The sequence below is a fragment of the Rana temporaria genome, chromosome 1 (genome assembly GCF_905171775.1).
Source record: "Rana temporaria chromosome 1, aRanTem1.1, whole genome shotgun sequence".
Lineage (NCBI taxonomy): Eukaryota > Metazoa > Chordata > Amphibia > Anura > Ranidae > Rana > Rana temporaria.
This window is the reverse complement of record NC_053489.1, coordinates 235566033-235638121: the sequence shown is the minus strand read 5'-3', so window position 1 is coordinate 235638121 and position 72089 is coordinate 235566033. Positions and strand designations below refer to the sequence as shown.

At 44.5% G+C, this 72089-nt stretch overlaps 1 protein-coding gene across 1 annotated transcript; it reads right to left on the bottom strand.

Moving 5' to 3' along the window:
* Window positions 1–44381: 44381 nt before the first annotated feature.
* Window positions 44382–68854, bottom strand: SELPLG (selectin P ligand). The gene is made up of 2 exons (XM_040351891.1): window positions 68662–68854; window positions 44382–45844 (listed from the first exon to the last, which is right to left on the bottom strand). Exon 2 carries the CDS (start codon window positions 45840–45842, stop codon window positions 44703–44705), a length of 1140 nt encoding a protein of 379 aa, XP_040207825.1. The 5' UTR covers window positions 45843–45844; window positions 68662–68854; the 3' UTR covers window positions 44382–44702.
* Window positions 68855–72089: the final 3235 nt, after the last annotated feature.

Below are 72089 nucleotides of genomic sequence, written 5' to 3'. Positions count from 1 at the left end.
TCCATTGGACTCACTCCCCCAGACCTAACGGACAGAAAGGAGGTGGAGTTGGATTTCTCCTATCCCCACCAAGCACCTTCCAAGTCCTTCCTATCCCTCCCTCTCTTCTTTCAAGATGCACTGTATCCGTCTGTTTTCTCCTATTTCTTTGAGGATTGCAGCAATTTATCGGCCTCCTGGACCAGTATCGCGCTTTCTTGATGACTTTGCAGCCTGGCTACCCTACTTTCTCTCCTCTGAAATACCCACTATAATTGTTGGTGACTTCAACATTCCTGTCAATGTTAACAGCCCAACTACAGCTAAACTTCTTAACTTAACCTCTTCTTTTGACCTAACCCAATGGACACATACTTCCACTCACTCCAATGGTAATACCCTTGACCTTGTATTCTCCCATCTCTGCAATCCTGCCAACATCACCATCACCCCCTGTCCTCTCTCTGATCACAACCTCATCAGTTTCACTGTATCCTTGCCTCCAACCAACTATCCCTCCAAGCAGCAAACAATTACTTGTAGGAACCTTCGCAACTTTAACCCTTCTCTTCTCTATTCTGCTACTGACCACCTATACGACATAATCTCTCCCCTGTCCTGTCCTGACCTGGCCACCTCTGTCTACAACAGTTCACTCTCATCATCACTAGATACACTTGCTCCTCTAACCACATGCAGAATCAGGCCCCGACCGCTACAACCCTGGCAAACTGACAACACTAAAAATCTCAAGAGACATTGCCGTGCTCTTGAACGATTGTGGCGTAAAACCAAATGCCTGCAGGACTTCACCCTATATAAATCTGCCCTTCTAAAATACAATTCCTGCCTCCATGCTGCCAAACAAGACTATTTTGTGTCTCTTATTGCTACCTTGTCATCCAGTCCCCGTCGGCTCTTTTCAACCTTTAACTCTCTGCTTCGTCCCCCACCCCCTCTACCCACTAACTCACTCACTGCCCAAGAGATTGCCAATCACTTTAAAGACAAGATTGGTGCAATCCGTACATCTTTACCACCCAACATAACTTGCCTAACGGCACTTTCAACACTCTCCTCTTTTGAATTGGCTACTATTGAAGAGGTTACAAAACTTTTCTCAGATGCCCACCTAACCAATTGTCCCTTGGACCCTGTTCCCTCACATCTACTACGGTCACCCTCTTCTTCTATCCTATGCTCCCTCACTCACATCTTCAATCTCTCCCTCTCTAGTGGTATCTTCCCCTCCCCTCTAAAACATGCACAGATCACTCCAATACTTAAAAAGCCCTCACTGGACCCCACCAACCTGAACAACTTAAGGCCCATCTCATTGCTCCCATTTACCTCTAAACTTCTAGAAACTTCTAGAACGCCTAGTCTACAACCGGCTCCTACCTCAGTGAAAATAACCTTCTTGACCCCTTACAGTCTGGCTTTCGCTCGCAGCACTCCACGGAAACTGCATTACTAAAAATCACTAACGATTTACTAACTGCTAAATGCAACAGCCAGTACTCCATACTCCTTCTACTCGACCTTTCTGCAGCCTTTGATACCGTTGACCACCCACTCCTTCTCAATAAACTCCATTCCCTTGGCCTCCAAGATTCTGCTCTATCCTGGTTCTCTGCCTATCTATCACAGCGCTCCTTCAGTGTTACCTACAACTCTGTCTCCTCCTCTCCATTGCCCCTTTCTGTGGGGGTCCCTCAAGGCTCTGTTCTTGGACCACTTCTCTTCTCTATCTACACCTCCTCCCTTGGTCACTTGATAACCGCCCACGGCTTTCAATACCACCTATACGCTGATGACACCCAAATCTATCTGTCTACTCCTCACCTCACTCCTTCAGTTTCCTCTCGCATTACTAACTTACTAACTGACATCTCAGCATGGATGTCGCATAACTTCCTTAAACTAAATCTCTCTAAAACTGAGTTACTAATATTCCCCCCTGCCCGTGCCCCCCTCCATGACTTTTCCATCAAAATCCACAATGCAACCATCAGTCCCTCCCCTCAGGCCAGGGTACTCGGTGTAATCCTAGACTCTGACTTGTCATTTCAGCCTCAAGTCCAATCATTGTCAAAAGTTTGTAGAATTCACCTTCGTAACATCTCTAAAATTCGCCCCTTTCTAACAAATGAAACCACCAAACTCCTCATTCACTCCCTTGTTATCTCTCGCCTTGACTATTGCAACTCCCTTCTTATTGGCCTGCCTCTCTATAGGCTATCCCCTCTTCAGTCTATTATGAATGCTGCTGCCAGACTTATCCACCTTACAAACCGCTCAGTATCTGCCAAACCTCTCCTCCAATCCCTACACTGGCTTCCTATCACCCAGCGAATTAAATTCAAAATACTAACCACAACCTACAAAGCCATCCACAACTCTGCCCCACGCTACATCACCAATCTTGTCTCCAAACATATCCCAAACCATCCTCTCCGCTCTTCTAAAGACCTCCTACTGTCAAGCTCTCTTGTCTCTTCCTCCCATGCTCGTCTCCAGGATTTCTCCAGAGCCTCTCCCATCCTCTGGAACTCACTACCTCAACCTGTCCGGCTATCCCCTACTCTTGCTACCTTCAGGCGATCCCTGAAAACTCACCTCTTCAGGGAAGCCTATCACGTCTTCAACTAATCTTTTACCACTTCCATCAGCTCATTCCCCACAGTTACAACCTTTTGTACCACCTGCCCCACCCTATTAGATTGTAAGCTCTTCTGAGCAGGGCCCTCTTAATCCTCTTGTATTTTATTGTATTGTAACTGTTTTGTCTCCCTTTATATTGTAGAGTGCTGCGTAAACTGTTGGCGCTATATAAATCCTGTATAATAATAATAATAATAATAATTATGTGATATCTAGATGATCTATTCTAGATTTAGAATGCTTCTTACATTTGATGGACTGTGTAGTGCCTTCGTAAAATTAGTGGATAACATAATGCTCGTTTACATGGTGGGACAGTGTAGTACTCCTTTACTTTGGTGATCAGTGGAAAAATGATCTCTTACTTTGGTATTCTTTTTAGTACTGCCTTATAATAATGACCAGTAGTAGAGAAACTTCCTTACATTGGTGATCAGTGCTAAAATGCTTCTTTAAAGTGGAGGTCCACCCGTAAATGTAAATTTTTAACCTTAGATTCATGCTCATTTTGTCAAGGGGAATCGGCTATTTTTTTTTAAATCGAAGCTGTACTTACCGTTTCAGAGAGCGATCTTCTCCGCCGCTTCCGGGTATGGGCTGCGGGACTGGGCGTCCAGTCCCGAAGACCATACCTGGAAGCGGCAGAGAAGATCGCTCTCTAAAACGTTAAGTACAGCTTCGATTTAAAAAAAAATAGCCGATTCCCCTTGACAAAATGAGCATCAATCTAAGGTTAAAAATTTTTTTTCGGGTGAACTCCCGCTTTAATGTAGTTCCTCCTGTAGTCATCCAGAACACGGCAGCCAGACTGGTAACAGGTAAAAAAACGTGGGAATCTATCACCCCGTACTTGAGGTCCCTCCACTGGCTAGCCGTAAAGGATCGGATCACATTCAAGACACTCTGCCTCACCCACAAATGCGCACAAGGAAGCGCTCCGCAATACTTAAACGAGAAAATTAAACCCTACGTCACCAATCGGGTGCTACGATCAACTAACCAAAACCTTCTCGAAATCCCCACAGCCCGCTACAAATCTAAGGGAGAACGTAGATTTTCAGTCCAAGGACCTCGGCTTTGGAATGCTCTACCCACAACCATTCGCATGGAAGAAAACCATCGGGCTTTTAGGAAAAAACTGAAGACCCATCTCTTCTGAAGGATCAGCACGACTCTGGATACAAGCGCCTTGAGGCAATTCGGTTCGCATTTGTCAGCGCTATACAAGTTACTCATTCACTCACTCACTTACTCACTCACTTTGGTAAGCCAGAGAATGAATCCTTATTTTGGGTGGTGGGTGTAGTGCCTCCTTACAATGAGGGCTAGTGGGTAGAATCATGCTACATTAAATTGTATGGGAAAGATGTATGGGAAGAATGTTCCTTAACATGATGGTCTGAGGAAATAAAGGGCTCTATCAGGTTGGAAATCAATTGACCACTGCTCACTACTCCAGGAACCCCTAGTAACTTTTGACGGAACCCTTATGGCCCTACTTGGGAAAGGCTGATCAAAACTCTATATACCCCATATTATGGTGCCATCTGGTGTTCACCATAGTATGTTACACCTATTATATCTGTTTCTACAGAAACATGTTTTGTCTTTGGAAAAAAATATTTTGTAATTAAACAATTATTAAATTAATGTAATTAAAGAATGATAATTGTTTAATCCAATGCATTCATCACTCTGAGTAACAGAACTTAAAAAAACTCTATGGGGGTTGATTTACTAAAACTGGAGAGTGCAACATCTGGTGCGGCTGTCCATGGTAGCCAATCAGCTTCTAACTTCAGCTTGTTCATTAAAGCGGGGGTTCACCCAAAAATGTTTTTTTTTTAAATTGCATCTAGCAGAGCCAGCATACTAAGGACATTACATTTCGGCAGGTCATTTTTTTTTCTCGGTACATACCTTTATATCCTGATGTTGTCCAGGGCTTCTGGGTTCCGATGACTGCGTGACTGGGCGTTCCTATCCTTCCGTTCGACGATTGAAGTCTTGTGAAACAGGTGACCTGTCGCACAATGCGCATCACCAGATGTCTGGAAAGAGCCGAGCTGCGAGTCGGCACTATACGGTGCCTGCGCAGTCAGCTCTACACGGCGGGCGCAGGCGCCGTATAGTGCCGACTCTTAGCTCGGGTATTTCTGGAAATCTGGTGACGCGCGTTGTGCGACAGGTCACCTGTTTCACAAGACGTCAATCATCGAACGGAAGGATAGGAACGCCCAGTCCCGCCGTCATCGGAACCCTGAGGCTGGGATAGGAACGCCCAGTCCCAGAGTCGTCAGAACGCGGAAACCCTGGACAAAATCCGGATATAAAGGTAAGTACAGAGAAAAAAAAAAAAACATGCCGAAATGAAATGTCCTTACTATTGTACTTTGAATGTAAAAAATTCATTTTTAGGGTGAACCTCCACTTTAAGGTTTGACAATAAAACCTGGAAGCTGATTGGTTTCTATGCAGAGTTGTGCCAGATTTTCCACGCTCCAGTTTGAGTAAAACCACCTTTATGTCAGTCATTTTCCCAGTCTTGCTTTTCTCTTTTAGTCCTCTCTAGATTTTCCCAAAAACGGATGGTCATAAAATTCTTCACTATGAAAGATAAATATTTCCCTTACCCTATAAACAAGAAAATAGTTGAATCAGAGCCCACAAATGACATACATTATCCTTGAGTAAACAGGAAAAGAGGGTAAACTGATCTGCATGTTTGGGAAACTGAAGCACTATTTTTGCCTACCATTTGATAAGATACATATGGAAGCAAGCTTGTGAAATAAGACTGCAGCTTTGCTTTTGTAAGAAAACTAAAAATCCTTGTACAGAACAGAGGTCTTGTCATGTTTTTAGAAGAAAATATCTGTTTTGTTATATTTGCAAGACAGTGTATTTCATGAAGGGAGTATACCTGATTGGTACTCTGTGTAGTCTATGCAAGTCTGATGCCGCGTCCATCCGATGAGAACGGACCGATGGACCGTTTTCATTGGTTAACCGATGAAGCTGACTGATGGTCAGTCATGCCTACACATCATAGGTTAAAAAAAACGATCGTGTCAGAACGCGGTGACGTAAAACACAACGACGTGCTGAAAAAAACGAAGTTCAATGCTTCCAAGCATGCGTCGACTTGATTCTGAGCATGCGTGGATTTTTAACCGATGGTTGTGCCTACAAACGATCGTTTAGGTATCCATCGGTTAAATTTAAAACAAGATTGCTTTTTTTTAACCTATGGATAAATAACCGATGGGGCCCACACACGATCGGTTTGGTCCGATGAAAACGGTCCATCAGACCGTTCTCATCGGTTTGACCGATCGTGTGTACGCGGCATAACTTGCACTGATAAACAATACTAGACCATTAGGCTAGAATCACATCTATGCAGTTTTAGTGCTTTTTGCATTTTGCAGATTTGTACCACAGAACGTGTTCCATAGGAAACCATGTTAAATGGACTGTAGCGCAAATCTGCAGAATGAAAAAAGCACTAAAACCTGTATAGGTGTAAATCCAGCCTTATAGACCAATGCCTATACATTTTTTCATAGTTTTGCTTAGAGTTAAAGGCCTAGAACAGTCTTCCTCCTTTTTTATCCCTAGGGAACCCTTGAAATAATTTGGGGTTATTAGAGAACCCCTGCTAAAAAATAATGATAACTACAGCTTATGGGATTAGCATGAGCAATAATTTGAAGAAAGTTTTAAAGCATAAGCATATCCAAAATTAAAAACACAAAAATCAGCACAAGGGACATAACTTACAGTCAGTGGGATATGTTTTTTGTGCTAATACCGCTTCTATTAAGTGAAATCTCCCTCTGTTCATTGTAACCCTTTGGTGTGACAGGGGTTAAAAGAACTAAGGGGCTATCACAGGCTCTTATCAAAAGTGCCTGACTATGCCTAGCACCACCATTCATAGAAGCTGTACTACAGAACAGAAAAGACCCCATACACACTATTAGATTTTCTGCAGATTTTGGTCTTCAGATTTACCAAAACCATGTAATGCAAGGGCCAGCCTGATTGCATACAAATTTAAGCTCTTAGGGCTCTTTCACACGGAGCGGACCGTTTCTGGGTCCGCTCCGTGTGTCTCCGTCGGCTCAGCGGGGATCCCCGCTGAGCTGTCGGCGGATAGGGCGGTCCCCGCACACAGTGCAGGGACCGCCCTGTCCCTGCATCAGTTCCGTTCCGCCGGACGGAAGAAAAATAGGGTTTTCTTCCGTCCGAAAACCGGATCCCGACGGACGCGGACGCTAGCGGATGCTCCATCCGCTAACGGACGCGATCCCATAGGGATGTATTACAAGTCCGTTAACGGACTTGTAAAAACGGACAGGCGGAGCGGACGTTTGAAAGGGGCCTTAAGGTTTGACCTCATTTTATATGGTTTTGGTAAATCTGAAGACAAAAATCTGCAGAAAATCTAATAGTTTCTATGGGGTCTAAGAAGGAGATATACTAATATTTACTAATACTGGTGTACACAGAATCTGGTGCAGCTGTGCATAGAAACTAATCAGCTACTAGGTGTTAGCTTACATTCACATTGGGCTGATTTGGTATGTGATTTTACATGTCAAATTTCATGCCAAGTCGGCGGTTATTGCCGGTAATGGCACCGTCCGAATCGGTGCGGCTCTGTACCGATTCCCAAAAGAAGTCTCTGTACTACTTTTGGCGACTTCGGGGCTATTTGAATAGACATCTGTGCACGAACCACATCAGTGTGAACCTGGGTTTAATGTCAAAGCTAAATTGAACAAGCTGAAGGTAGAAACTGATTGGTTACTATGCACAGCTTCACCAGATTCTGTGTGCACCAGTATTAGTAAATCCCCCCCAAGGTCATGTTAGTGAAAAATTACCCCCTTGCATTAGAATTAGTGTACAATAGATGGGAGGTCACCCCACAATTGCTCACTGCTCAAGGAACCCCTGGTAACCTCATGAGGAACCCTGGTTGAGAAACACTGGATTAGAGTCTCTGGCAGGTTTTTGTTGCTGTCTGTGTCCCCAGTTAAAAATGTTTTGCTCGGGTTTGGGCTTTTAGTCCCAGCATTACAAATTATTCAAAATAGCACACTGTTAATCACAATGGCAGGTTTCAGCACACATAGCAGTATCCCCCACACACTGGGAGGATCCATTCTATATAACTATGTAAAGCTTTTGAACTGTGTATAATAGTGTTTAATTTTGCCTTTTCCTAAATTGAAGTAAAACTAAAAGCTTAGTTTAAAAACAGAGCAGCCCTGTTCCTTATCTTATCAGGTCCCCTGCCGATTGCCCCCATAGAAATCCACTTCCTATGGAGGCACTCATGTGTGCTCGCTTCTGAGCACCACTCTGTGTGTCCATAAGACAAAGAGAATGGAGCTCGGTCCCGCCCCGCTTCCTCCTCACTGGCTGTGATTGTCTCTGAGCCAATGAGGAGGCAGAGAGCTGGAAAAGCAGCAGCCAGTCTCATGCACATCGCTGGATCAAGATGTAAGTGTAAGTATTAGGGGGGTTGCTGTTTTTTACCTTCATGCATAGAATACATGAAGGTAAAAAACCTTCAGGCCCCGTACACACGACAGAGGAACTCGACGTGCTTGGCACGTCGAGTTCCTCGTCTCGTTTTGGGATGAAGCCGCCGAGGAGCTCGGCGGGCTGCCTTCTCCTATAGAACAACGCGGCCAACGAGAAAATAGAGAACATGTTCTCTATTTTCTCGTCGAGCTCCTCGGCGGCTCCATCGAGCCAAAACTGTACAGACGACAGAGATTCTCGGCAGAATCCGGGTTTTGACCGAGTTTCTCTGCGAATTCTGCCGAGAATCTCTGTCGTGTGTACGAGGCCTCAGGCTTTACAACTACTTTAAAATAAATGTAGCACACCCCCTTAAGGAGCTGCGCGTAGAAAGGGATCCCCACCCTGCACAGCCAAGCACACTGAATTTTCACAGCACACTTGAGGCAAGGAACAGTCCAGTGCTTGGTCTTGTATTTTTATTAAGGGAGTTTACCTTGCATAGGGAGAGTATTATGGGATGCCCATTTGACTTTAGTAGAACTTTCATGGACAACATCTTCTGTACAACTATTTACATGCCTCTGCTTCCACCAGCACACTACTTTCTTTAACCACTACAACACCCAGGACCAGTTGGCACAGTTAGATTGGTAGCAAATACCCTTTACAGGCAGGGACCGCAGGCCCCTTGTTTTTGTAACAAAGTCCTAGTGGTCAGCTGTCCTTCTGTTGCTACTGATCCCAGCACCACCTTTTCAGACTGTGCCAGACCACCTGCCTTACAAAAAAACAAAAGGGCACTGCCTCTACCTATAACTGGTCTTTACAGCAAGGAGCACTAGAAGGGCAGACGCATGTCAAATAAAACCAAATAATTTCTGTGCTCAACTTACCAACCAGCCAGCAACCAACCGAAGTTAACCTGTCTAACAGTGAGTTAAAAACAGGGGTTTAGTTGCACACATTTGCAACTACATGCATAAGCTGCGGGCCCAGTCAAGGCTCCCTGTATCCTGTAGACCCTAACTCCAAATTTAAAGAGTCTCCACGGTGGAAGCACATGTATGCTGATTGATAGATGAAGGGCAGATAACTTGGAGGGAGCCCAACCCTTCTTAAAGGCGCAGGAACACACTAAACACCCAGCACATTGCACAATGGTAGCAAAGGTGTTAGTGCGTTGCCTGACCAATATGACAACAATACAAAAAAAGCAACTGCCCCTACCTATAACTTGTCTTCACAGCAAGGGGCACTGGAAGGGCAGACGTATGTCAAATAAAACCAAAGAATTTCCGTGCTCAACTTACCAACCAGCCTGCAACCAACAGAATTAACCTGTCTAACAGTATGAGTTAAAAAGAGGGGTTTAGTTGCATACATTTGCCACTGCCCCTCTTTCCAGCCCTCCTGGCTAAACTTCCACAGTCCTCCCAGACTGACTACATTAGTCCCAGACTGACTACATCCATCCCAGACTGACTACATCCATCCAAGACTGCTTCCACCCAGTTCTCTCAGGCTGCCTCTCAGTCCTCCCCAACTGTAACACTCACCAGCCCACCTGGCTGTCTTCTTCCCTGGAGATTAGTCTGGCAGTGTTCTCCTCCTGCTGTGCTTCTTCTGTTCGTGTGCACCTGTGTCATGAAGAGGGTCCCTTCTGCACCCAAGCTCCTATACCCAAGGTCCACCCCCCCCCCAGATTAGGGGGCTACCCTCAGGGGTCTCAAAAAGCTTCCTAACACTGCATCTCCAGCTTCCACCCAAACTTCACTGCCCCAGCTGGGCTTACCCTGAGTACTTAAGGGATCTGCCCCCTGCCTGGGGATTGGTCAGGGCCCTTATGAATACTCCAGGCAGCTCCACTCCCATTCTTTTGGAAGTTTCCAGCAAGTTCCAGAAGTAGGGGGGGGGGTCTGAGAAGTGCTGCCTGTGAGTCACCCAGCCCTTCATGAGTCACTCACCCTGACCTAGAAAAAACACAGGCTTGGCTGCCAGCCAAGCCTAAACAATTTCAATACACTAACTAAAACCCTATTCTAGCACACTAGAGAGGGTGCTACATAAAAAGTATTACCTCAGAAAGTCTTAGGTTGATATCAATAACTTAAAGTGTTACTGCTCCTTAAGGTGACCTCATCAGCACTAAATGACATGAGGTGTCAGTCCAGAGTACTGTCCTCCTCCCGAGCTGTCCAACTAATTAAGACAAGAAAGGAGGACAAACTGACTGAAAAGAATAACGCCAATACAATAGAGCTGCACGATTCTGGGAAAAATGAGAATCGCGATTCTTTTGCATAAAATGAAGATCACGATTCTCTCATGATTCTCAAAAAAAAATATTTAAAGATATTTTCAACACAAAACGGAGCTTATGTGCTTAAATACAGTATATGTAAATCTGACGGACTGTTTATATGTTAAATTTTAAAAGCCGCAGCAAACCTGCTGACCTTACATGCTTGCTAATGTGAAAGACCAGTTTTGATTTTCACATTTAACTAAATGTGAAAATCAGAGGTGTTCTGTCACATTAGCAAGCATGTAAGGTTTGCTGCTGCTTTTAAAATTTAACATGTAAACAGTCTGTCAGATTTACAAATACTGTATTTAAGCACAAAGGTTCTGTTTTGTGTTGAAAATAACTGTGAAATTTAAAACTCTGTTAGGTGTAACAAGATGTCCGCTTGCCCCCTTCTCACTAACATTACTGTGCAGGAGTGTGGGGTGGAGCAAACGTCACTTCCTGACGAGACAGCCGCCGCCGGGTGTACCAAGATGGCCGCCGCTCCGGAGCTAGGCTGAAACCAGGGACTTTCCTATGGCCGCACCCGAAAATCGCGGGGTCATCCGGCCTGGAGATCGCGGGGGGAGGGGGGTGAATCGAGATCGCAATTATTTTGCGATTAATCGTGCAGCTCTACAATACAATTTCTTTCTCACAAAAAAAAAAGAAAAACAAAAATTACTATTGCACAATAGCTAATTTTACACATGTTTTTTGACAGTTGTAGTCCTTACTTGTGGGCTTGTTTAATAACAGAATGTGCAGCCTGGTTGATACACAGTAAGTCAAGAATATGTTACCCCAACATTTCATATTTCTGATGTCTGGTGTACCATGTATTTGTTTTAAAAAGTATCCAGTTCTGCCAGTCCCCCTGTTTATCTATTTCAAACTGACTACACATGAGGCATGAGAGCACATCCATCTCAGCATGGTCAGATTTTTGCCTGTGCTGGGATCACAGCCTGCTTGGCTGTCACATTCCCCCACGTTGCTGTTCACTGGGAAGATCATTGTGCTGCTGTTTGTCCATCCTCACCTCTCCAAGTCCCTTATGCAGCTGAGAACAGAGCTTATGTAATCAATTCTAAAGTATAAAGTATTATAAAGTATTTATAATGTGTGTGTATATGCGGTATATATATATATATATATATATATATATATATATATATATATATATATATATATATATATATATATATATATATATATATATATATATATCCCCTTTTCATTTCTTTTTTAAATAGAATGGGTTGTTTTACAAGGAAGGGGTTCACATATACTTTAATATTCAGAACAGATAGTAGACAGTTGATATACTCTGGGAATACTAGAATATATTAGCTCACATGCCAACTTGAAACAAGTGCAATTTGCTCCATTTATTCCAGAATTTGAAAAGTTTGAAATGCAGCAAAACATGGACCAAAACCTAGTAAAGGACACAAAATAATGTTAGAATGCACGTTAAATATGTATGAATCCAACTGAAATAAAACAATAATACTTCAACCAACTTTTTTTTGCATTTGAGTGTTTAAAGAGCTAGGGTGCCTCCTGGTGGTTGACAGAACAAAACATTTACATTTGTATAATATTTCTTTGCTTAGATATTCATACATTATGTTACATTTCACTGATTCATGTCTCTCTGTTACTTGATTTCCCCCTGTAGCATTAACCCTTCATCAAGGTGATGCATTAAAGGAGTCTTGTGCTCTGAGGAACAATATACATATATATATATATATATATATATATATATATATATATATATATATATATATATATATATATATATATATGTATATATATATCATTTTTTTTTCTGCATGCTAGGTTTGTATTAGAGGTTTTTTTTTTTGTGGAGATTCCAGTAATCATTTTTTGCACCTTTTTATTTACCCATGTATACCCACAAATTGGATAATTGAGAAAAATTGTTTAAAACCAGAAAATAGATGTCTAAATCTACCACATTTAAAATGTAAATAAGGGAGGCGATACAGCCCAATGTCGTTTTATTATTTTAAACTACTTTTAACCACTTGCTTACTGGGCACATAAACCCCCTTCGTTCCCAGGCGAAATTTCAGCTTCCGGCACTGCGTCGCTTTAACTGACATTTGCGCGGTCGTGCGACGTGGCTCCCAAACAAAATTGACGTCCTTTTTTCCCCACAAATAGAGCTTTATTTTGGTGGTATTTGATCACCTCTGCGGTTTTTATTTTTTGCGCTATAAACAAAAAAAGAGCGACAATTTAAAAAATATATATATTTTTTTTACTTGTTGATATAATAAATATCCCAATTTTTTTAAAAAAAAAAAAAAAAATTTCTCAGTTAAGGCCGATACGTATTTTTCAACGTATTTTTGTAAAAAAAAAAAAAAATCACAATAAGCGACTGGTTTGCGCAAAAGTTATAGCGCCTACAAAATGGGGAACAGAATTATGATTTTTTTTATTATTTTTTTTTTTACTAGTAATGGCGGCGATCTGTGATTTTTATTGGGACTGCGATATTGCGGCGGACGTATCGGACACTTTCGACACAAATTTGGGACCATTCACATTTATACAGCGATCAGTGCTATAAAAATGCACTAATTACTGTATAAATGTGACTGGCAGGGAAGGGGTTAGCACTAGGGGGTGAGGAAGGGGTTAAATGTGTAGCCTGGGTGTGTTCTAACTGTGTGGGCGGAGGGGGGTGACTGGGGGAGGTGACCGATGCTGTGTCCCTATGTACAAGGGACACAGATCGGTCTCCTCTCCTCTAACAGCACGTGGAGCTCTGTGTTTACACACAGAGCTCCACGTCCCTGCTGTTACCGGCTGTATCACCGACGATCGCGTGTACCCGGCGGACATTGCGGCCGCCAGGTACACGCATTGGCTCCCCAGCGATGTGGCGGCACAGTGTTTACCCGCTGCGCGCCCCCCAGAGGCGCGCGCGGGTAATGCTTTTAAAAAGACGTCCAGTTGGCACCTGAGAGCCGCGCCGTTGACGTCTTTTGTCAATAGCGCGGGTCTCAAGTGGTTAAGTGTGCATGTACTGTATGTACGTGTATTTTATCGAAAGCATTTTCTCTACAGTAAAAAAAATGAATGTATGATATGGTAGCTAATCAGACCTATGTTAAAAGAGAAGCATGGCTTTAACAAAAAAAGAATTATACTCACCTAGGTGGATGCAGCATTGATCCAATGCTGCATCTGTCCTCCGCCGATTCTGTAGTGAGAACTGGACGATTAAACATCGCTGTTCTCCCCCTCCACTCTGAGCAAAGGGCCATGACTGTCAGTCAACCACATGGTCGGGATCTTTCCAGAGCCTGGACCGGCACTACAACATTTGCCGTCAGCGGGATCAGCCCCCTGTCAGCTAAAAAATGGATCACAGGAGTGCGGAACGAACTGCACTCCTGTGATCCACAGGAGTCGTATAGTCAAAGAAGTTTGACATGAAATGATACATCTCCATCCCGATATTCCATAAAGTAAAAAAAACAATGGCGAGTGGGACTTTAAATGAGGTGATCACGATGATCAAAAAGGGTAAACAACAAGATGTAAAGGTGTCTAAATGTATTGGAATTGTATAAAGATCATCCAAAAACAGATATGAGCATAGGTGGCAGATTCATAAAAGCAGCATAGCACAGATGTCCTCCAAACATAGCCATAATAGTATACAGTAATAATGGTACAAATACACATGTTACATCTGTAGCACTACCCCCTGAGGAGCTACTGTTTTTTTTTTTTTTGGGTCTACGCTCTGGTGGTCAACCCCTGATAGTGGCTCAAAACCCTCCCTTGCCACCAATTGGTAAAATGGGAGTTGTGGACCCCAATAAATCGGAGGGCACAATATCCCGTTGTAGTACAGCAAAATATGTAAATTAGAGGTAACCTTAACTTGAATGGATCCTGCAGTACGACAGATAGACTATACACAGATTTCAGTGTAACCAAAGTAGTATTTTACTTGTAAGATAAAGAAAATAAACAAAGGGTAAAACAGTGATAAACTACCCGCAGAGCCCTGCAGAGTCAGTAACAATAATAACACATAGGTGTAAGTTAAACTACAATATCTAACAGACCTGTGTAAGCACACAGCAAGGGGATTCCCTCAACAAGACATCCACATTGAAGCACCCCCTTGCCAAGCCTCACCCAGCTCTCTCTCTCTCTCTACAGTAATACACAAGATAATAACACAGTTACTCAATTAGAGAATATAACATAGATATCCATACTCTGTGATAACTAAGTAAGCAGTCTTTTAAGTGGTGTACCTAACTAACGTGGTTTGGTTGATCAGACCAAACCTCAGTTCAAATTATCCCAAGAGTCCGTGCACTGATTCGTAGGCATGCGTTGGCGCGGAAGGGGTAATTTGTAATCCAATGTGGTAATAAATAAACTGGCAAAAGAGCCCCAAACAGTAAAATCTCGCTGGCCAATGTAGAAGATCCACCCTCCAACAACACAGTCAGTAGGTCTTTGGGCAGGTGCCCGTCTCACCCAACCAGTTCAGGCCTTGTCCTTCCGTAACGCTCTGTTCGCGATCTCTGGTCACAGTCCTGCTAGACGGCAGCCTCCGGCTCTCAGACAGGTCACAGGGATTTTGGAAGCCTGTCCGATCACTCCGTCAGAGGTTCCGTTTCTCCTCCTCAATGGTGCTCCGCCCGGGCATATGTAGGCCTCAATTCCGGCCTACTCTCCGTGAGGACACTTCCACAGGTGTCCTCCTGGGTTGAAGAGGCGGTCCCGAGAGAGCGCGCCAAACACATCCTCTCCCTTAAATTACCTCCCCCAGCAGGCTGCGCGGAAGGCAAAGCATCCTGGGATTGTACAGCTGCTCTCTGTGTAATGTAGTCTATATCAGGCCAGGGCAAATGGAGTCTCTTTTCTCCCTGTACTCAATCTCCCAACCCTCTCTGCAGTACCAGAACAAAAGGTAAACAGGTGGCTCTAACTCATCTCGGCCACAGAAGGGAGCTGAGATCCTTCTCTATCAGCAATGGTAGTCTTTCATATCACATGAAAAAGGGTGATATCCTGCTACACATCTATAACTCAAAGCGTTTCGAGAGCTCTATTTGCTTCTTCAGGAGCTGATGTGTATATCCAATTTCTGTAAAAATAAGTAAAGTATAAATTGGAGTATAGGTTATGGTTGGACAAAGGCATGGAGCCTGAACCAACAATCCCATACTTACTTGTCAGATGATTGGCTCCAAAGACTGACCCCCAGTCGGAAGCAGAGGAGGATGTTCCAACTTTCTCCTTTAAGGGCAAAGTAAACTCATGTACCAAACTCAGCAAGGCCCCAACAAGTCCATATTTTAATTACATATTTTTTTTATTTGCAACTGCTTGTTGGGGTAGTAAATACAGTATATAGAGTTTAGTCTAGTCACCAAAATAATAAGTACATGCCTTGCCTTTTCTGCTGTCTTTGAAAGGAACTAGCAGTAGATATTACAGGAGTTAGGATTACCCAAGGTGCAGATATATTTCAGATTTCAGAAGCCCTATTTGAGATGCATTCTTAAAGTGGGGGTTCACCCAAAAATAAATTTTTAACATTACATTCAGCCGAGTTGTCCTAAGTATGCGACGGTCGGAAGCCTGTCAATCAATTAGGAACGCCCAGTCCCACAGAAGACATACCCGGAGCAGCGGTGAAGATACGGTATGTACGAAAAAAAACAGCCGATTGTCATTAGGACAACTCGGCTGAATGTAATGTTAAAAATTTATTTTTTGGGTGAACCTCAGCTTTAAGTCTTATATTACATATGTATGTTTCACTGGGAAAGTGGCGAATAGTATGTTATTTCATTTTGCAGGTGTGCTTTACATGCATTGCAATTGGACTCTATCGCCTCTCTCTACATTCTATGGCACTGTCATTAAGTTATTTGTACATATGACCTTCTTCAGTACAGCGTGTCTGTTGAAAAAGCTTGATGTGTTATTCTGTACCATGGGGGACCTCTCTTGGCCATGGATCTATCTCAGTGGGGCCAGCCCTATTAGGAGGCAGAAAGTGAAGCCTGAAGTGAAGAAGAGAAAATAAAGAAAGGGCCGGCTTGACAGTGTAAGAAGGGGAGTCAACATAGGGTTAAAAAGGCAGTGAAGGTGTACAAGGTGTATGTGCCCCTCTGGTGTATTCCAGTTAACACAGTTTAGCTAGAATATGGTAATGGTTTCACTGCGGGTAGTGGGTTGTCTCTGAGCTGGTGTGTTGCGGCTGGAGGCCAACAGGCTGAGTGACTGATAGTTTTGTTTTCAGATGTTTATTTTAAATAATGTTAATTTTTTATATTTTGTTAGTAAAAGGCTGCTATGGGCATTTGTACTCCATTTTCATGTGTGGTCTTGTTAATTTTAGGTAGCGTTAAGGGGTGGGGTGGAGTATGAGTGGCCGGGCAGGCATCATAAAGGTTGGGGACTTCTGGTCTACACTAGTCAAGGGCCTAAAAGTGTGAATTGCACTTTGGCTATGCAAGGTTGAGCTACAACCAGAAGTGTTGTGTATATGTCCTGCTCTGTCTATTGTGGGGACCCTAGGGGGGGGTCATGCTTAAAGGACTACTAGTTGGGTGCCCAAGACAGCCTGAAGAGTTAACTGATTACTGCCTTATGTGCCCAGCTACACAACTGTACAACACCCCCTTTAGGGCCGTAGATGAACTGGATCCCCCCACCCTGCACAGCCAGGCACACCAAATTTTCACAGGCACGCCAGAGACAGAAAACACTCTCCTTGACGCTCCTCTTGCACTTTACTTGCTTGCGGACTCCAGCTGAATCACTGAAATAGATCTGACAGGCACAGTCAGATTTAGCAACAGCCCTTTGCAGGCAGGATATAAAATACCCTTGTTGTGTAGCAGAACAAACTGATCAGCTAGCAATCTCCCTAATGTGGCTACATGTGGCAGTTTCCCCCCTTGTAAATCCCTGGTAGGGCTGCTCTACTCACACTGTCCTCTCACATGCTCCTGTGCCTCCCGGAAGGGCTTCCTTCGTGTGTTGTGGCAGGATCCTTCCAGCACCCAGGCCCCAGCCCAAGGTCACCACCCACCCCCCAAACTAGGGGGTACCTCAGAGCGCTACCGACAGTCTCCACAGCATGATATCTCCATCTTCCACCTAACTGCCCCTGCTGGCATGGCTCATGCCTATTTATGAGGTAAACCTTGCCCCCTGCCAGCCATTTACTGGGGATAAAATTGGCTGAGGCCCTCATAAATATTCCAAACAGCTCCTCCTAAACTCCACACACAAGCTCTAGATGTTTATGCAACCTTCTCGGCCAGGGGAGGGGGGCACCAGAGGAGCTGTCAGGATGAGTCATCCAACCCTGACCCAGATTCATAGCTAAGGTTTAGCCCTGAGCTAAACTAAATTTTCGTGCACTAACACACCTACACTACCAACTAGCACACACTAAAGGGTTCTACACAACATATACATTTCCTGTATTTAGTGATGACAGTGAAGAGACAAGGCTATTTAATGCCTGCCCAAGTGACCCACCCCAGTATAGCATACCTCCTAAATTAGAAAGAGGGCATGTTTAGTTGTACCATAGTCTGCTCAAACTTTTTCTCAAACTTGATGACACACCACACTTCATTCCTACTAATGCCCTGTACACACGATCGGAATTTCCGATGGAAAAAGTCAGATGGGAGCTTTTCATCGGATATTCCGACCGTGTGTCTGCCCAATCAGGCTTTTACCGTCCGAAATTCCAACAGACTTAGATAGAGAACATGTTCTCAATTTTTGCGATGGAAAAAATTCCAATTGGAAAATCTGTTCGTCTGTATGCAATTCCGACGCACTAAAAACCACGCATGCTCAGAATCAAGTATGAGATGGGAGCGCTCAGCCTGGTAAAACTAGCGTTCGTAATGGAGATAGCACATTCGTCATGTTGTAACGGACTGAAAAGCATGAGGCTGAAAAGCGCAAATCGTCTCTCACCAAACTTTTACTAACACTAGATCAGCAAAAGCAGCCGTTGGCGCCATTGGAATTGAACTTCCGTTTTATACTGCCTTCATACGTGGTGTACGTCACCGCATTTTTGACGGTCGGAATTTGGTGTGACCGTGTGTATGCAATACAGCTTGAGCGGAATTCAGTTGGAATTTCAAAAAACGGTCGTGTGTTCAGGGCATAACTCTTCCTCTTCCATGACCCAAAATATGAAAAACTTTGGGCTGTTGGTCCAGTTCCCAGTTTCTCTTGTATTTTCAGTTCATGTGGTTTGACACTTGGCTTCTTTCTTATCATCATTGGTGCTGTCAATAATAAGTAACTATTTTTGGTGCTTACACAGGAGAAGGTTATCCACACTGCCCTGTGACACTGACAGTGACCAGAAACTGACCTATCAAAGATGTACTATATCTTTCTCTTGAAAGTAACCTATTGTCAGTGAAGTTCAACAAGCAAGGATACGTAGTAACATCTGTATTATAACAAAAGATAGGCACATACTTGTAAGCGGGTTAAAAATATCCAGTTAAGTTTTGTCCCAGATGGGAGGGAAGGAGTTAATGTTTTCCCGGGTCTTTGGTCTTTTGGTGGGTTTTTCTCCATGCTACTTTAGCGGAATTTCAAAGCCGTTGGTCAGTGTGATTTCATGTGTGGCTTGCGGACATCTGTACGACTTCATTCACAGATGTCTATGCAAGTCGCACAAAAAATCAACAAAAACAGTGCAGGAACCTTTTTCAAAATCAGTCAGTCGCATCGATTTGAACGGTTCCATTGGCACAAAAAGGATGCAACTTGTCATGCAATTTTAAACTGTCAAATCGGATGACAATCTGCATTGGTGTGAACTGAGGCTGAGAGATGTTGGTACCGTATTCAGTAGGGACTTCGCAAGTCTTTCAACTTTGGTTGCACGTTTTGTTGAATAGGCTCACAGTCCTCACACTACCAGGTCTGCAGACTCTAACTATGTGACACCAGGAAGCAGACAGGAGAGCCAGGACCAACTATGGTTCCTGGGGCCAATGAACACAGGGGCAGCAAATGGGAGCATCTCCTCCTTAGCTTGATACAAACTCTTTATACTGCCCCTAACCTGGTCAGCCTGCTGCCTTCGCTACTGTCAGATAATGAGCGCTGGCTGGGTGTCACTGCAGACCACTGAGACCAGTTAGCAGTTAACAAGACTATACAGGTTGTCACCTGAGTGCAAGCTGTTTGCCTCTCGAGTGGCTGGAAAGGAAAGGGCACCTGAAAGACGACTGGCATCTGCACAGTATAGAAACACTGCCAGGGACAATGCTAGGATGTGTGTTTGCTGGAGACACATCCCTCGAAACCTTGGCATACAAGGATGAATTTAACCGTAGACCATTAATTGTGTTTATGACCAATGATTGCTAATTAACTAATGCAGATGTAATAGAGACCTATTTATTAGTGAGCCTATTTAAAAAAACAAGGCAAGGATCAAAGTGCAAACTGTGTACATAGTAACCAATCAGAAACCAATATTATTAGAAGAACAGCTGTATAGCTCACATATATATAGGAAAGCGATTATTTCCATACTCGTGATAATCTGCTAGCTCTCAGCTCCTTCGTTTTGAATGTTAAAGCATTTGTTACCCCAACGTTTGATATTCCTGATATGTGCCTGCTGTACCATGTGCTTGTATGACAAAGTATCCTCTTCTCTTTGTATTGCTTTATTTGTGTGAAATCAATGTTGTTCCTGCCAGTCCCTTTGCTTTCCTATTAAAAATTGACCATACTAAGCAGGCGAGCACAGCGTGTTCAGTTCTCTAGCTGTGCTGGGAACTCAGCCTGTTCTCCTTCAATGATCAGACTTGTCTTGACATGCTCCCCCCCTGCACAACTTGTCACTGGGAAGCTTCTCCTCCCCCAGCTCTTATGCAGCTGAGAACAGAGGGAATGTGATCATTTATTAAAAAGGAAAAAAGGTATTTATAATAATTTTTTATATTTATACAATAATTGTTTTGCCTTTTCATTTTCGTTTTAAACTGAATGGGTTGTTTTACAAGGTGATAGTTTACAATGACTTTATCTTGCAAGTTTTAGTTTACATGTAAATCTATACCTCCTGAATTTATGAAATGGAACAGAGACACATTTTATAAATAAAAATATTTAGCAGTCATGCCCTTGCCGAACCTTAATTACATAAAAAACATACAAATCACATAAAAGCTATAGTGATTTTCCCTACCACAATAAACAATGTAATGAGTACGGATGAGCTCGATGTTCGAAAGTAACAATAAGTTTGACTAGAACATCCGGTGTTCGCCCGTTCGCCGTAAAATGAACATTATGGGGCGTTCGCAGAAAATTTGAGTGGCTGCGGAACGCCCCATAATGCACTGCAAGATCGCAGTGCATTGCTGTATGATGATTGGCCAAAGCATGCACCTGACCTGCATGCTTTGGCCAATCCCAGCGCCCTCTGCTAAGAGAGCCATAATTTGCCAAAAGTAGGGTTCCTTTGGCCAATCATGGCTCAGGGGGTCTAAGTCTACGCCCCACACTATATAAGGTTGTTGGTGTGGACCGTGGACAGAGAGATAGCGTGATTTAAATTAAACAGGCAGGTTATTCAGTTAGTGGCAGTGTATTTGATTGATATATATATATAGTCAGTGTAATATATATATATATATATATATATATGTTAAATCCAATTTGGGGGTCTTAATTAAGACGATCAGATAAGATGGTAGATAAGATAATAAGGTGCTTTAATTAAGACATTGCAATGGAGAAAGACAACACAGATCTCGGCTACTATAAGCGAGTAAAAGTGAAAGTGTTTCTGAGCTTACAACTACAGGGGAAAACAATTTATACGTATGAATATTCATAAGATATGGGTATGTATCAACTGTATTCTAGGCGTGATAAAGGTGTGATCGTATAGTTTTAGTCCAATCAAAGTCCATATCTTCTTTATAGCATGGGAACAGTTAAATGGGGGGTTACATCACGTGACTGGCAGAAAAACCTTATCCATGAGTCTTTGGTCAGTTCAAACTGGTTTAATAGAAAGTCTATTTTCAACTGGTCTTATCAGTCTTCTGTCTGATTCCCAAGGACAAAAAGAAGAAGCTGTGAACATCTGTGAAAAAGCAAACAAAAGTGCATTATCAATCCTTAAAGTGAACGTCTATATTATATATCTATATCTATATTATCAGACCCCTATATTTTACTCATTTCCCTCCTCTTGGCCCCCATGTTGGGGTCACTACCATATCTTCCCTACCTAGTATGACACCAAGGGGTCCACAGTACTACTTCACATCTATGTGGAGTAAAGTTCTTCTTAGGGTGTATGTGGATACATATCTTTACTCATTCATATCACCCAACTTGGTATCATACAAATTGGCTAATCTGACAATCTGATAACACTCTATTTCTTCCTTGGGGGGTCATCTCCCTCAGATCTAACTGTCATTGTATTTCACATTTAGCGCACCTGAAAAAAAACAAATAAACAAGCAATCCTATAACGATAATTACTATGAGGACAAAAACATATCTGTTGAATCCATGAAAATGTACCATATCTAAACAGTGTCATCTGAGTTTTTCATATTTCCTATCATAATGTCACATTGTATACCTATTTTCCTTACTAAACAAGGAGGTATTCCAAAAGGCCTCAAGTTATATTTAGCATAAAATGTATTTTCACAATAATACAACATTTGTGATATTCTTGACATACTAGTTTGGGCAGCCTTGTATTGCTTAAACTCAAAATGAAAGTAAACGAGTACTAGGTGTGTGCCCTTTTTTTTTTTTTAACTGTCTGGCCTATGTGAACATATCTAGCAATTACTCAAATGGCTCCTTATGCCTGTCGGCATGTGTAATTTGTACAGGTGATTTTCCTCTATAGCCTTGACTAAGATCAAGCAAAGGCATAACAGTAGTTTACTCATCTTTTGAAATTAGCTGTACTTTCTTGCAATGGCTGGCATGTATCCACATCACTTTACAGCTGTAGCAGTTGTCAGGAACACTTGGTAGGGTCCTTCAAACTTTGGTCTCAAAAGTACTTTCACATGTTCTTGTACTAGGACCCAATCATCTGGCTGTAAATCATGTGTTCCAATTTCTTGATCTAGAATTGAATCAAAAACAACTTGTGCATCGCAGTTAGTTGCTTGTATTAGACAATTACATAACAAAACAAAATCATTATACATTACAGCAGTCTGATGTAGAAAATACAACCCTGTCTTAGGTGGGCCCCCAAATAAAATGTCATAAGGGCTCAAATTTTCTGACCTATAAGTAGGGGTAATCCTGATGTTGTAAAGAACCAGAGGCAACAGTTCTGGTCATTGTTTCCTTACTGACCTGTCTTTCCTTTCCCTGCATGAATTTGACTAGCCTGTCTTTAATGATTCCTATATTTTTCTACCTTTCCTGAACTCTGAGGATTATAGAGGCATGAAAGGCCTGCTCAATTGCCAAGTCCCTGCATGTAATTTGCATGAGCTGTCCAGTGAAATGTGTTCCTCTGTCATTCTCTAGGATTTCAGGGACTTCAAGCGGCATATTACTTCGGAAAGGAGTTTCCTTGCTGTTGTCTTGGCATTTGCTTTAGCCACCAGTCAGGCTTCTATTCAGCTTAAAAACATGTCTACGCACAACAAAACATTTTGATATTAGCCTGATTTGGGCAATTGGATTTAATTACTCTGTGGTCTTTGGAAAAGGAATAGTGACTTGGCCAAATGTCTTTGTTTTACTCTGGTTGGGTTTCCTGGGTTATTTTTAGCACAGATTATGCATCCCTCAACAAAGTCTTCATATGCATTTCTGGAGTAACGAATAAACCATCCAGCCTTGCTTATGTCTCTCTCCATTGCTTAGGGCATACATGACTCAGTCCATGAGCTAGTGGCATAATCATCTTCTCCGTTTGAGACGGGACACATATTCCCTTTTCCTTGCACAAGTCCATCTTGATCCTTCTTTGTTCCAATCGTCAGGTGCAGATTCTTGCACTTTCTTAATCAGTTCCTTTACTTTCAGTATTTGTTCTTTTCTTTTCCTTCAATCTGTTTCGGGCTTCTTCTTATTCCATTGCAAAATCATTTATTAGGGTCATGATTGCTTCCATGGGTGTTTCGCAAGTCTTCCTGGCAGTATGATCAGACAACGGTTTCCTTTGTCTTCCTTCAGTATGTGCGTTGACCTTCGGGGGTGGCTACTTTCTTTGGGAGGGTGACTGGTTCAAAAAGTTCTTGAACATATTTTCAGTTTTGAATTGGTTCTCTTGCAGCAGTTGTTAATCTTCTGTTCTTCCTTATGGGTCCATAATCATGGATTACTTTGACAGCATGCTTGCTATCAGTGTAAATGTTGGCTGTTTGATCCTTTGCAGTTTACTAGCTCTTGTGAGTGCTACCACTTTGGCAACCTGCGCTGAAAGTGATGAAGGGAGTAGTTAGATCTCAATCACTTCCTCCAATGTTGTCACCGCATATTCCATTCTTGGGACTCCATCTTTTGTACAGGCATGTACCGTCCACAAACAGGATCAGATAGATTAGGATTTTTAAGAGTAGTGTCCTTTACTGGGGAAATTTGCTGCATTTCTTCTTCCATGAGTTTTAAGCAGATCTGGTCACCCTCCTCTTTGAGGTCTTCTTCTCTCTCTAGAAAAAAAGCTGGCAAGCTTCATTGTAGTACATCTTTTCACTTCCATTTCTCCTAATTCAAGCGGTATTGCTTCATAACATCCATTCCAAAGCATGTCTTCTCTTTTGTACAGCACCACTGTCACAGGTTTCAGCTGCAGTTTTCTTTTTGTGTTCTTCCCACAGCATGGCTCTTGGTGCATCCACCAGCCAAATCTATTTTATACATGGCTTGAAAAGGGTTGCAGTCAACAGGGCAGGATGAAAAGGTTTTACACCATTTAAGAATGCAGGATACAGAAAACGTGACAACAATCTTCTGGAAAGTCAACCTTCAGAGAAAGACTGTTCAGACAAATTGGACATCTCTTAGTTGAACTTAATTCTAAAGTACTGGCACCAGTCCCATCTTTGCCTTCGTCACCATCTTTTTCTTCATGTTGCTGGTTTTTCAGATGAGCATAAACGCTTGCTCCTCATCCTTCCCACTAAACCTAATAATGTCATTTATCTCAGCAGGATCAGAAATGAATGCAACCATAAAATCACCATCCAAACAAAGGCTATCGTAGCTTTGATTCCTCAACTGCAATTCTTTTATTCCATCATAACGTTAGTTGAAGTGGAAAGCGTAATGTTACAAACATTCTTTACCATCCGTCTCAGACATGCACAAATTAACTTCTGTGTGCTCAGAAAGTTCATGCTGCTTTACTATTCATTCATCATCTCTCTTTCTTCTGCTTGCGTCTGTCAGGCAATCTGCATTTTCTGGCCAATCCTGCCACAATTCTAGCATTTCCTGGTTTCTTTTTGAGAAACAGCTCCTTGACCATCATATTGGGCTACAAAAGCATTCAGCCTTTTCTCTTTTCTCACATCCAGCAATCCTCATTAATAATTCTACAACATTCTGTCCACTTTCTTCATAATGCAATTCACTTTAAACCTTTTCCTCTTATAGATAAACTTGCCTTTCTCCACTTTCATGTTTACTAGCTTAGAATGGAGAGCTAAACATTTAAATATTTATAATAATCATGGCTACCGTTTCTTTCTTTGTTTAAAATGAACCCAAGAGTTACATAACAAAAACTAACAATTTTAACTAGGATTCCACATTGCCACATAATTAAACAATTCTTAGATATTCAGAACTATCTGGCTCCTTTACTCCAGGTATTTGAAGGGGGGAGCATCTCACTCTTTTCTTCACACACTAACCCAAGCACAAAGGAGGGGGGAGGAAACTGCAAAAAGCAGCAGGCTTGTCTCATCATTATATTACAATCATCCAAAAGTAGCTTTGATTTTCTGCTTCTCAGACATTTCTTAAATATTTATATAACAACAATGGCATTGCCTGGTCTAATTCTCTAACTTTGACAGGCTCATAATTAGTTAGTTTCATCACGTTGCATACTTTCAAAAACACATTGTACATTTTTAATTACCTTATTCAACTCTGTCATAAAAATGAACATACACAGATACCCAATTTGATCATAACTCCTGCAGGTACTAGATCAGCTCTGTTTTGGTCCAGCCTATAATAGTCTTGGTGTCATCTTAACCACTGTCGACATCTGTCTGTCATGTCAGTCATAGGACTTACTTGTGCCACTTCTACCTTTCCCGGTTTGAAAGGTCCATGGGAGCACCGTACTCCCAATCTAGAGATCTCACTCTCGAGTCTCTACTTAAAAATGTATGGGTCGTCACCCAAAATTTCTCCTGGGCTACACACAGTAGCCATCAAATGGCACTTCTTTTACACTTGGCCACACAGGCCTTACTCGCCACACAGGCTCACTACTACAGTCCTCTGGTCAGACCTTTTCACAAGTCTCATAAAACTATTGACACCCCAAGCATATAAACAAAACATTAGCAATCCAACCAACAATGATTACTATAGACTCTATTATTTCTGCAACAAGTGAAGTAGAGGAGTTATTTGGGTCAAACAGTGTAGCATTAACATTACTCTGGTTTCCATTCATTTTATCTCACCATCTCATCAAAGAAAACAAACACATCAGATGTCAGCCAATAGACTTCAGACACCAACTGGTACTTGCCGTGGTGGGCAGAAAGAGTAAGAATAAAGGTTTTCTTACCGTGGCCACTGGTTCTGCCCACCATGGGTTTCCCGTCTCTTTGGTCGGAAGTCCAACGGAACTGAATCCGAGTCACAGCACCAGCTGTTAAATCCAATTTGGGGGTCTTAATTAAGACGATCAGATAAGATGGTAGATAAGATAATAAGGTGCTTTAATTAAGACATTGCAATGGAGAAAGACAACACAGATCTCGGCTACTATAAGCGAGTAAAAGTGAAAGTGTTTCTGAGCTTACAACTACAGGGGAAAACAATTTATACGTATGAATATTCATAAGATATGGGTATGTATCAACTGTATTCTAGGCGTGATAAAGGTGTGATCGTATAGTTTTAGTCCAATCAAAGTCCATATCTTCTTTATAGCATGGGAACAGTTAAATGGGGGGTTACATCACGTGACTGGCAGAAAAACCTTATCCATGAGTCTTTGGTCAGTTCAAACTGGTTTAATAGAAAGTCTATTTTCAACTGGTCTTATCAGTCTTCTGTCTGATTCCCAAGGACAAAAAGAAGAAGCTGTGAACATCTGTGAAAAAGCAAACAAAAGTGCATTATCAATCCTTAAAGTGAACGTCTATATTATATATCTATATCTATATTATCAGACCCCTATATTTTACTCATATATATATATATATACACTCTGCATCTACATTGCATTCCGTGGTGTACTATTTCTAATACACTTCTGGGGGGATCCGTGGTTAACCACTTAACAACCGCCCTATAGACGAAATACGTCTACAAGGCGGTTGCTTAACTCTAGGAGGGCGTCAATGTACGTCCTCCTAGAATCGCGCTCCCGCGCGCCCTGTGGGGCGCGCACACGGGAGTCTCCGTGACCGCCGGGTCCTCCGGACCCGGCTGATCACGGATCACGGTAAATCGCCGCTGATAGCGGCGGTTTACCACGTGATCGCTCCGTCCAATGACGGAGCGATCACTAGTAAACAAACCGGCGTCATGTGATGACGCCGGTTCCTCCCTCTCCTCTCTGTACCGAACGGTACAGTGTGAGAGAGGAGAGGGGAGAGAGCGGAAGCTGCTGCTGCGGGCTGGATCTGTGACACATGCAGTCACAGATCCAGCCATCCATCCCTCCCTGTGCAATACTCTGCAATGCCCCCATACTCTGCAATGCCCCCATACTCTGCAATGCCCCCATACTCTGCAATGCCCCCATACTCTGCAATGCCCCCATACTCTGCAATACCCCCATACTCTGCAATGCCCCCATACTCTGCAATGCCCCCATACTCTGCAATACCCCAAAATACTCTGCAATGCCCCCATACTCCGCAATGCCCCCCAATACTCCGCAATGCCCCGCAATACTCCGCAATGCCCCGCAATACTCCGCAATGCCCCGCAATACTCCACAATGCCCTGCAATACTCCGCAATGCCCCGCAATACCCCACAATACTCCGCAATACCCCGCAATACTCCGCAATACTCCGCAATACCCCGCAATACCCCGCAATACCCCACAATACTCCGCAATACCCCACAATACTCCGCAATACCCTGCAATACCCCACAATACTCCGCAATACCCCACAATACTCCGCAATACCCCACAATACTCCGCTATACCCCACAATACCCTGCAACGTCGTCTATGGGGATTTTTAAGTAGCAAAGTTTGGCGCCATTCCACGAGCGTGTGCAATTTTGAAGGGTGACATGTTGGGTATCTATTTACTCGGCGTAACTTCATCTTTCACATTTACGCAAAAGAATGAAGAAAAAATACTAAATTTGCCAAATTTTATAACAGAAACAAAGAAAAATTATTATTTTTTACAGAATTTTCAGTCTTTTTTCTCTTATAGCGCAAAAAATAAAAAACCCAACAGTGATTAAATACCACCAAAAGAAAGCTCTATTTGTGTGAAAAAAAGGACGAAAATTTCATTTGGGTACAGTGTTGTATGACTGAGTAATTGTCATTCAAATTGTGAGAGCACCGAAAGCTGAAAATTGGTCTGGTTATTAAGTGGGTTTACGTGCCCAGTGGTCAAGTGGTTAAGTTCCGTGGTTTGAGAAAAAAAGCCCTGGTTCAGAGTATATAGTACCTGGGCGACCCCCACGCCATTTAAAAAAAAAAATGCAGTTTTTCTCAATGATTTTTATCTATATTGCTGGGAACTGACTTTTTTTTGCATTGATACATGTTTCCTGGGGCAGGACCCGGGTCCCCAAACACTTTTTATGGCATTAACTTGCATATAATCCTTTAAAATTAGCACTTTTGATTTTTCATGTTCATGTCCCATAGACTTTATTGGTGTTTGTGCGTTCAAACAAACATTTTGCCTGTTCGCATGTTCTGCTACGAACCAAACCGGGGGGGGGGGGGATGTTCGGCCCATCCCTAGTAATGAGTAATAAATTGAATATGAAATCTAGCACAACATAAGCATTTTTAGTAAATAATACAAACCCTAGTAAAGCCTTAAAGAGAGACAAATTGTGAAGAAAAAAAAGCAATGGATGGATTTGGTAATCAAAACAGAAATAGTCATTGTAAATGAAGGACAGGTGGGAGCTATGCAAATCTGTTATAAGACCTGGCTGTATATGTGACGTTGGTGTGGTTGCAACTTGCAAGGTTCAAACACATCCAGGATTCAGTCTTTGCTTACCTTTCAAACATGTTATAAACCTGAGCAGTCATGGACTAACAGTAGAAGTAACACCAGTCACTCACCACTCCTTGTCACGCAATTGTCAAATGGCAAAGCTTCAGTTGGCAGTGAAGGCATTTGACACATGGCTGACCACCAGAAAGACTTGTGCTTTCTAATAACATGAAGGGCTTGTTCATACATGCAATATCCTTTGCTGTCCCTTTTTTTTATAGTCGAATAGGGATTTTATATACTGTGCTGTAACCATAATGCAAGCCTTTGCCTTGTAGTTGCAATTAATGCTCAATTCACTGGAATGGTTTACATTTGGCAGCACTTTGGCCCATGGAAAATGACAGGGGGCTAGATTCACATAGATTAGCGGATCTTTAGATCCGCGTAATCTATGTGATTTACGATCCGCTGGTGCAATTTTGCGAGGCTAGTGCAGTATTCACAAAGCACTTACCTCCAAACTTGCACTGGTGGATCGTAACTCCCCCGGCGGAATTCAAATTCCGCGGCTAGGGGGAGTGTACAATTTAAATCAGGCGCGTTCCCGCGCCGATTTAACTGCGCATGCGCCGCCAGTGAAATTTCCCAGTGCGCATGCTCCAAATGACATCGCTAGGACGCCATTGTTTTCGGTGGCAACGTAAATTGCGGCTATCCGTATTCCAGACCGACTTACGCAAACGACGTAAAAATTTGAAACTCGGCGCGGGAACGACGGCCGTACTTAACATAGGAAACGCAGCAGGTTACCCCTGCTATAGCAGGGGTAACTATCCGCCGGAAAAAGCCGAACGCAAACGACGTGAAAAAAAAGCGACGGGCGGGCGTTCGTTACTGAATCGGCGGTTCTCCTCATTTGCATATCCGACGCGTAAAAAACCGAGGCGACACCTAGCGGCCGGCGGGAGATTGCAGCCTAAGATCCGACGGTGTAAGTCACTTACACCAGTCGGATCTAAGGGAGATCTATGCGTAACTGATTCTTATGAATCAGTCGCATAGATCCGACCGTCGGATCTCAGAGATACGACGGCGGATCAGGAGATCCGCCGTCGTATCTCTTGATGAATCTGGCCCACTGTGTATAACTTTTCCGGAGGCCTCTGTACAATGCTGAGCTGCTGCATGCTATGTATTTGGTGGGCTATAGGGGGCAGCCCCTGGTTTACCCATGTAAGCAAGGCCCAAGAGATGTAAAGGCCCTATGTACAGAGACCAAAGAGGCTCCACGTGGAAAAAGAGCTATTGGTATCACAAGGTACCCAGATAGCAAGCAATTGTGCTGCAAGTTTGAAAATGACTTGCTAAGCTATTGCTAGACTTGTCATACTTCACAAGTTCGTTGTACAATTTAAGCTGCATTGCATGGCTCAATATCAACTTTCTTTGCAAACATTCTGCAAAGTCTGCTGCAAGTTCTGTTTCAGTTATGTTGTGCAATAGTCATCCCACCACACTGTGGCTGAATTTTCATGCTGTAGACTTGCAGAGCTCTTGCTGTAGACTCACCACTGCAACTTTGCTCTTGCTAGGGACTTGCTGCAGAAAATAACTACAGGCTCTGGAGACAAATGTTTCACACAGAAGTCAACAATATGATCAGAATATGACATTAGCTGTCAGATATACTCACAAGCAGCAATAGTTTATTGTGCAATTACTGGCATTATAACAAAAAAGTAAGGCCGGGTTCACACTGCGGCGATACAATTGTGATCAGACTTTCAGTACGATTATGTAGTGCAACTTGGATGCTACTTTGATTCTACTTTGAAGTGGTTTGCATATTCTATGGGGCCAAAATCATATTGGAATCACACCAAAGGAGTACAGGAACCTTTTGCAAATTTGTGCTGAGCTGTATTGATGTGAACATGTACCGTTGAAAGCAACGTCATTTCCATTGTCGTGCGATTATGTGCAACTCAAGTCGAATCTGAAATTGCACTAGTATAAACAGAGCCTTATTGTTTAAAATCTTTTTTTTTTTATTAGGACTTGGTAGGCTAAAACACCGGACAAACTTACATCCAATGTAAAAAAACAACAACATATAGCTAGTGCAAGTATAGTATATACATTTTTAGTTTTCTATTTGTTTCTTACTTTGCAGAAGTTGCAATACCTATATATTAACTATATAATAAAATATTATTTGCATGTGCTTACATTATGAAGCTCTTTGCTGTAATAATGCTGTACTGTGCTATACTGTACAATATTGTTACAGACTCTCTATTCATTGTGTGACAATGGTTCAACACATATTCTTCTATTACGCAATTACAATGTTCTATTCTTGTGTGAGATTCTAGCTTTCTACTTTACCTGCCTGAGTCCATCCTCAACCAGCTTTAACCATTCATGTAATTGTTATAAAGCCATCCACATGGGCTATAGTGAATTAAGGGGCCAGGCCATAATTCCATTTTCAGTTATCTTTACCAACCAGATCCTCTAATTCTTTTACTTACTTAACCCTCCTCTTATGTTAGCTTTCTGTTACTATCCATGATGTTAATGGGTCGGTTTTGACCCGTGTCTTAAATCAGCCATAAAATACCCTCTAAACAATATTTATGATCCAATTTGTTTCTTACCTCTTGGTTACCTTGTTAGGCTTCTTTATCCTTGAAAAGATTGGTTTTAATATTTTTGGTGTGACCCCTTAGACCTTTCTTTTGATAGCATACCTCTCATTTTCAAATTTAAAAAATTGTAAAATAAACCTCAATAGAATAGAAATGTATTGGTCCTATGTTTCTTTACTTTATTTAGAGAAGCAGACAAGCAGGCAAAGAGATAGGCCCCTCCCTAACTACAGCTCACAGGGTTGAGAGGTGATTGGCTGTCAGTGTTACTAAGCAGAGAGAGTGTTTATGATTTCAGTTTTGGCACTTATTAGTGTCCTATAATCCTATATTATAACTGGGTCAGAATTGACCCTAACACCATAAACGTCTTAATTTTCACCACAGTATTTTATAATTTAGTGAAAAGGATTATTTTTCTATTACATTGTTTAAATAGAGGTTCCTGACAAAGTAAAAAAATCTTGATGCAATAAACAAATTTATGTGATACTTATAGAGACATTCAAAACCTGAAAACGGGTCGGTTCTGACCCTAGCACAAGAGGAGGGTTAAGTCTAGATCACTGCCAAATTCCATCTCTGCCTTCATGCCATGACCTTAAGCAGTGGTCTGACTCACTCCTAGGGTATGTTCACATTGGAGGCGGGATCGAAATTGTGCGAGTACAGCTGATTTCATTGCGAGTTCGGGTGCAATTTGAATGACATCTGTTCGGGTTCATGCACAGATGTCTATTGAAATCGCCCCAGGAGTCATCAAAAGTAGTACAAGAACTATTTTTGGAAATTGGTGCGGCGCCACAAAGTCAATGCGGCGCCGCAAAGTCGTTGTTGCACCAATTCGGACGGTGTCGTTGCCAGCAATGGGCTGCAATTTGCCATGTCAAAACTTTTGGATTTTTTTAAGCTGAACTCCAGCCCTGCCTATTGTTCCCACACTTGTAGCAAACATTCTCCTGCGTTGAAACGTATCGTTCTTGCTTCCCTGCAATCTTGCATCTCCACAATATAAGCCGTTAAAGCTACAGCAGTTATCTTGAGCTCCCCTTTATTTCCTCCCTGAACGTCTTTATTAATCAATCACTTCTCTACCTAATCCATACTGTTATTTGTCCCCCTCTCATAGCGATTAGCTTTCTCTGCCATCAATCATTTTGTTCCTGAGAGTTATATAAAATAACCCATCCCTGGCATCCATTGGCCAACAGGGAGGAGATGGCATTTTTTATAATTACATTTTATGAATCACTGATCCAGTACAAGTGTCAAGTGAACTCAGGGCTCCTAACTACATACTTGTCTTAGGGTCACACATGCGGACCGTTTTTTAGATCAGTTTTTTATCATCAGTTGATCCGTTTTTTCATCCGTTTTTCATCCGTTTTACATCCGTTTTTCATCAGTTGTCATCCGTTTTTCATCAGTTGTCATCCGTTTTTCATCCGTTTTTTCATCCGTTTTTTTTTTTTGTTAGAACTTTATTTTTATTACATATTTTGATGAAAAACGGATGTTAGCGGATCGGATGTTAAACGGATCGTCCGCTAACATCCGTTTTTCGTCCGTTCCGTTTTTTTGACGGAAGAGAAATAGAGTTTTCTTCCGTTCAAAAAAACGGAGCTTAACGGAGACGGATGCTCATCCGCTAACGTATGCTATCCCATTGGAAAGCATTGCAGTCCGTAAACGGACGTATGAAAAAAACGGACGAACGCTCCGCATGTGTGAAAGGACCCTTAGATCAGTTTTCAAGTCAATAAAACAGCCAAGCAACTGTTTTTTTTTTCATAAGAGGTCAGCAATAGCAGCCCACACAGTTCCTTCAGCATGTTTCAGTATTAGTTTGCTTTATATTACAGTATACAATAAAGAATAAAGATGGAACCTTTTTTGGGGGTGGGATAAGCTAGGAACTCCTGCATGGGAATCTAGCAGCTGAGTTCCCTGAGTTTGTTTAAGATGCAGGTCACTAAAGTCCAAGCATAGCTGAAATATTAGCTTTGAACTGACCTTTTAAAATTCTTTTAAAAGTTTTCACTAGGTCAGTGTTCACTATCACTGCATTTTATTGTTCCATCCCTGGAAAAAATTCCAACTATTTGTAAACTAGACGAAAAAAACGATTAAACCTGCAAAACAAATTTTAGGCTTATCCTCAACAGAATAACATTACACAGTTTTTTGAAGAAAAATAAAACGTTGGGACTTTAAATGAGGCGGTGACGGGGTAAGGTCAATTGCCTCCATCCCTATCTAATTGAAACAAACAGGACGACTAATGCCTCGTACACACGGTCAGTTTTTCAGACAGGAAAACTGAGAGGAGAGCTTTTGGCCAGGAATCCCAGCTGTGTGTATGCTCCTCGCAGTTTTTCCAAAGGGAAAACTGCCCAAAAACCGCCGGATGAAAAAAAAGAGAACCAGCTCTCTTTTTTCCCGCCGGGACTTTTGCCCGGCGGTTTTTGGCAGTTTTCCTATGGAAAAAACTGCGATGGAGCATACACACGGCCGGGATTCCCGACCAAATCTTCATCGCAGTTTTCTTGACGGGAAAACCGACCGCGTGTAAGGGGAAAGACTGACTGAGCAGGTTCTCGGCTTTCCCCTCGGGATTTCAGACAGGAACTTTTCCCGTCGGAAATCCCACACGTGTGTGATGCCCCATCAGGGTTGGGACTTTAAATGAAGCAGGCAGGTTTAAGTAATTTAAATTGATTGGAAATCAATGACAAGTTGCATGAGGGTAATCATTAGGCAACAAAGAAAACCAATATAATTTACCTATACACTCATTAGAATCTCATTACACTATCCTTTACCAATATTAATAAGGGGAAGATAGTGCTGCGCTGTAAGCGGGGGATGGGAAAGGTGAAAAAAGGAAGTGCAGGGTGGTCTGTCTGTGATTGGGTACAGTACCAACAAAATGGCATCAAAACGATCAGTGAACTGACTGACAGAAGTATGGCAATTCTATGTATAAGTGCTAATACATAACTTCATAAATTCTTCTTGATATAATGAAATACACACTAAAATAAGTGATAAAAAGTGCAAATAAAGATATACAATGTGTGTAACACAACACCCAAATAACTGTGATATGCTCAGTAATAAGTTTGTGATGAAAGGTCCATAGAGCAAAGCTTAAATAATATAAACGGAAATCTGAATAATAATCGAAAGTGCTGGTGTAGATCCAGACATATAATGTGAATAATGGATGGATATCCAGTGATCCTTTTAAGGTGAGTGAGGATGTCCCCTTACCTTACAGCTGTAAGAAAATTAGAAAATTAGAAAATAAACTGGGAACTCATTATGTGGTATAATGGGTCATCTGTCCTAAACTTGGTAAAGGATAATGGAAGAGGTTACCGGCGTATAAGACGACCCCCGTGCGAGTTATTGGCCATCCCAGGACGCGACTTCCAAGAGGGACCTGTGTTTCCTTGAACTAGAGTCCATTTGGATGACCATCCATACAGATACGATTGGAAATTGTGATTGGATCTATATGCTGTTACCTTACAGCAGTAAGGTAAGGGGACATCCTCACTCACCTTAAAAGGATCACTGGATATCCATCCTTTCTTCACATTATATGTCTGGATCTACACCAGCACTTTCGATTATTATTCAGATTTCCGTTTATATTATTTAAGCTTTGCTCTATGGACCTTTCATCACAAGCTTACTACTGAGCATATCACAGTTATTTGGGTGTTGTGTTACACACATTGTATATCTTTATTTGCACTTTTTATCACTTATTTTAGTGTGTATTTCATTATATCAAGAAGAATTTATGAAGTTATGTATTAGCACTTATACATAGAATTGCCATACTTCTGTCAGTCAGTTTACTGATCGTTTCGATGCCATTTTGTTTGTACTGTTCCCAATCACAGACAGACCACCCTTTACTTCCTTTTTTCACCTTTCCCATCCCCCGCTTACAGCGCAGCACTATCTCCCCCTTATTAATATCCTACGGTCTGACACACCTTTCAGTGCCGCAGCTGTACCCCCCTCCCCCACCCCCCCTTTGATAGCGCGGTAATACCCACTCTTCCATTATCCTTTACCAAGTTTAGGACAGATGACCCATTATACCACATAATGAGTTCCCAGTTTATTTTCTAATTTCACCTTTGTTTCCAGCACTTGTGGTCATTCATGACCATTATTTTTTGGAATTTCCTTCCTTGGAAACCATTGTTGTAGAGTCCCGGTCTGTCATAACCACCTCAGCTCCCACCAGCGACACCCTTAGGGGTTTTCTGATTCATATTGGCACATTGCTACTGCATAGACACAGACCATGTAAATACTGTTGAGACTGGTTTTGGGGGGTTTATCCTAGGCAATATTACCTCTAATTATCAAATTTTAATCTCCTTTCCGTGACAGGGTCAGACCTTACAGATATTCTTGTTACTATTATTATACTACAGCATTCAGTTTTCCACGTGTATGCTCCTGAAGAGTGGAGGATCCATGAAATGCATAGAGCTATTATATGCCATGTTTTTATGCCAACTATATGTTTTACCTTCTAGTGATCACTTGTATTATGTGATTTGTATTATTAAGTGGTAAATTGTCATTGCTGTACATTTTCTTTGTTGCCTAATGATTACCCTCATGCAACTTATCATTGACTTCCAATACATTTAAATTACTTACACCTGCCTGCTTCATTCAAAGGCCCAACCCTTAGTCATCCTGGGCCTGATTCTCAAAAGAGATACGCAGACTTAACTGCTGTTCAGCCTGCGTATCCCTGTGCCTAACTTTGGAAACGATTCTCAAAAGGCTTTTTCCAAAGTTAGGCAGAAAATCTGACATGTGTAAGACACTTACACGGTCAGATTTTAGGATGCAGTACCGCATCCGCCACTGGGGGCATTTCTCATTGAAATGCAGCTTTGCGTATGCAAATGAGGACTTAAGCAGATTTTCAAAGCATTTCATCACTGTAATTTCTGCCTAAGTTCCGAATTTGCTTGCGCAAAACTAGGGCTGGTTTTATAATGTGGAAAGTTAGTCACACATTGTAAAGGCCCATTCCAGCGACGGCATTTGGTATGCATTCCCGAGGGAGAACTCCACGGCAATTTTAAAATTCAAAACCGGCATGGGTTCCCCCCCAGGAGCATACCAGGCCCTTAGGTCTAGTATGGGTTGTAAGGAGACCCCCCCACGCCGAAAAATCGACGTAGGGGGTCCCCCTACAATCTATACCAGACCCGTATCCAAAGCACGCTACCCGGCCGGTCAGGAAGGGAGTGGGGACGAGCGAGCGCCCCCCCCCCCTCCTGAGCCGTGCCAGCGGGCCCCCCCACCCCAGAGCACCCTGTCCCCATGTTGATGAGGACAGGACCTCTTCCCGACAACCCTTGCCGTTGGTTGTCGGGGTCTGCGGGCGGGGGCTTATCGGAATCTGGGAGTCCCCTTTAATAAGGGGGCCCCCAGATACCGGCCCCCCACCCTAAGTGAATGGATATGGGGTACATCGTACCCCTATCCATTCACCTGGAGGCAAAAAGTAAAAGTTAGTAAACACACAACACAAGGCTTTTTAAAATAATTTATTATTCTGCTCCGGATGCCCCCCCTGTCTTCTTTATTAGCTCTATTTCCAGGGGGGGCTTCTTCTTCCGCTCTCCGGGGGTCTTCCACTCTCCGGGGGTCTTCTTCCACTCTCCGGGGGGGGTTTCTTCTTCCGCTCTCCGGGGGGGGGGCTTCTCCGCTCTCCGGGGGGCTTCTTCCATCTTCTCCCCTCTTCCGCTGTTGACTCGGCGAACCCCGGTTCTTCTCCAGCTGTCCGGTGCCTTCTTCTTCAGCGCTGGCTGCCTGCTATGTTTGTGTGTTAGCTCAATTAGTAACAGGCAGCCGGCGCGGTCTTCTGTGACGTCAGGGTCTTCTGTTCTTCTCCCCTCTTCCGATGTTGACTCGTCGCCTGTTGTCGCTGTAATGATGGAAGCGCGCCTTGCATCCCATTTATATAGGCATCACCGTCCCATCATGCTCCGGCAGGTACCCACGTGGTGGGTGCACGTGGGTAGGCACCCACCACGTGGGTACCTGCCGGAGCATGATGGGACGGTGATGCCTATATAAATGGGATGCAAGGCGCGCTTCCATCATTACAGCGACAAGATGCGACGAGTCAACATCGGAAGAGGGGAGAAGAACAGAAGACCCTGACGTCACAGAAGACCGCGCCGGCTGCCTGTTACTAATTGAGCTAACACACAAACATAGCAGGCAGCCAGCGCTGAAGAAGAAGGCACCGGACAGCTGGAGAAGAACCGGGGTTCGCCGAGTCAACAGCGGAAGAGGGGAGAAGATGGAAGAAGCCCCCCGGAGAGCGGAGAAGCCCCCCCCGGAGAGCGGAAGAAGAAACCCCCCCCGGAGAGTGGAAGAAGACCCCCGGAGAGTGGAAGACCCCCGGAGAGCGGAAGAAGAAGCCCCCCCTGGAAATAGAGCTAATAAAGAAGACAGGGGGGGCATCCGGAGCAGAATAATAAATTATTTTAAAAAGCCTTGTGTTGTGTGTTTACTAACTTTTACTTTTTGCCTCCAGGTGAATGGATAGGGGTACGATGTACCCCATATCCATTCACTTAGGGTGGGGGGCTGGTATCTGGGGGCCCCCTTATTAAAGGGGACTCCCAGATTCCGATAAGCCCCCGCCCGCAGACCCCGACAACCAACGGCAAGGGTTGTCGGGAAGAGGTCCTGTCCTCATCAACATGGGGACAGGGTGCTCTGGGGTGGGGGGGCCCGCAGTGTGCCCCCCTGCCCCAGAGCACCCAACCCCCCCATGTTGAGGGCATGCGGCCTGGCACGGCTCAGGAGGGGGGGGGGGGCGCTCGCTCGTCCCCACTCCCTTCCTGACCGGCCGGGTAGCGTGCTTTGGATACGGGTCTGGTATGGATTGTAGGGGGACCCCCTACGTCAATTTTTCGGCGTGGGGGGGTCTCCTTACAACCCATACCAGACCTAAGGGCCTGGTATGCTCCTGGGGGGGGGGGGAACCCATGCCGGTTTTTTCTTTGAAAATTGGCATGGAGTTCTCCCTCTCAGGAATGCATGCTGAGCGACGCTGTCATTTTTTTTTATAATTATTTGTTTTCCCGGCGCGTCTTTTTTTTTTCACCCGTCGCAACTTTAGTGTCCCGTCGAAATTCTCAAAGCCGCCCGGCGTTAATTAAGTTCGCGCGCTGCACGTCGGGAAAATGACGTCACACGCATGCGCAGTACGGCCGGCGCGGGAGCGCGCCTCATTTAAATTTTAAACGCCCCCAGGAGAGGAGGACCGCCTTACGACGGCGGCACTTAAGTTACACGGCCTAAAAATTTCTAGGTAAGTGCTTTGACAATCGGGCACTTAGGTAGAAATTTTAAGTCAGTGTAACTTAACTGCTGAAATTTAAGTTAGGCAGACTTTTTGAGAATTTGGCCCCCTGTTTGTAGAATTACACAGTTTGACATTATACTACATATGTGCAATACATTTAAACAGAATCATTTAAATACTACCGTATTTTCCGGCATATAAGACCACTTTCTAACCCCTTAAAATCTTCTTAAAAGTCGGGGGTCGTCTTATACGCCGGTAACCTAACTTACCTTATCCCAGAATCGCGGCCGTACGATTTTTCAAAAGCTGCGCCTCCGACGTCTTCTGTTCCGTGATAGGCAGAAACACTCAGCTTCCCAGGAGGCACTGTGTTCAGTGTCCGCCTATCATGGAGGCCCTCTCATCCTGTGTTTAGTGTCCGCCTATCACAGAGGCCCTCTCGTCCTCGGATGAGAGGGCCTCCGTGATAGGCGAACACCGAACACAGTGCCTCCTGGGAAGCTGTAATTGAAAAATCGTACGGCCGCGATTCTGCATGTATTGGGATAAGGTAAAGGCACAGTCTGGCATGTACTGGGGCACAGTCTGGCATGTACTGGGGCACAGTCTGGCATGTACTGGGGCACAGTCTGGCATGTACTGGGGCACAATCTGGCATGTACTGGGGCACAGTCTGGCATGTAATGGGGCACAGTCTGACATGTAATGGGGCACAGTCTGGCATGTAATGGGGCACAGTCTGGCATGTAATGGGGCACAGTCTGGCATGTAATGGGGCACAGTCTGACATGTAATGGGGCACAGTCTGGCATGTAATGGGGCACAGTCTGGCATGTAATGGGGCATAGTCTGGCATGTAATGGGGCACAGTCTGGCATGTAATGGGGCACAGTCTGGCATGTAATGGTGGCACCGTGAGGCGAGGCATGACTAGTAGGAAGGGGGTAGTCTTATACGGCGAGTATATCCCAAAACCAACATTTTGGCTGGAAAATTAGGGGGTCGTCTTATACGCCCAGTCGTCTTATACGCCGGCAAATACGGTACATATAAAAACTGACAAAAACAAGTTATTCTGTTAGTGAGACCTCAGTCCCACTTGCACTATAAGGCCATGTTCACACCTGGCCTGAGCAATTTTCTACTTGAAGCTTGTAGCTCAAATACGCTCAACAAACAAAATCCCATTCATTTCATGGCCCCTGTTCACATCTGAATGTTTCGTCACAACGCCTGTCACTCAAAAAAGTACATGAGCTTCTTTTAGGCAGATTGGCTCCATAGACTTTAATAGGAATCCCTGAAAAATGCTCAACATGAGCGTTTTACAAGCATTTTGGTGCATGTTTTCAAATAAAAACGCCTGAAAATCGCTCTGCTAAGGTGTCAACAGGGCCTAACAAGTGAAAGACCTGATACCATGCTGTTGATATTTTATTCTAATTTCCAAGTTGTTGCTCGGTCAATGGGCCTACTTTGTTAAAATTTGAGGTGCGATGAGGTATTAGTCCCATCACACATCAAACTTTAACAAATCGGGTGCATTGTTTTCATGCAGGCTGCCCGGGTAGACAAAGGACCAGGGAAATATTTCCTTCTCGGATATGTACGACATATTTTTTCTAACCCAATTACCACCATGGTAAGGTGCATATTTATCACTGGCCTCCAACATAAGAGAAATCTTCCTCCCACGGACCATAAAAGGCACTTCTTCAATAACCATCAATGAAAGAGGGTACTTCTTCACTAACCACCAATTTAGTGGGGCACTTCTTCACTAACCACCAAGTTAAAGTGGATGTAAACCTGATTTTTTTAGTGAAGACTTCTACCTGGTACAGTAGAGGATGGCATGTCATCTGTGCCCAGTCTTGCCGCAAAGAGGTAATCCTGCTCTGAGAAATCCTCTTTTTTTCAGCCACATCCCCCAGTGCTCTGATTCCAGAGTTTTATGGGGCTTCTACTGCTGAATGGGGTGACATTTGCAGGAGGCTTGCATGTATATATACATTAATACTGTGCCATTAGTTTTAATTGGGTGAGTGGTGGGTTTGCATCCACTTTAAGGAGCACTTCTTCACTAACCATCAATGAAAGGGGGCACTTCTTCACTAACCACCAAGTTAAAGGAGGATGCATTAAGATAAAAAAAACTTCTGTGTGTAGCAGCCTCCCCAGCACCTACTAATACTTACCGAGCCATTGGCTCCCGCGGCTGTCCAATCAAAGGCAGTTAGCCAATCAGAGGAGAGAGGGGGCAGGGCTGAACGGCAGCTACGTGTCTGAATAGACACAGAGCTGCAGCTCGGCTTGGGTGCCCCCATAGCAAGCTGCTTGCTGTGGGGGCACCCGACAGTAGGGAGGGGCTAAGAGCAGGGGACACTTCTCCGCTGATCTCCATTAACCACCAATTTAAGTGGACATTTGTTCGCTAACCAGTAACCACCAATCTACTTACTATGTAAGAGGAAATTTCTGCATCGACCATTAATGTAAGGGAGCAGTTCCCCACTAACCCCAAATATAAAAGGCACTTTCCACTAACCACCAATATAAAAGTTTTTAATATAGGGGATGATGTTATTAAAAAGAGTTTCCACCAGGTATCAAATATGCTAGCTAGACAATTAGATGTCTGAAACAATATGTTTGCTTCACTCCATATCGTTTTATGCCACCTCGTTTCACAGTTTAGAGAACCAGTCCCAGTCTACCCAAGTCTGCTGTGACACCTTATTAAATGACCACAACTTTCCACATTTAAAATATTTTTTCTTAATTGGATAATTACACTGTTCTTGTGTTTTATTGTTTTTGTTATTTAACAAGTCAGTTAAATTATAATACGCTCTAACTTTTATTGTCTTGGACATAGCTAAAAGTCATACAATTGTGCAGTATATCAAAATGAAAAGGACATTCCAGTGAAAATGATTTTAAGGGGTAAATCCTAAATGCTGTAAATTAGGAACCATTGGTAGCACCAAATAAATAATGTATTTATAAATGTAGAGTAAATATAGGGGCCTAATATTTTTGTGTTAAAGACTAGGCCTCAGAACAATGGTCTTTTAGATCCAGGAGATGGCAGCAGAATGACTTATGCCTGGTACACAAGGCAAGTTTTTTTCTCTTCAAGCCAGCGTGCTGAATGAAAAAAAAAACCTGAGGCGGTCTCTGTACTAACTATGCAATGATAGTACAGCGATCTCCTCGTTGTGCTTATGTGTTCTGACAGGGGAAAAACCCCCCCAGAATGCACTGGTCAGCTGCTGGTTTTCCAGCATGCTCGTTCGAGAGAAGCTGGTTGTGATGTTGGCTTCTGTCGGACAAGCACCTATACACGCGGGCTGAAAGTTGTCCGGTTTCTACTGTAACAGCTGATTTAGGCTGATATTCGGCCCGTGTGTGGCTTTACACGGCGAGCAAAGTCCTTTCTTGTATTAAGAGAGGTATGAACTCCAGAGACAGAGATATCATTTTGCCCCTGTACAAATCATTAGTAAGACCTCATCTGGAATATGCAGTTCAGTTTTGGGCACCAGTTCTCAAAAAGGATATCGGAGAACTGGAGAAAGTGCAGAGAAGGGCAACCAAACTGATAAGTCAACACTGAGGACAAGGGGTCATTCTTTACGTCTAGAGGAAAAGAGAATTCACCTCCAAATACGGAAAGGTTTCTTCACAGTAAGAGCTGTGAAAATGTGGAACAGACTCCCTCCAGAGGTGGTTCTGGCCAGCTCAGTAGATTGCTTTAAGAAAGGCCTGGATACTTTCCCAAATGTACATAAAATAATTGAGTACTAAGATTTGTAGGTAAAGTTGATCCAGGGTAAATCCGATTGCCTCTCGGGGGATCAGGAAAGAATTTTTTCCCCTGCTGTAGCAAATTGGATCATGCTCTGCTGGGATTTTTTGCCTTCCTCTGGATCAACTGTGGGTATGGAGTTGGGTGTATGGGATTGTACTGTGTTTTTTATTTTGTTTGTTTATTTTTTGTGGTTGAACTGGATGGACTTTTTTCAACCTGACTAACTATGTAACTATGTAACTTTACCAGCAAACTGCTTATATTGACCATAGTTATGTTGATAAGCCCATATCTGCTATTTATGAGTGGAAGTGAATGGAAATTTTGAAACCACTGCCTGTGGGGTAATTGTGACTTTCTCATGACGCTTTGGGCCAAGCAAGATAGCTATGGCTGTTTAGGGGGCATATCTTGTCACTCAAAAAGGAGATCTCCGTACCAGAGATCCAAACATTTGGAAAGGAATATCAAATTTGAGTCAATTTTTGATTACAGTAGATTGCACTCTTTACACATTAAGCTTGGTAAATTCCGAGAATGTGATGTCATTTAAAAGAAACCTGTCACAGAAGAAACATGAAGGTTGCCATTGCTGACCTCTCCTGAAAATACTGGTAACCCATAATGTATATGCAGATAAGGACTTGTTTACATCTTTCTTGATCTGCATATTTGTTTCAGGTCAGTAACTTAGAAAGTATTTAAGCCCACATAACAGAATAAAAGCCAAGCTAATAGCATAGCAATGAGGAGGTCAGCAAAGGTACTGTGTTTCCCCGAAAGTAAGACATCCCCCGAAAATAAGACCTACTTACAGTTTTGCCTCTCGCTGAAATATAAGGCATCCTCCCAAAAATAAAACCTCCCCAATAATAGGGCATCCCGATAATAATGCCCCCTGAAGCTACCGTAACTCTGTACCCTGGACCATAGCGGCGGGCACCGCCACGCAGCTCACTATTGGCTGCAGCGCAGACGGAGCAGACAGGAAGTGCATGGTCTCTTTTCATCAGAGAGCCCGCGCTGCTGCCAGGACAAGCTGCAGTCTGCTGCTCGCTCTGCCCTGACGGAGTCTGGCCGACTCACAATTAGACAGTGAGTAGCGCGGAGCAGGAGTCGGGCACATTGTGTGGACACACAGGGGTGACTGAGGTAGGGGGGAAATGTCTGATAATGGGGGGGATGTCTGGTGAAGGTGTCCACTGGCACAGGGGTGGGGAGAGGGGGATCACTTAAAATGACACAGGAGGATCAGAGGGGGGAATCAAAATGACACAGGGGGATCAGAAGGGGGAAACAAAATGACACAGGAGGATCAGAAGGGGGAAACAAAATGACACATGAGGATCAGAAGGGGGAAACAAAATGACACAGGAGGATCAGAAATAAGACATCCCCTGAAAATTAGACCTAGCACTTCTTTGGGAGCAAAAATTAATATAAGACATTGTCTTATTTTCAGGATAACAGGGTAGCTCTCACACATGGCTGGCTTATGTTAAACAACTATCACAATGATGGCAAACCTTGGCACCCCAGATGCCAAGGTTCACCATCACTGTACTATCAATACCCTGCGGGTCTACATGCTTCTTAACATATAATAAAACCTTTAATTAACCAGATTAAAGAGATGAAAAATAACATCTTCTTTTTATGAGATGTGTAAGGAAAAGTATATTTCAGTTTAGAATTGAAGTTTCACAACCAGACAAGTTCACACATGTTACATGTGACTCATATTGAGCCAATGAGTGCCAAAAATCAGGTCTACTTTTTTTTCCTTTCTCTCTTCAATAAATCCAGATAAGTGATATATTTTGAACTATTGTTAATATGCTCCAAAAGTTTGTAAATGAAAGAGGATATTGTAGTAAAGTTTTGATGTTGTTCCCAATCACGCTGGTGTGAACATAGCATTATACTCGTGAGAAGTTAACAAGATTTTTTTTGCACTAGTGATCAGGCAAAAAGCTATTCAATGTGGTGTTGTCGCCATCGCTTTCTTCTGGAGCGGCAAATGTTCTCAGTCTTTTGGGTTTCACTTTGCTCTGTTGGTCATTGTCTGGCAGTAGAGAAGAGATACATCTCATTTCTGTATAGGTGGCTGGATGACGCAGTTTCTGTCTTTGTCTCATAGTGGAAAGTTTGGCTGCAAGTGCAATGGTAGTTATAATAAAGATTGTGCACACAACAGCAAGAATAAGTATAGTGAGCATACACTGTTTCATTAGCGACTGGGTAGATATTTTATCTTCTGAAATGGTGGATGTGTGTGTTACTGGTACAGGTGTTGTGGAAGAATCTGGGATCAACCCGGTTGTTTTTCCATGTGTAGTTGGCTCAGCTGATGTCAATATGGGTTTGGGTGGTGTGTCAGTAGGTATTTTTGATGTTATAGTTTCTGTATTTTTTTCCTCCACTTTTTTACTGGTACTATCAGGTATACTGCTTAGAACTTTATTAATTGTTGAATGAATTGGACCAGATGTGGTGGCTTCATTAACCGTATTCTTTGTAAAAACAGGCAAATCTTCAGATTTGGTGGGACTTTGTGTAGAAAGTTGTTCTTGAGTGCTTTTTAATGTCGTTTGTGTGGATATTGTTTTTATTGCTGCAGTGGGCGATTTGTCTGTTTGTGTTGTTTCAGCTCCAATGAGTTTTACTTTTGTCGAAGTGTGATTTAGTTCGCTTGATGGTGTGGTTTCATCTTCTTCTTCATCATCAAGTTGCTCCATGACGGGAGGTTTCTTATATGGAGTTTGGGATGGCAACACAATAAGCGGGGAGACCCCTGGAGACTTTTCCAATGGGGATTTTGTGACCTTTTCAGTCTTTGAAGGGAACTTCTTATCTGGCTGAGATTCAGCTTTTTTTTTATCTGAAATTTCTCTTACCATGCGGATTAAAGTAAGGAGTGTTTTATCTGATTTGTCTTGTGTTTTCCATTCGAACACTAGAGGAGGACTGCTATATTCTTCTCTATTATGGGGATCAGTCAAAAAGGATTGATCTGGAAGGGGATGCTTGTAACCAGTTGCAGAGGAGAGGACTGTTAGGTACAGCAAAATCGTAGCCCACGGTGAAGGCATCATCCCTGTGCCAGAGATATTACAATTAATTCATATGAAATAATGGTACATCATATTTGTTAACAATAACCTCCAAAGCAAATACATTTGTGTATAAAAATAAGCTTTTATTTATTTTAGCTCTATTTTAGCTCTAGCTAAGAAAAAAGATAAAATTAATATGTGATAGAACAAGTGCTAGATTATATACTGTTGGTAGCTGTGTCAATCACTCTACTGATCTACAACACATTGATACTGATTACATTTTAGCCTTAAAGTGGATGTAAACCCTCCATACACCCAGTAAAGTGACCAGCTTCAGATGATACACAGAGATGAACCAAATCTCCCTACATAGGTTTTACATGTATATCTGCTGTGGTCACATTTATATACTGTTTAGATAGTTCAGATCGTGTTAGGAAATGTTCTCTTCCTGTTTAACACAGAGTGTGATGTCTGGGCATACAGCCAAGATAGCTAAAATAGCTGATTGGAGGAAAGGCACACACCCCCTCTCCACATATGCAGAGGTGTTTTGTAACAGGCCCAGCTCCTTGCTAATCTATAGAAACCTCCCCTGACAGTAATTTCAGGCTGCTTTTATCTGATGTGTCAGAGAATTTGTCAGGAGTTATCAGGCTGATAACAGAGGAACGGGTCAGGAGGGAGCTATGGGACTTGGCTCTTTGAAGAGAGATAACAAAATACTGCAGATATATGCGCCCAGCTCAAATTTCATTAATTGGGTTTACGTCCACTTTAACGTGATTGTAAAACTACATATTTTTTTTTTTTAATAATAAACATGTTATACTTAACTGAAAATAGTAAAAAAATCAGCGCAATATACAGGTAAAACACAATCAGCAGCTATGCACTAGGATTCAATTTATAAATTCCTTAAGAGTCAATGTAAAGTAGATAGTGCAGCGCTAGAGGAAAAGTCCAAATAAAGATCATCCAGGTGATTCTCTTATAAGTGACTGACAATATGAGGCATGCAGGTGATATAGCGTGGGTTAGCAGGAGACCTCCACCAATAGTAACAATGGCCGCTCACCTCACTGATAATAAAAAATCGCTTTCCCATAAGGGTCAATCCCAGGCATGTAACAGCATAATCCAAGCAGGAAAGGAATACATCTCAGGTAATATCAGTATGGATGGCAGATCTCAAATAATATCAACATGGATAGCAGCCATGGAATCCGATGTAAGAAAAACAAAACATAGTGTTTCTCCGCAATAACCAATATAACATTTAATAGTGAAAATACACTTACATAAAAAGCACTATATCCAGTGCTAGGAATCAAATGCAAACAAAAACGCACAGCATGGTCCGATAGATGGAAGTACGTGACGTCACCCGCTGCCATCTATCGGACCATGCTGTGCATTTTTGTTTGCATTTGATTCCTAGCACTGGATATAGTGCTTTTTATGTAAGTGTATTTTCACTATTAAATGTTATATTGGTTATTGCGGAGAAACACTATGTTTTGTTTTTCTTACATCGGATTCCATGGCTGCTATCCATGTTGATATTATTTGAGATCTGCCATCCATACTGATATTACCTGAGATGTATTCCTTTCCTGCTTGGATTATGCTGTTACATGCCTGGGATTGACCCTTATGGGAAAGCGATTTTTTATTATCAGTGAGGTGAGCGGCCATTGTTACTATTGGTGGAGGTCTCCTGCTAACCCACGCTATATCACCTGCATGCCTCATATTGTCAGTCACTTATAAGAGAATCACCTGGATGTTATACTTACCTGCCCTGTGCAGTAATTTTGCACAGTGTGGTCCGGATACTCCTCTTCTCGAGGTCACTCGATGATGCTCTTGGCCCCTCCCTCCTGTCGGGTGCCCCCACAGCAAGCAGCTTGCTATGGGGGCACCTGAGCCGCTGCTCTGCTTGTTCATTCACATCGCCCTCTCTGTACTTGTACTTTGGACTTTTGTCCGATAGACTTGTGTACACATGCTCGGAAAATCCAGCAACAGACCCCTGTACATGGAAAATTTTAAAGCCTGCCATCCAACATTTGTCTGCGGAAAATCTGACAACAATTGTCATATGGAGCGTTCAAACGGTCGGATTTTTCTCCAACAGCCTGTCATCACACAATTCCATCGGTAAAACTGACTGTGTTTTACTCTATTGAAAATTTTAAAAAATTTAAAATTTTGTCTATAGTTCTACTTTAAGAGGAATACTGAGGCATTGTGCTGTGATGTTTTCAGGAAGCTATATATAGCACCCTACTGGCCCCACCCACCAGCCATTGCCTGCATTACATATAGAAAAACAGAGAGCCCGTGGTGACTTCACTGAGTCTAAAATATGATGCGTAATGAAAATGGAAACGTTTTATTTAAAGAAGTCATTAACGTGTTGATGAGGTGAAAGAGAAAAACCAGGGAAGACAAAATATGAGCAGATTAAAGCGGTTGTTAACCCACTTTTACTACTTCATATAATCCTCCTTGTTTCCTGATGACAAGTGCTCCTGTCTTTGTGTTTTATTAAAAAAAAATCCTTCTTTACTGTATTTCAGAGCGGCTCCCGCGATCACGTGACCGACCAACTCTCTCTATTGCCCGGCTGACAGATGCAGCGGGTGGGGCCGAGATTCCCCAGCTGATGTTGGCCGAGACGAGAGGAGGAGAGGAGAGAGAGAGAGAGAGACGGGTGGTCACATGATCGTGGGGAGCCGCTCTGAAATACGGTAAAGGAGACCTTTTTGTTTATAAAACACACAGACAAGAGCTCCTGTTATTAGGACACAGGGGAGGAGGGAGAGAGCACAGAGAAGGACAGAGCAGGGCTGCGGATGACAGAGGGACGTACAATGACCACTGTAGTCAGTGCTCAGCAGCTCTGATTTTCATGGTCAGCGCAGAGAGGGGGACAAAGGAAGTGGCAGGATCAGTCAGGTTTTTTTACAGTTTAGAAGAGAGCAGATTACACAGCATAAGCTTTAAGGGACCAGGATCTCTATTTTTTTGTAGGTTAACAAACACTTTAAACTACATCTTTAAAATAATAGGCATGTTTTATAAAATAAAAACATATAGATAAATTAAACTTTGGATATAACTATTGCATTTACAGCGGTATTGTATATTGAAAGTATGTGAAAAAGAGAAATGGATATAATGGCCTTGAATAAATGAATAATGTTTTCTGTGGGTAAGGGCTTTACACAGCCTGAAGAGTATGAGTATGACCAATGGTGAAAGCAGGGCCGTTTGAAGGAATTTGGGGGCCCCAAGCAAAATGGGGGCCCCCAAGCACCCCCCCCTGCACGCAAAGCCTACGTTAGCGCTACACTAATTTTTACACCCATGTTCTTACTCCTCCCCCCCCCCTCCCTAGTCCCTATGTTTTTCTATTCTCACCTCCCTCTTCCCTGTAGGCTGTCGCTGTAGAGTGGCCAAGCTCCTCTTCCTCCTGTCAGTCAGGTGTTCTATCATTATGGGTCCCCAGTTCCCAATCAGATAGTGCCCGGGCTGGGCCGGGTACCGTGCGGTACAGGAGATTCAGTTTCCTGTGTTCCTGGCTGGACTGAAAGGAAGTGAGCACTCAGTGTGCACTTCCTGTCAGTCCGGCCGGGAACAAGAAACTGAATCTCCTGTACCACGCACGGTACCCGGCCGGACTGACAGGACTCCAGGAGGAAGGAAGAGGAGCTCGACCACGCTACAGCCTGGGAAGGGGAAGTTGGGGGCCCCAGGCCAGCTCGGGGCCCCAAGCAATTGTTTGTTTTGCCTGTCCTGTAGCGACGGGCCTGGGTGAAAGCAAAGACTAGCACGTGTCTTGTCACCCATCACCCTTGGTGAAAGATCTGCCACTCCCTCACTACCTAAAAAACAGGGAAATGTAATCATTTTAGAATAAGCACATATTCCAAATTCCGAAAAGCTTTTATTATCCTAGGCTGACCTTATAGTTACTTGGCTTAGTGACATCGGGTTGATTTACTTTAAAAGAGAAGTAGCACTTTGCAAGGGAATTTTCCCCAGAGCTTAGTGAATACAAGGAAGTTTAATTTTGCAAAGAATACCCCAATCATGTGCAAGGAAAATAAACCAAACAACATTTTTTCTTGCACGTGATTGAATGATGGAAGTCAGCGGAGCTTTACTTCATTCGCCAAGCTCTGATTAAAATTCCCTTGCAAAGTGCACAGATTACTTGCCTTATATCTACCCTAATATATCCTGGTGTATATTAGTATTTGTTACCTGAAGCTGATGGTCATTTACAGAGCTTTAGTTATTGATACTCATAAAAAATATTTGCAATGTGCAATCCTCAATACCGTCAGTATGTTAAAATTTACTGTAAAAATACCAAGGGTGTCTTCACCGCCAGTGTTTCGCAACCTCTTTATGACATATGTCGCCAGTGGTACACTACAAGATTTCAGGAAGTGATGCTTATGCTTCTAGCACTTTGAAAACTGTTGTCATAAAAGGACATCAGTATCTAAATGCGGACTTGACACAGTCAATCTAATAGTAACCCACGACATTTTAACAAGGGAAAGGGAACATCTCTCCAATATCCCTGTTTTGTATAACATAAAAATTTTGATTTACTGTCAAGTTCAATCTGTTATGTTATTAGTCTCAGGCCCCGTACACACCATAGAATCCATCCGCAGATAAATCCCAGCAAATGGGTTTCAGCGGATAGATCCTATGGTGTGTACACGCCAGCGGATCTGTTTCCGCGGATATATCTCCCCTGGGATGGATTCCAGCAGATCGGATATTTGCTGACATGCACAACAAATCCATCTGCTGGAATCCATCCCAACGGATGGATCCGCTGGTCTGTACAGACTCACCGAATCCATCCGTCCGAAGGGATCCCCCGCATGCGTCGTAATGAATTGACGCATGCGTGGAATTCCTTATATGACAGCGTCGCGCACGTCGCCGCGTCATAATCGCGGCAACGGCGCGACACGTCATCGCCAGAGGATTTCGGCGCGGTTTTCAATGCGATGGTGTGTACACACCATCGCATGAAAATCCGCCGAAATCCACGAGAGGATTTATCCGCGGAAACGGTCCGCTGGACCGTATTCGCGGATAAATTCTATCGTGTGTATGGGGCCTTACCCGTTCTGTCATTGTATTTGAGCAAATCTTATATATTGCAAATTAATGGGACATTTATAATATTCTTGCATGCCCTGTACATCACAGGTCCATTGGTCATTCCTGGACATGGGGAGATGTGCAGTGATACTTGTGCACTGAAAATCTAAAGAAGTAACACAAAAAGTGCAGAGACCAATAAACCCCACAAACAGGGGCAGCATTGTGGCACGCAGAGACCAATAAACCCCACAAACAGGGGCAGCATTGTGACACGCAGAGACCAATAAACCCCACAAACAGGGGCAGCATTGTGACACGCAGAGACCAATAAACCCCACAAACAGGGGCAGTATTGTGGCACGCAGAGACCAATAAACTCCACAAACAGGGGCAGCATTGTGACACGCAGAGACCAATAAACCCCACAAACAGGGGCAGCATTGTGACACGCAGAGACCAATAAACCCCACAAACAGGGGCAGCATTGTGACACGCAGAGACCAATAAACCCCACAAACAGGGGCAGCATTGTGACACGCAGAGACCAATAAACCCCACAAACAGGGGCAGCATTGTGGCACGCAGAGACCAATAAACTCCACAAACAGGGGCAGCATTGTGACACGCAGAGACCAATAAACCCCACAAACAGGGGCAGCATTGTGACACGCAGAGACCAATAAACCCCACAAACAGGGGCAGCATTGTGACACGCAGAGACCAATAAACCCCACAAACAGGGGCAGCATTGTGGCACGCAGAGACCAATAAACTCCACAAACAGGGGCAGCATTGTGACACGCAGAGACCAATAAACCCCACAAACAGGGGCAGCATTGTGACACGCAGAGACCAATAAACCCCACAAACAGGGGCAGCATTGTGACACGCAGAGACCAATAAACCCCACAAACAGGGGCAGCATTGTGACACACAGAGACCAATAAACCCCACAAACAGGGGCAGCATTGTGACACGCAGAGACCAATAAACCCCACAAACAGGGGCAGTATTGTGGCACGCAGAGACCAATAAACTCCACAAACAGGGGCAGCATTGTGACACGCAGAGACCAATAAACCCCACAAACAGGGGCAGCATTGTGACACGCAGAGACCAATAAACCCCACAAACAGGGGCAGCATTGTGACACACAGAGACCAATAAACCCCACAAACAGGGGCAGCATTGTGACACGCAGAGACCAATAAACCCCACAAACAGGGGCAGGATTGTGGCACGAAGAGACCAATAAACCCCACAAACAGGGGCAGCATTGTGGCACGCAGAGACCAATAAACCCCACAAACAAGGGCGGCATTGTGACACGCAGAGACCAATAAACCCCACAAACAGGGGCAGCATTGTGGTACATAGAGACCAATAAACCCCACAAACAGGGCCAGTATTGTGGCACACAGAGATCAATAAACCCCACAAACAGGGGCAGCATTGTGGCAAACAGAGACCAATAAACCCCATAAACAGATGGTGTAAAGCATGTGTGGGGGCAACCAGGTGAGGAATACGAAGACAAGTGTGTTTTGCCTACAGACAACCATGGTGGTGGGAGTGTCATGGTCTGGGGCTGCATGAGTACTGCTGGCACTGCGGAGCTACAGTTCATTGAGGGAACCATGAATGCCAATATGTATTGGGACATACTAAAGCAGAGCACGATCCTCTCCCTTCGGAGACTGGGCCCCAGGGCAGTATTCCAACATGATAACGACCCCAAACACACCTCCATGATGACCACTGCCTTGCTAAAGAAGCCGAGGGTAAAGATGATGGACTGGCCAAGTATGTCTCCGGACCTAAACCCTATTGAGCATTTGTGGGGCATCTTCAAACAGAAGGTGGAGGAGTGCAAGGTCTCTAACATCCACACAGAGACCAATAAACCCCACAAACAGGGGCAGCATTGTGGCAAACAGAGACCAATAAACCCCATAAACAGGACCAGCATTGTGGCAAACAGAGACCAATAAACCCCACAAACAGGGGCAGCATTGTGACACGCAGAGACCAATAAACCCCACAAACAGGGGCAGCGTTGTGGCACGCAGGGACCAATAAACCCCACAAACAGGGGCAGCATTGTGACACGCAGAGACCAATAAACCCCACAAACAGGGGCAGCATTGTGACACGCAGAGACCAATAAACCCCACAAACAGGGGCAGCATTGTGGTACATAGAGACTAATGCTCTGACTCCGAGCTCCTGGTAAAGTGGACAGGAGACTCCAAAGTACAAAGTCGCACGAGTCCCTTGCAGGATCGCTGGTGAGTCGCTAGGCTGGAGTTGCTGAGCAGGTAGCGGAGAGGCACAGGTGCAGGTGGTAGTCCCAGGCAACTGTCAGCGGGTAGAGGAAGTGGTCAAGCCGGGTCATGCACTATCGGATACGTCTGGAACACAGGCGGAAGCCGGAAGCGAGGTCACAGGGCAGGCTGGGTCGGTATTGGGCTGGCAGCAGAGTAGCAGAATCAGTAGGCGAAAGCAGGGTCCAAAACAAGCCGGGTCGGTGCAGGCGGAGAGCAGGGGTATCAAAGGCAAGCCGGGTCGGGTCAACGGTACAGGAAACAGGATACAGGTTACTAGGTAGGTTAGCCAAACGCTATAGAACGGACAGCACCTGAGTCCAAGAAGAGGCCAGCCTAAATAGCCTGTCTGGCGCCAAAAACACTCAGAGAGTGCACGCCGCGGCGCCCGCACGTGCACGCGCGCGCACGCGCACGGGAGCGCGCATGCGCGCTAACGGCGCTCCTGTGGAAGCTGAAGACCCAGCTCGACCTCTATGGCCGCCATTTTGGGTGCTGGCATGCCCTTCCTGACATTGCCCCCTCCTAATGGGCAGCCTCCGGATGCCCAATCTAGCCAACTTGTCAGGATGAGAGTTCTTGAAAGCTTGAACGAGCCTTTGGGCGTGAATATTGTCTTCCGGTTCCCACGAGTTGTTCTCCGGTCCGTATCCCTGCCACTTGATTAGGTATTGAACCTGATTCCTCCTTCTTCTGCAATCTAGTACCGCTTCTACTACAAATTCTTCCTCGCCGTTCACAAGCACAGGTTCAGGTGGGCCGACGTCTCGATCAGGGAATGGATTAGACACAGCAGGTCTTAGCAGGGTTACATGGAATACGGGATGGACCCTTAAGGAGTCTGGTAACTCGAGTTCATAAGCGACATTATTGATTCGCCTCTTCACAGGGAATGGTCCCAGAAACTTAGGTCCTAACTTTTTCGAGGGACAAGCGAGTTTCAGATTAGTGGTTGCCAACCAAACTTGGTCGCCTGGATCTAGTATTAATTCCCCTCTTCTCCTTCTATCAAAAACTTCTTTGTTGTAAGCCTGGGTCTTGGCCATTGTTTCCTGTAACACTTTGTTGTTGGTATTAAAGAAGTCCACTGTTTCAAGGACGGCAGGTACTGAGCATTCAGGAATCGAGTTGAACAAAAAGGATGGGTGAAACCCATAATTTGCAAAGAAGGGCGATTGCTTGGTGGCAGAGTGGGAGGAGTTGTTATAGGCGAATTCGGCCAGAGGAAGTAAGTGCATCCAATCGTCTTGGGAGAAAGAAGAAAAACAGCGAAGATATTGTTCGAGAGTCTGATTGGTCCTCTCCGTCTGTCCATTCGTCTGCGGATGGTAAGCTGATGAAAATGAAAGTTCGATCCCCAGGGATTCACATAATGACCTCCAGAACCTAGAGGTGAACTGGACCCCTCTGTCGGAGACTATGTTTGCCGGTGCTCCGTGAAGTCTTATGATTTCTTTGATGAAGACCTGTGCGGTCTCCTGTGCAGAAGGAGTGCCTTTCATAGGTAGAAAGTGGGCCATCTTGGATAAGCGGTCAACGACCACAAAGATGGTATTATAGCCCCCGGATGGCGGCAACTCCACAATAAAATCGATGGAAATCATCTGCCACGGTCTGCTTGGAACCGGCAGTGGCTTGAGTAGGCCCCAGGCCTTAGACCTGCTGTTCTTGTTACGGATACACGTGGTACATGACTCCACATACTTTTTACAGTCTTTCTGTATCTCGGGCCACCAGAATGTTCGTTGCAACAGTTCGGACGTCTTATTCGTACCAAAATGTCCCGCAAGCTTGTGGTCGTGGCACAACCCCAAGGTGGGGACTCGCAGGCTTTCTGGCACAAAGACCTTGTCTCCGTGCCAGAGTAGCCCATCCCTTGCCAACAGAACGGTCCCGAGTGGGGAAGGGTTACCTACTGAAGCTTGCTTAATTTGATTGATTAAGTTTCCTTGCAACAGAAGAAAGTTGCCAGGAGACAAGATTGTATCGGGCGGGGAAGTTTTTTGAGGTTTGCTAAACATGCGTGACAACGCATCTGGTTTTATGTTCTTTGATCCTGGTCTGTATGTCAAATGAAAGGTGAATCGGGAAAAAAAAAGTGCCCATCTGGCCTGCCGTGGTTTTAGTCTCTTTGCCGTTCTCAGATATTCAAGGTTCTTATGGTCCGTGTAGATTAATATTGGGTGTGCGGCCCCTTCCAGAAGATACCTCCATTCTTCTAAGGCCGCTTTGATCGCTAGGAGTTCGCGATCCCCGACATCGTAGTTCTTCTCCGCACTGGACAATTTACGAGAGAAGAAGGCGACAGGGTACAACAGAGCTTTAGGTCCCTGTCTCTGGGAAAGTATGGCCCCGACTGCCGTCTCTGACGCATCCACCTCAAGAACATATGGTTGGGCCGAATCAGGGTGTTTCAAGACAGATGCGGAGGTAAATAACTTTTTCAGGGTCTCGAAAGCAGTTTGGGCCTCAGAAGACCACTGGAACCTGACGCCTTGCTTGGTGAACTGGGTGATGGGGGAGATGATTGCTGAGAAACCCTTGATAAATTTTCTGTAAAAGTTCGCAAAACCTACGAAACGTTGGATGCCTTTCTTATCACTGGGAGCTGGCCAATCCAGGATGGCTGCGACTTTTTGAGGGTCCATCTTGATACCCTCAGTGGATATAATCAGGCCCAAAAATTGGATGCTCTGGCGTTCGAATTCGCACTTTTCAGCCTTGGCGTAAAGTCCATGTTGTCGAAGGCGGGCCAGAACATTTCTGACGTGTCTGCGATGGTCAACTAAGGAGGAAGAAAAAATTAGTATATCATCAAGGTACACCACAACAAACAGGTCCAGGAAATCTCGAAAGACATCATTGATAAAGTGCTGGAACGTGGCGGGGGCATTGCAAAGTCCGAAGGGCATCACCAGGTACTCGAAATGCCCAAAACGTGTACGGAAGGCAGTCTTCCATTCATGACCCTCCCGTATACGGATCAAATTATAAGCACCCCGAAGATCCAGCTTAGTAAAAATGAGGGCAGCACCAAGTCTTTGGAAAAGTTCAGGCACTAACGGCAGGGGGTAACGGTTTTTGACCGTAATTTTGTTTAGCTCGCGGTAGTCTATACATGGACGTAAGGAGTGGTCCTTCTTTTCCACGAAGAAGATACCCGCACCAGCCGGGGACGTGGAAGGGCGGATGAACCCTTTTTTCAGATTCTCATCCACATAGTCCTTAAGGGCTACCAGTTCATTTTCAGATAAGGGGAAAATCCGGCCAAAGGGAACTTCAACTCCGGGGAGGAGGTCGACTGGACAATCATAGGAACGATGGGGAGGGAGCGTCTCTGCCCCTTTCTTACTAAATACGTCCAAAAAGTCGTGGTATACTGTAGGCACCAGTTGACGAGCTTTAGAGTCTGAATCAAGACATAGTAGGGAAGGCTGGTCACAAGGGGTGGGAAGGCAGTGTTGAAGGCAGTAGGGTGAGCGGAAGTTAATTTCATCTGTGGTCCAGTCGATGCTGGGGTTATGGACTTTCAGCCAAGGCATGCCGAGAATAATTGGAAATAAAGGAGAGGCGATGGCATCCAATCGGAGTAGTTCTTTGTGACCGTTAGCCATAGTGGCTAATAGAGGGACAGTCTCATGAGTAACTGCCCCGGACTTGATAACGGAGCCATCGGCCAGGTAGACGGAGAGTCTCTGTGATTTGGGTTGGAGCGGGATACAGTGTTTCACAGCAAAGGATAGGTCCACGAAACAACTGCAGGCCCCGGAGTCAATTATGGCGGGCGTCTGGATGGTCCCTTCTGGCAGCTGTAATGAGATGGAGAGAGCAAGGTGAGCAGAAATGCTGGGTAAGTTCATATTTGCAGAGGGTGAAGTAACTGAGAGGCACTTACGGGGTTTGACTGGACAAGATCTTACGTAGTGGCCTGACCCTCCGCAGTACAGACACAGGTTCTGCTGGCGGCGGCGTTGACGTTCTTCGAAGGAGAGGGAAGGGCGAAGTAGGCCGATCTGCATTGGCTCCGGTGCGTCGGACGTGGTCGGAGTTGGGACCGGTGGAGCAGGGTTGAATGGGCTGGGAATCCGTGGTAGCATCCATACCGGGCGTGACTGGCCCGCAGCCCTCTCTGATCTCCGTTCTCTCAACCGGCGATCAATCTGAATGGATAAGTCAAACAGGGCCGTCAAGGTGGAAGGCATTCCCACACGGGCTATTTCATCCTTAAGGGGCTCAGAGAGGCCCATGCGGAACTGGGAGCGTAATGCAACATCGTTCCAATCAGTGTCAAAGCCCCATCGTCTAAATTCAGCGACGTAGTCTTCCACCGGTCTGCGACCTTGCTGGAGAGAGCGAAGAGCCGCTTCAGCGGAGGCGGCCTGCTGGGGATCCTCGTATAACTGGGCCATGGCGGTGAAAAATGAAGCTGCATCAGTTAAACACTCGGACTTCTGTTCTAGGTGACGATGGGCCCAGGATTGCAGTTCCCCTTGCAACAAGGAGATTACAAAGCCGACCTTTGTGGCCTCTAAGGAAAAGGTGCGCGGCTGCAGTGCAAAATATAGGTCACATGCATTCTTGAAGGACCTAAACTTACTGCGATCTCCAAGGAATTTTTCTGGGGTCGGGACCCTGGGTTCAGGTGGAAGCATGACAACTGCCGGAGTGGCGGAGGCCCCCTGGTGGGCAGGAGAGGCAGATGCAGGTCCTGGGGCAGCAGAAGATAAAGCTTGCACTTGTCCTTGAAGCTGGGTATAGCCGGATTGTAAGTCCTTTACTGCCCGTGTTAGTTCGGCCAGATGCTGGCATAGTTCGTCCATAGGAGAGGGTCCCCGCACAGGCTCAGTCATGGCTGTCCGTTACTGTCACGCCCCTGACGGTAAGAGCCTGATGTGCGGAAGACGGCCTCCCTTGCAGCTCTGACTCCGAGCTCCTGGTAAAGTGGACAGGAGACTCCAAAGTACAAAGTCGCACGAGTCCCTTGCAGGATCGCTGGTGAGTCGCTAGGCTGGAGTTGCTGAGCAGGTAGCGGAGAGGCACAGGTGCAGGTGGTAGTCCCAGGCAACTGTCAGCGGGTAGAGGAAGTGGTCAAGCCGGGTCATGCACTATCGGATACGTCTGGAACACAGGCGGAAGCCGGAAGCGAGGTCACAGGGCAGGCTGGGTCGGTATTGGGCTGGCAGCAGAGTAGCAGAATCAGTAGGCGAAAGCAGGGTCCAAAACAAGCCGGGTCGGTGCAGGCGGAGAGCAGGGGTATCAAAGGCAAGCCGGGTCGGGTCAACGGTACAGGAAACAGGATACAGGTTACTAGGTAGGTTAGCCAAACGCTATAGAACGGACAGCACCTGAGTCCAAGAAGAGGCCAGCCTAAATAGCCTGTCTGGCGCCAAAAACACTCAGAGAGTGCACGCCGCGGCGCCCGCACGGGCACGCGCACGGGAGCGCGCACGCGCGCTAACGGCGCTCCTGTGGAAGCTGAAGACCCAGCTCGACCTCTATGGCCGCCATTTTGGGTGCTGGCATGCCCTTCCTGACACAGGGGCAGCATTGTGGTACATAGAGACCAATAAACCCCACAAACAGGGCCAGTATTGTGGCACACAGAGACCAATAAACCCCACAAACAGGGCCAGTATTGTGGAACACAGAGACCAATAAACCCCACAAACAGGGCCAGTATTGTGGCACACAGAGACCAATAAACCCCACAAACAGGGCCAGCATTGTGGCACACAGAGACCAATAAACCCCACAAACAGGGCCAGTATTGTGGCACACAGAGACCAATAAACCCCACAAACAGGGGCAGCATTGTGGCACGCAGAGACCAATAAACCCCACAAACAGGGCCAGTATTGTGGCACACAGAGACCAATAAACCCCACGAACAGGGCCAGTATTGTGGCACACAGAGACCAATAAACCCCACAAACAGGGCCAGTATTGTGGCACACAGAGACCAATAAACCCCACAAACAGGGCCAGTATTGTGGCACACAGAGACCAATAAACCCCACAAACAGGGCCAGTATTGTGGAACACAGAGACCAATAAACCCCACAAACAGGGGCAGCATTGTGGTACATAGAGACCAATAAACCCCACAAACAGGGCCAGTATTGTGGCACACAGAGACCAATAAACCCCACAAACAGGGCCAGTATTGTGGAACACAGAGACCAATAAACCCCACAAACAGGGCCAGTATTGTGGCACACAGAGACCAATAAACCCCACAAACAGGGCCAGTATTGTGGCACACAGAGACCAATAAACCCCACAAACAGGGCCAGTATTGTGGCACACAGAGACCAATAAACCCCACAAACAGGGCCAGTATTGTGGCACACAGAGACCAATAAACCCCACAAACAGGGCCAGTATTGTGGCACACAGAGACCAATAAACCCCACAAACAGGGGCAGCATTGTGGCAAACAGAGACCAATAAACCCCATAAACAGGACCAGTATTGTGGCACACAGAGACCAATAAACCCCACAAACAGGGCCAGTATTGTGGCACACAGAGACCAATAAACCCCACAAACAGGGCCAGTATTGTGGCACGCAGAGATCAATAAGCCCCACAAAGAGGGGCAGTATTGTGGCACACAGAGACCAATAAACCCCACAAACAGGGCCAGTATTGTGGCACACAGAGACCAATAAACCCCACAAACAGGGCCAGTATTGTGGAACACAGAGACCAATAAACCCCACAAACAGGGCCAGTATTGTGGCACACAGAGACCAATAAACCCCACAAACAGGGCCAGTATTGTGGCACACAGAGACCAATAAACCCCACAAACAGGGCCAGTATTGTGGCACACAGAGACCAATAAACCCCACAAACAGGGCCAGTATTGTGGCACACAGAGACCAATAAACCCCACAAACAGGGCCAGTATTGTGGCACACAGAGACCAATAAACCCCACAAACAGGGGCAGCATTGTGGCAAACAGAGACCAATAAACCCCATAAACAGGACCAGTATTGTGGCACACAGAGACCAATAAACCCCACAAACAGGGCCAGTATTGTGGCATGCAGAGATCAATAAACCCCACAAACAGGGCCAGTATTGTGGCACGCAGAGATCAATAAGCCCCACAAAGAGGGGCAGCATTGTGGCACTATAGCTTTATCACTACCAGTCTGCCTTCTTTATTTATACAGTATATCACAAAAGTTAGTATACCCCTCACATTTTTGTGAATATTTTATAATATCTTTTCATGTGACAACACTGAAGAAATTACACTTTGAGGCGATTAAGTTCGCATTTGCTGCGCTATACAAGTTACTCACTCACTCACTCACTCACTCACTCACTCAGTGAGTGTACAGCTTGTATAACAGTGCACATGTTCTGTCTCCTTAAAATACAGCCATTAATGTCTAAACAAAAGTGAGTACACCCCCGAAGTGAAAATTTCCAAATTGGTCCCAATTAGCCATTTTTCCTCCCTGGTGTCATGTGACTCCATCCTCAGGTATGAATGGGGAGCAGGTGTGTTAAATTTGGTGTTATCGCTTTCACTCTCTCATACTGGTCACTGGAAGTTCAACATGGCAAATCATGGCAAAGAACTCTCTGAGGATCTGAAAAAAAAAATTGTTGTCAAGGCCATATAGTGGTTTAACAGGACAGGTTGCACTCAGAACAGGCCTTATCCAGATTTTGTCTTTGGGAAATATATGTATGAGTGCTGCAAGCATTGCTGCAGAAGTTAAAGGGGTGGGGGGCCTGTGCTCAGACCATACGCCGCACACTGTATCAAATTGGTCTGCATGGCTGTCCTCAAAGAAAGAAGGTCTCTTCTAAGGATGATGCACAAGAAAGCCCGCAGTTTGCTGAAGACAAGCAGATATGGATTACTGGAACCATGTCCTGTGGTCTGATGAGACCAAAAATAAAAATGATTTGGTTCAGATGGTGTAAAGCATGTGTGGGGGCAACCAGGTGAGGAATACGAAGACAAGTGTGTTTTGCCTACAGACAACCATGGTGGTGGGAGTGTCATGGTCTGGGGCTGCATGAGTACTGCTGGCACTGGGGAGCTACAGTTCATTGAGGGAACCATGAATGCCAATATGTATTGGGACATACTAAAGCAGAGCACGATCCTCTCCCTTCGGAGACTGGGCCCCAGGGCAGTATTCCAACATGATAACGACCCCAAACACACCTCCATGATGACCACTGCCTTGCTAAAGAAGCCGAGGGTAAAGATGATGGACTGGCCAAGTATGTCTCCGGACCTAAACCCTATTGAGCATTTGTGGGGCATCTTCAAACAGAAGGTGGAGGAGTGCAAGGTCTCTAACATCCACCAGCTCAGTGATGTCGTCATGGAGAAGTGGAAGAGGACTCCAGTGGCAACCTGTGAAGCTCTGGTGACCTCCATGCCCAAGAGAGTTAAGGCAGTGCTGGAAAATAATGGTGGTCACACAAAATATTGACACTTTGCTCCCAATTTGGACATTTTCACTTAGGGATGTACTCACTTTTGTTGCCAGTGGTCTAGACATTAATGGCTGTGTTGAGTTATTTTGAGGGCACACCAAATGTACACTGTTATACAAGCTGTACACTCACTACTTTACATTGTAGCAAAGTGTCATTTCTTCAGTGTTGTCACATGAAAACAGAATAAAATATTTACAAAAATGTGAGGGGTGTACTTACTTTTGTGAGATACAGGGCCATATTCTGAGAGAAGTTACGATGGAGTATCTCAGGATACTCCATCGTATCTCCCTTTTTTGGCCCGTGTATCTATGCGACTGATTCTTAGAATCATTTTCGCATAGATACACTTAAGATCCGCCATGTGTAAGTCACTTACAGTCGGATCTTAAATGTAATTACGCCGCCCGCCGCTAGATGGCATTTACGTGAAGGTCTCATTTGTTTATGCAAATGAGCCTGCTATGCCGATTCCCGAACGATTTCGCGTTGCGTACCCGTCGCTAAAGTCGTTTGCATAAGCGGAAACTTACTCCTGCTATATGAGGAGTAAGTTTCCGCATGTCCCACGTAGGCCATGTTACGGATAGCGTCGGGTCCGCGTCGTGTTTTTCTGTCGGCTACGTCGTTTCCCTAAGTCGTTCTTGAATACGACTTTACGTCAATGACGCACACGTCGGCGTCATTGACGTTTTCTGCCGAGAACTGGAGCATGCGCACTGGGCTTTTTTAAGCCCGGCGCATGCGCGGTTACTTAGATTCGGGGGCGCGCTTAATTTGAATAGAAGCCGCCCCCTTGAAGATACGCGTGGCTACGCCGGGCCATTTACACTCCGCCGCCCCAAACTACGGAGCAAGTGTTTGGGGAATACAGCACCTGCTCCTGTAGTTTGGGGCGGTGGAGTGTAAATGCCTTACGCGCCGCCCGCGGACATTTACAGAGAATATGGGCCACTGTATATAAATCCATATGTATTGCAGGCATTGAAAATGTACGTGCTGGATGGAAACAGAATTATCTGTTGTGTGGGTGCATGACTCACATTCGTGCTCATTACTGAAACTTGTGACAAAAACAGACATTAATATACTTGCATTAAATAAGAAACTAGTGGGGAATAAATGAAAAAAAAAAAAATGCTCACCTACACATTTAATTAGCTGCATTTTCAGATTATTTCTAGATTCTATTCTATGTGTCCTTGGTAGATTGAGGACAATATTTTGGCTTATTTAAAAAGGTAAAAGAACGTTGTAGCAATTAACTTCAACCAATATTGATCCATTTTTTATTGGTTTTACTTCGGTAAGGATAATGTGTGCGCCTGCTACAGATTAGTGAATGTCAGACGTTGTCATGATAGCGCTTATTGATGAATAGGTCTTTCTCTGTGGCACTATGATACTGTAATCTCATGTATATAAAACAGCTTTTACAGACTGCATGGAGCCATTCAATTACTGTCCTTAAAGGGGTTGTAAAGGTTTGTTTTTTATTTTCTAAATAGGTTCCTTTAAGCTAGTGCATTGTTGGTTCACTTACCTTTTCCTTCGATTTTCCTTCTAAATGTTTTTTTTCTTTGTCTGAATTTCTCACTTCCTGTTTCTCCTCAGTAAGCTGTTCAGAAAGCTGTTCTGACTGACTTTCCACCATCATCCGAGTGGTGGTTAGTCAGGCAGAACAGCTTACTGAGGAGGAACAGGAAGTGAGAAATTCAGACAAAGAAAAAAAACATTTAGAAGGGAAATAGAAGGAAAAGGTAAGTGAACTAACAATGCACTAGCTTAAAGGAACCTATTTAGAAAATAAAAAACAAACCTTTACAACTCCTTTAGGAAGTCTACAGTGCAATTTCCCTACCACAGTTTAGCTTGAAACCACCGCTTGCCATAGCCGATCCTGGTATGGATTTATAGATGTGAAGGTCTCAATGCCACTCTTCGGACCATGCCCCCTAGGATCAGCTATGGCAAGCAGCGTTTTTTACACTGGTATCCCTACTATCCCGAGCGCCAATGGGGCTCTATACCTCAGCCTGGAGCGGCACCACCAAGTACTTATGTTCCTACCACAGTCCTCTAATCACACATTTACTAGAGCCAATAGGGTCCTAAAGCAGTATTAATCCCAAAGGCAAACATGTATTGTATGGCAGCTTACCGATTCTTAAATGTGATGCCTGCATTCGTTTTCTTTTAGGCCTCTTTTAAACAGGTGGCTGTTCTGCCGCTGTTAAAAGCATGTTTTGTTATTTTGAAATTCCAAGACTCCAGGCACAGCGATCACTTGTAGTTGTACATTGTGATTAGCTGCGTTTACATGCGGTTGCGTTTAGAACATTCTAGCCAATTCTGATGTGCTTCCTGTTTTTCTTTCATTGTTGCCGCTGCTATCTGCAGGTGAAATAGTACACTGCGAGCACCAGCGGTTATGTGCAGATAGCTGCGCCAAAACAGTCCTGGACACAGTCAAATCATTTTTTTCTAACTGCACAAAACCCCATGTAATGAAACTGTAAATGCATTGTGTGAATGGAGCCATAGGAAAGCAGTGGGGGTTATTTACGAAGGGCAAATCCACTTTGCACTACAAATGCAAACTACAAGTGCAAACTGCACTTGGAAGTGCAGTCGCTGTAGATCCGAGGGGGTGCAAGGAAAAAAATAACTGTATTTTAGCTTGCACATGATTGCATGATAAAATCAGCAGAGCTTCCCCTCATTTCAGATCTTTCCCTCAGCTTTACAGTGACTTTCAGTGCAATTTCAAGTGCACTTTGCACTTGTAGTGAAAAGTTGATTTGCCTTTCGTAAATAACCCCCATTGTGTGAGTAGATAACTTCATCTATCCGCAGCTAAAAGCTGAATTCTATCCGCCCGTGTGAAAGGGGCCTTGTAGTGTTTCTTTCTTTATTTTTACCTTGGTTATCCAGCCAGTAAAGTCTGTTGTTTTTCAACAGAGGAAGCTGTCCTGCAGATGTACCAGTTAGAGGGCTGAGACATTAGTCCTACTATTATTAGGTACACCTGTTCAATTGCTTGGCAACACAAATTACTAATCAGCCAATCACATGGCAGCAACTCAATGCATTTAGGCATCCAGATGTGGTGAAGACGACTTTCTGATGTTCAAAATGAGCATCAGAATGGGCAGACTGGTTTGAGATGATAGAAAGGCAACAGTAAGGCCCAGTACACACGAGCAAACATGTACGATGAAAGCGGTCCGTCGGACCGTTTTCACCGTACATGCCTGCCAGAGGGCTTCTGTACGATGGTTGTACTAACCATCGTACAGAAGTCCGCGCGTAAACACTACGCGGGGCGTGTCCGCGTCGTCGCCGCGGCGATGACGCGGCGACGTGGGCGGGCCTGCCATTTAAAGGCTTCCACGCATGCGTCAAAGTCATTCGACGCATGCGAGGGACAGCGGGCGCTCGGACATGTACGGTAGGTCTGTACTGACGACCGTACATGTCCGAGCGGGCAGGATTCCAGCGGACGGTTTTAAAACACGTCCAGGAATATTTGTCTGCTGGGAAAAGGCCCGGCGGGCAAATGTTTGCTGGAATTCGGCCCGCTCGCGCCTACACACGACCGAACATGTATGCTGAAACTGGCCCGCAGACCAGTTTCAGCATACATGTTTGGTCGTGTGTACGGGGCCTAACTCAAATAACCACTCATTACAACCAAGGTATTCAGAATACATCTCTGAATGCACAACATATCGAACCTTAAATCAGATGGGCTACAGCAGCAGAAGACCACACCAGGTGCCACTCCTCTCAGCTAAGAACAGGAAACTGAGGCTACAATTCCCACAGGCTCAAAATTGGACAACAGAAGAGTGGAAAAACATTGCCTGGTCCGATGAGTCTCGATTTCAGATGATAGGGTCAGAATTTGCCATAAACAACATGAAAGCATGGATCCATCCTGTCTTGTATCAACGGTTCAGGCTGGTGGTGGTGTAATGGTGTGGGGGATATTTTCCTGGCACACTTTGGGCCCCTTAGTACCAATAGAGCATCGTTTAAACACCACAGCCTACCTGAGTATTGTTGCCAGGGCTGCTGTTAGAAATCACGGGGCCCCGTACAGCCTACCTGACAGGGCCCCCCAGCCCCCCCCCCCCCCAAATATATCAAAACAATATTTTCACAAACAAATACACTAAAATCATTATTATCGGACACAAACCTGTGTGAATTAGTCCTTTAACGTTTTGAAAAATCTTTAAACTTTTTTGTTAATATATTTTTTTAAAGAATGTTGAAATGTATTAAAATGTATTTTATTTTTTATGAGACAGGTAAGCCAGCAGTGCCATGGGGGGCATCACAGTGACATGGGGCACAGAGGGGGGATCAGAAGCAGGCAGAACAGGAAGGGGGAAGTAATCCTGTAATTGTCCCTCCATCCGACCACAATGATTCCCTCTGCTGTCCGGGCCCCCCTGTTTGCCCGGGCCCCCTACAGAAGGGCTGGTGGTCCCCCCCTATCAGCGGCCCTGATTGTTGCCATGTCCATCCCTTTATGACTACAGTGTACCCATCTTCTGATGGTTACTTCCAGCAGGATAATGCACCATGTCACAAAGATCAAATCATCTCACCACTGGTTTCTTGTACATGACAATGAGGTCACTGTACTCCAATGGCCTCCACAGTCACCAGATCTCATCCAATAGAGCACCTTTGGGATGTGGTGGAGATTTGCATCATGGATGTGCAACCGAGGAATCTGCAGCGACTGTGTGATGCTATGATTTCAATATGGACCAAAATCTCTGAGGAATGTTTCCAACACCTTGTTGAATCTATGCCACGAAGAATTAAGGCATTTCTGAAGGCAAACGTGGGTCCAACCCGGTACTAGTTGTACCTAATAAAGTGGCAGTTTAGTGTGTGTATATATATATATATATATATATATATATATATATATATATATATATAGATATAGCAGATCTTTACCCACGGTAGCTACCATTGATAGTATACACATATAGCCCTATTAATATAGATCAGCAGCAGAAGAATCATATACCGACAGATTGGCGAATCGCTGACTTGCATGTTTCAATTTACATTTCTGTCTTTGATTTTGTCAGAGAATGGATGCACACACATTGAAAACAATCAGCACCCCGGACATATGTGTGCGCACAGGGTGTGCCAGGTGTGCCTGGGCACACCCTAATCACCCTGTGCTGGACAGATTCCCTCTGCTGCTTGGTTGCCAAAAAGAGATTGAGGAATCCCTGTCCCCAGTCCCTTTCTTTGTCTTAAAGCGGAGGTTCAATCCAGCATACTGCCAACATGTGCTGTTTTTTTTTTTTTTTCGGTTTACATACCGTAGTATAGGTATTTGTTCCCCGGCTTCCGGGTTGTGAATCCCGCGGGAGTGGGCATTCCTATTCAGAGACTCAGGCCCCATACACACGAGAGGATTTATCCGCAGATACGGTCCAGCGGACCGTATCCGCGGATAAATCCTCTCGAGGATTTCAGAGGATTTCTATGCGATGGCGTGTACACACCATCGCATTGAAATCCGCGCTGAAATCCTCTGCCGATGACGTGTCGCGCCGTCGCCGCTATTATGACGCGGCGACGGGCGCGACGCTGTCATATAAGGAATTCCACGCATGCGTCAAATCATTACGACGCGTGCGGGGAATCCCTTTAGACGGATGGATCCGGTAAGTCAGTACAGACGAGCGGATCCATCCGTTGGAATGGATTCCAGCAGATGGATTTGTTGAGCATGTCAGCAAATATCCATCTGCTGGAAATCCATCCCAGGGGAGATTTATCCGCGGATAAATATCCGTTGGCGTGTACACACCATAGGATCTATCCGCAGAAACCCATTTGATGGGATTTATCTGCGGATAGATTTTATGGTGTGTATGGGGCCTAAGTGATTGACGTATGACAAAAGCTTCACCCCCGGCGCATAATGTGCGTCACCAGTTTCCGAAAGAAGCCAAACTCTATACGGCGCCTGCGCACCGACGTTCGGCTTTTTTCGGAAACTGGTGATGCGCCTTTTGCGCGGGGGGTGAAGCTTTTGTCATACGTCAATCACTTAGTCTCGGAATAGGAACGCCCACTCCCGCGGGATTCACAACCCGGAAGCCGGGGGGTAAATACCTATACTACGGTATGTAAACCGAAAAAAAATAAAAAACAGCGTACTGTACATGTCGGCAGTATGCTGGATTGAATGGTATATACTTGTTTTTAGGGTGAACCTCTGCTTTAAAAGTGAGACATCAGGGGCCTATGTAGACCCCTGATATTTCAACAAAGCCCCCAATAGGACACCTAAAAAAAATTGTAAAAAGCAATAATAAAAATGATTGTATAAAAATATTATAAAAAAAGAATGTAATAAAAAATAAAAAAATAAACAACTTACATCAACCTCTGCCCTACTGACATCGTCCACTGCTCTACCGATGCTGTCCATTGCCCTATATATTTATAGGGCATGTGTGTTTGAGCTTTGGGGTGCACACCTATGACCCCCCGGATGAGTTACAGACCCCAATACTGCTGTAATAAATATTGGACATCACATGCAACATCTGGTTAGTTTGCCAGTGTCTACTATTGTTTCTCCACTTGTAATGAATAAATGAAGGAAATGTTTTTCTTTTTTCATGTGCTCTTCACAAATTGCGCATTTCAAGAATCTTGACGTTTAATATTGGTGTATGTATGGTACGATTCTTTAAAGGTGAGACAAATCTTTGAAATTACAAACAATGTGCAGTTTGTCAATTTGCCTGATTTTAGAAACACTTAGCTAAATAACTACCCAGAATATATATATTTATGATATATACTAGAAGTGCTGCAAGGTTAAACACCCACAATATAAGTTGATTGATCCACTTACCGTAAACGTTCCTTTTTCTGCCAAACAGGGTAGGTTAATGTTGAGGATAACCCGGTCCTGTCCTACTCAGCGGCATTTCAGGGCTGCCTTTAAACAAGGTACCTGAGCAAGACAGGAAGCATAAAGGAGGGTGTGGAGTCTTTAATAAATAAGGAAGGACAGGACCGCAGGCTGTGGTTTCCAGAGAGGCGTAGGGGGGGGGGGGGGGGGGGGGGGGTTGAAAGATAGAGTGTGTGAAAGACACAAAACGAAAGAATACAGTTTATGAATATAGAAGCAAGTGACAGAAGAACAGATTAGACAAGACAGGGACAAACTTGGTGTAGAGATAAAAAAAGAAAGGCTGATATCTGCTCTGTCACCCAAATGTAGCACAGGTAGGGTGGATGGGTGGAAAAGGCTCAGGACGCAGCTATGCAGACATGATTTTACATGCTAACATACTGCTTGCAGGCGAAATCTGCCTTTTTGGGAATTTTCAACTAATAGTTGCAGATCTTGTCTGATTTCTATAAGTGACGAAAACGTGGTTCTGTTTTCTGTTCTATGACTGGAACAAAAAGCTGTTCTAAAGAGTATTTGAGAGAGTCGCTAAAGGAGTTTTATTCTGCCCACATTATTATTATTATTATAATTATCAAATAATTTTTTCTCAAACAATAGGTGCTGGAACTCAACTACAAACCTCCCCAAAACCTCTGCCCCCACACACACCTCACAAACAGTAGAACGGTCTTTAAGGGGCATTAAATACCAAGATTGCATTACATACAGAGTGCAGAGTTCAGGAGGGATGCACACAGAATGCAGAGTTCAAGAGGGATGCACACAGAGTGCAGAGTTCAGGGGGGATGCACACAGGGTGCAGAGTTCAGGAGAGATGCACACGGAATGCAGAGTTCAGGAGGGATGCACACAGAGTGCAGAGTTCAGGAGGGATGCACACAGAGTGCAGAGTTCAGGGGGATGCACACAGAGTGCAGAGTTAAGGAGGGATGCACACAGAGTGCAGAGTTAAGGAGGGATGCACACAGAGTGCAGAGTTCAGGAGAGATGCATGCAGAGTTCAGGCGGGATGCACACAGAGTGCAGAGTTCAGGGGGATGCACAGAGAGTGTAGCGTTTAGAGGGGATGCACACAGAGTGCAGAGTTCAGGAGGGATGCGCACAGAGTGCAGAGTTCAGGAGAGATGCACACAGAGTGCAGAGTTCAGGAGGATGCACACATAGTGCAGAGTTCAGGAGAGATGCATGCAGAGTTCAGGAGGGATGCACACAGAGTATAGAATTTATAGGGGATGCACACAGATTGTAGCATTTAGAGGGGATGCATACAGAGTGCAGAGTTCAGGAGGGATGCACACAGAGTGCAGAGTTCAGGGGGGATGCACACAGAGTGCAGAGTTCAGGGGGATGCACACAGAGTGTAGAGTTTAGAGGGGATGCACACAGAGTGTAGAGTGCAGGAGGGATGCACACAGAGTGCAGAGTTCAGGAGGGGATGCACACAGAGTGTAGAGTTTAGAGGGGATGCACACAGAGTGCAGAGTGCAGGAGGGATGCACACAGAGTGCAGAGTTCAGGAGGGGATGCACACAGAGTGCAGAGTTCAGGAGGGGATGCACACAGAGTGTAGAGTTTAGAGGGGATGCACACAGAGTGCAGAGTGCAGGAGGGATGCACACAGAGTGCAGAGTTCAGGAGGGGATGCACACAGAGTGCAGAGTTCAGGAGGGGTGCACACAGAGTGAAGAGTTCAGGGGGATGCACACAGATTGCAGAGTGCAGGAGGTATGCACACATAGTGCAGAGTTCAGTGGGGATGCACACAGAGTGCAGAGTTCAGGGGGGATGCACACAGAGTATAGAGGGGATGCACACAGAGTGCAGAGTGCAGGAGGGATGCACACAGAGTGCAGAGTTCAGGAGGGGATGCACACAGAGGGTCGAGTTTAGAGGGGATGCACACAGAGTGCAGGAGGGATGCACACAGAGTGCAGAGTTCAGGAGGGGATGCACACAGAGTGCAGGAGGGATGCACACAGAGTGCAGATTTCAGGAGGGATGCACACAGAGTGCAGAGTTCAGGGGGGGGTGCACACAGAGTGCAGGAGGGATGCACACAGAGTGCAGATTTCAGGAGGGATGCACACAGAGTGCAGAGTTCAGGAGGGATGCACACAGAGTGCAGAGTGCAGGAGGGATGCACACAGAGTGTAGATTTCAGGAGGGGATGCACACAGAGTGCAGAGTTCAGGGGGGGGTGCACACAGAGTGCAGATTTCAGGAGGGATGCACACAGAGTGCAGAGTTCAGGGGGGGGTGCACACAGAGTGCAGATTTCAGGAGGGATGCACACAGAGTGCAGAGTTCAGGAGGGATGCACACAAAGTGCAGAGTTCAGGAGGGATGCACACAGAGTGCAGAGCTGTCACTTGTAAACACAGAAACCAGACTTCTGTGTTTACAAGTGATAGTGGTGAGCAGGCACCAAAGGGTCTGAGCCAGAGGTGGTGGAACTGAGTTCCACCAAGTTTAACCTGAAAAAAAGCCCTGATTATTATTTCAGGTACTTATATAGCGCTGTCAATTTATGCAGCACTTTACATACACATTGTACATTCACAACAGTCCCTATCTTCACAAGGAGCTTACAATATAAGGTCCCTAACTCACATTCATATACTAGGGCCAATTTAGACAGAAGCCAATTAACCTACCAACATGTCTTTGGAGTGTGGGAGGAAACCGGAGTACCCACATACATTGGTCTCACTAATAAATGCATATGGTATAAATACTTGACTTGATTTCGGTTACTTATTAATCTCTTGTACATCAATACTCAAGCTGGAAAAGGAAGGGGCAGCACTATTGGTCAGGTGGTGACAATGAACATGTTGACAGGTGGCGAAATCACAGAGATGAGCTTATCAGACTGCAGCTCTTTCTTCTCTTTCCAATCACAGGCTGTGGTGAGCAAGGTGACCCAGGTGTGTTGATTAAAATGTACGTAAACCCATTAGAACTAATCGCATGTGACTATTAAAGTGGAATGGAAGTCAATTTTGAAAACACTGCTGACAGACAGGGTTTTTATAACAGAAGAGACCCTAGTGCCTGTCAGCGGTAATGTAATCTAAGCTGCACATGCACAGCTCGGGCCACATTTACAGCACCTTCTCTGTACTGTCATGGTGTGACTCCTGCGCAGATGTGTAGGAGTGATGTCATTGCGACCTGGCCATTGTAGCAGCCAAAGGGGCAGAAAGATTGGGCAAAGATGGCAGGTAAATCAACCATAATGTGCTAGTATGTGCTGCCTACTAGCAAATTATGGCATAAACCTGCAGGGTAAGAAAAATATCAATGTATCAATAAAGTGATTAGTATTTTGTCTCTGTTTCATAAAGTAAGTTTCCTAATAA

What these genes read in the sequence shown, in the direction of transcription:
- SELPLG (XM_040351891.1), bottom strand. Translation starts at nt 45,842, where the DNA reads ATGATGCCTTCACCGTGGGCTACGATTTTGCTGTACCTAACAGTCCTC.